The sequence below is a fragment of the Bos taurus genome, chromosome 13, assembly GCF_002263795.3.
Source record: "Bos taurus isolate L1 Dominette 01449 registration number 42190680 breed Hereford chromosome 13, ARS-UCD2.0, whole genome shotgun sequence".
In the NCBI taxonomy this organism is placed as follows: Eukaryota; Metazoa; Chordata; class Mammalia; order Artiodactyla; family Bovidae; genus Bos; species Bos taurus.
Genome location: NC_037340.1, coordinates 57,334,370 through 57,403,640, shown reverse-complemented (window position 1 = coordinate 57,403,640; position 69,271 = coordinate 57,334,370). Strand labels below are relative to the sequence as shown.

The 69,271-nt window shown below is 48.5% G+C and overlaps 5 protein-coding genes across 8 annotated transcripts; 2 read left to right on the top strand and 3 right to left on the bottom strand.

Moving 5' to 3' along the window:
* Nucleotides 1–2,154: 2,154 nt before the first annotated feature.
* NELFCD (negative elongation factor complex member C/D) lies at nt 2,155–12,929 on the top strand. The gene is made up of 15 exons (XM_002692414.5): nt 2,155–2,249; nt 5,378–5,490; nt 5,714–5,823; nt 7,194–7,303; nt 7,686–7,793; nt 8,288–8,440; nt 8,644–8,774; nt 9,402–9,567; nt 9,853–9,987; nt 10,394–10,533; nt 11,183–11,297; nt 11,621–11,716; nt 11,790–11,930; nt 12,185–12,314; nt 12,403–12,929. The coding sequence occupies exons 1-15, from the start codon at nt 2,163–2,165 to the stop codon at nt 12,435–12,437; spliced, it is 1,770 nt and encodes a 589-aa protein (XP_002692460.1). The 5' UTR covers nt 2,155–2,162; the 3' UTR covers nt 12,438–12,929.
* A 4-nt stretch (nt 12,930–12,933) lies between these two features.
* On the bottom strand, nt 12,934–22,428 carry CTSZ (cathepsin Z). Its single transcript, NM_001077835.1, is given in 6 exon segments — nt 12,934–13,485; nt 14,700–14,862; nt 15,459–15,609; nt 17,339–17,518; nt 21,605–21,768; nt 22,225–22,428. Coding segments are annotated over 6 exon segments (915 nt in total). The 5' UTR covers nt 22,371–22,428; the 3' UTR covers nt 12,934–13,374.
* Nucleotides 22,429–33,092: 10,664 nt separating this feature from the next.
* On the top strand, nt 33,093–38,193 carry TUBB1 (tubulin beta 1 class VI). Of its 2 annotated transcripts, NM_001144100.1 has the most exons (4): nt 33,093–33,149; nt 35,965–36,073; nt 36,736–36,846; nt 36,983–38,058. In NM_001144100.1, exons 1-4 carry the CDS (start codon nt 33,093–33,095, stop codon nt 38,056–38,058), a joined length of 1,353 nt encoding a protein of 450 aa, NP_001137572.1. The 2 variants fall into 2 exon arrangements, with proteins under 2 accessions (NP_001137572.1, XP_059748728.1); XM_059892745.1 differs by lacking the exon at nt 33,093–33,149 and having other exon boundaries at nt 33,165–36,073; nt 36,983–38,193.
* A 4,109-nt stretch (nt 38,194–42,302) lies between these two features.
* On the bottom strand, nt 42,303–45,994 carry ATP5F1E (ATP synthase F1 subunit epsilon). Its single transcript, NM_001143741.1, is given in 3 exon segments — nt 42,303–42,460; nt 43,877–44,003; nt 45,705–45,994. Coding segments are annotated over 2 exon segments (156 nt in total). The 5' UTR covers nt 45,737–45,994; the 3' UTR covers nt 42,303–42,460; nt 43,877–43,879.
* Nucleotides 45,995–46,419: 425 nt separating this feature from the next.
* PRELID3B (PRELI domain containing 3B) lies at nt 46,420–56,185 on the bottom strand. 3 transcript variants are annotated; one of them, XR_003037701.2, is made up of 8 exons: nt 56,097–56,185; nt 55,706–55,774; nt 51,908–52,076; nt 50,703–50,792; nt 50,081–50,151; nt 49,866–49,968; nt 48,946–49,073; nt 48,259–48,375 (listed from the first exon to the last, which is right to left on the bottom strand). XR_003037701.2 is itself a non-coding variant. In XM_025000821.2 (7 exons), exons 1-7 carry the CDS (start codon nt 56,126–56,128, stop codon nt 48,256–48,258), a joined length of 654 nt encoding a protein of 217 aa, XP_024856589.1. In that variant the 5' UTR covers nt 56,129–56,185; the 3' UTR covers nt 46,420–48,255.
* Between the last annotated feature and the right edge of the window lie 13,086 nt (nt 56,186–69,271).

Here is a 69,271-nt window from a genome sequence, read left to right as displayed (position 1 = left end):
AGAGCCAGACATCCTGGAACGTGAAGTCAAGTGGGCCTTAGGAAGCATCACTACGAATAAAGCTAGTGGAGGTGATGGAATTCCAGTTGAGCTATTTCAAATCCTAAAAGATGATGCTGTGAAAGTGCTGCACTCAATATGCCAGCAAATTTGGAAGACTCAGCAGTGGCCACAGGACTGGAAAACGTCTATTTTCATTCCAATCCCAAAGAAAGGCAATGCCAAAGAATGTTCAAACTACCGCACAATTTCACTCATCTCACATGCTAGCAAAGTAATGCTCAAAATTCTCCAAGCCCGGCTTCAACAATATGTGAACCGTGAACTTCCAGATGTTCAAGCTGGTTTTAGAAAAGGCAGAGGAACCAGAGACCAAATTGCCAACATCTGCTGGATCATTGAAAAAGCAAGAGAATTCCAGAAAAACATCTATTTCTGCTTTATTGCCTATGCCAAAGACTTTGACTGTGTGGATCACAACAAATCGTGGAAAATTCTGAAAGAGATGGGAATACCAGACCACCTGACTTGCCTCTTGGGAAATCTGTATGCAGGTCAGGAAGCAACAGTTAGAACTGGACATGGAACAACAGACTGGTTCCAAACAGGGGAAGGCGTACGTCAAGGCTGTATACTGTCACTCTGCTTATTTAACTTATATGCAGAGTACATCATGAGAAATGGTGGGCTGGAGGAAGCACAAGCTGGAATCAAGATTACTGGAAGAAACATCAATAACCTCAGATATTCAGATGACACTACCCTTATGACAGAAAGTGAAGAACTAAAGAGCCTCTTGATGAAAGTGAAAGAGGAGAGTGAAAAAGTTGGCTTAAAGCTCAACATTCAGAAAACTAGGATCATGGCATCTGATTTCATCACTTCACGGCAAATAGATGGGGAAACAATGGAAACAGTGACAGACTTTATTTTGGGGGGCTCCAAAATCACTGCAGATGGTGACTTCAGCAATGAAATTAAAAGATGCTTTCTCCTTGAAAGAAAAGCTATGACCAACCTAGACAGTTTATTAAAAAGCAGAGATATTACTTTGCCAACAAAGGTCCATCTAGTCAAGGCTATGGGTTTTCCAGTAGTCATATATGGATGTGAGAGTTGGACTATAAAGAAAGCTGAGTGCCAAAGAAGTGATACTTTTGAACTGTGGTGTTGGAGAAGACTTTTGAGAGTCCCTTGGACATGAAGGAGATCCAACCAGTCCAACCTAAACGAAATCAGTCCTGAATATTCATTGGAAAGACTGATGCTGAAGCTGAGGCTCCAATACGTTGGCCAACTGATGCGAAGAGCTGACTCATTGGAAAAGACCCTGATACCCATCACTCTGCTGTGGGTGTGTGACTTGCAGCAAACTAATCAGATCGTTTTCCAAAGGCTCTTCAGCTTCACTCATGGGAAAAGACCCTGATGCTGGGAAAGATTGAAGGCAGGAGGAGGAGGGGATGACGGAGGATGAGATGGTTGGATGGCATCACCGACTCGATGGACATGAGTTTGAGCAAACTCCAGGAGTTGGTGATGTACGGGGAAGCCTGGTGTGCTGCAGTCCATGGGGTTGCAGAGTCGGACATGACCGAGCGACTGAACTGAACTGAACTGAATGTGTATATGTTAATCCCAAACTCCTGATTTGTTCCCTCCCTTTCCCCATGTTTGGTTTTTATGTCTGCGAGTCTATATCTGCCTTGTAAGTCCATTTGTATCATTATTTTAGATTCCACATATAAGTGATATCATAAACCATTGTTGCCCTTCTCTTGAGCCCAGGAGTCACGTGAAGAAAGTGATGCTCAGAGGACCAAAAGTCCTGGTGAGAAAGACATGGGACCAGAAACCAGGCCCTGTGTGAGTCTAGTTTGAAACTTCTACCTATCTAGAGCCAACATCCCTGAGGCCCAGCCAGGTTGCTTTGGGGGATCAACTCCAGCGGTTCCCTCTGCAATGTATAGGTCGCCCTCTGCACCCCGCCCCTTCGCTCCGACCACGCCCCTCCACCTGGCCCCGCCTCTCCGCCGAGATCCTGAGCTTCCCGCCTGGGGACGAGGCGCGCGTCCGCAGGGGGCGGGGCCTCGGGGCCGCGCGTGCGCTCGCCGGTTCACCGTGCGCATGCTCAGTGTTCTCGCGCGCGCTCGCGAGAGAGGATGGCGGGGGCCGCGCCGGGCGCCATCATGGACGAGGACTACTTCGGGAACGCGGCCGAGTGGGGCGACGAGGCGGAAGGCGGCCAGGTGAGGGGGGGCACCGGGCACCCCCGACGAGGAATGTTGGTCCCCGACGCTGGCTGGCCGCCCCTGCCCCCGCCGCGTGATCCAAGCACAGCCCGCCCCGCCCCCTCCCGCCGCGCGCTTCGCCCCTGCCTCGAGCCCGCCCCTCTTGTTGCCGCCACGGGGACCCACCGCGCCGCCTCTGGGGGCGGGGGCGCGGGGCGATGACCTGGTCCCCGCAGGGACAGGCACGGGCGCCGCCCCCCAGTCGTCACCCGAGCTGACCCTCCGACCACCGTGGGGCGGCCTCGGAGGCGGGTCCTGGGAATTCTTAGCCCCCTGGGCGGGGCGAACAGAAGCTCCAAAGAGAAGGATGGGGCTCAGACAGTTTAAAAAGTAGTCATACTTTAAAAAAGAAAAAAATCCAACTCAGCATCAGGAGTGGGGAAAAGTGCAACTTTGGACTTTCTCACACGTGCTTTACTGTTTGTAAACCACACTCTTGGCGTTCTGGCTGATTCAGTCAGTCCTTGGCCTAAGTAATGACAAAAGGATTGTCCATCCTTGACCTTCAAAAGTTTGCTGTGGATGGTGAGGGGGCGGTCACAAGCTTCTCTTCTGAAGTCAGGGCTGCAGGTCCCAAACTGGGCGCTCTCGCTCGGCCAGGGGACCCCAACCTGATTCTGATCCGAAGACCCTGCCGAAGTGATGTTTGAATCCCAGCTTCTCAGGCTTCTCCCTTGGGGACTGGAAAGCAGTTGGTTTAGAGGGCAGGAGGCGAGGAACCTGCCTTTTGTTTATCTGTTTATTTAACATTTATTGGAGTATAGTTGCCTCCATGGTGGGTCAGCGGTAAAGAATCTGCCTTCAGTGCAGGAGATGCAGATTGGATCCCTGGGTCTAGAAGATCCCCTGGAGGGGTATGGCTACCCAGTCCAGTATTCTTGCTTGGGTAATCCCATGGACAGAGGAGCCTGGGGACTACAGTCCATGGGGTCACAAAGAGTCAGACACAACTGAAGTGACTTTTAATGCAGGGGGTCTAGTTTTTTTAGTGTTGTGTTAGTTTCTAGGGTGGAACCTACCTTTTGAACAGGAGTCAAGGTTAGGTGTGTGTGGGACAATCGAAGTTATGTTTTAAAGGAAAAAAGCCTGCAGCAGCATGTTCTCCCTTGAAAGAGGCAGGTGGGGCACAGGAAGACATCGAAGCCAGGGTGCAGGGGTGCAAAGGTGGGCACTGTTTTCCAGGACCTGAAAGGAGGCCTGTGTGCTTAGATGTCTGGTGGAAGCAGTGGGTTCTGAAGGGCCTTTGAGAGCTGCTGAAAAGCATGACTTGTTCAAGAGTTGGAGCAGGGAGTGACACTCCAAGATTCGAGTGTTGGCTCATTCCATGGTGTTGGAGGCTTAGAGTGGAAGGATAGAGTCAGATTTAGCTAACGTAAAATCTGGGCTGGTCAGATGATTTCATGCATTTTCTCATTCCACGGACAAAATACTGAGTTGGGTATTACTCTGCTCATTTTGTAAATGAAGAAAGTGAGACAGGAGGACCTGGTCCTGCCCATAGTCAGGAAAGTTAATACATGAAGGAAGGGGATCTCACCTACATCTTTTGTCTCCATTACCACTCTAGCAGATGCTGGACCACCAAGGTGATCCAGAAGAGAGACACGTAGGGTATCAGTCAGTTCAGTGGTGGGTGGTTCAAGCATTTGTTCAAAATGCCCTAGTGTTTGTCACATTAAGGCTTCCAATCATAGTGATACACCTGGGGCATGTCTGAGGGCTGTCTAGTCAGTGCCCTCATTTTATAAACTGAGGGCTTATGCTGTTTTGAATAGCAGAGCCAAGCCTAGACCCCACAGACAGGGGCTGACGGCGGGGTCTGGGGTGAGAAGGGACATGCACTGGTTTGGGTCTCAAACTTTTACTCAGATGCCCACTTTACCACTAACTAGGCTGGTAGCCCCAGCCAACTCCCCACCCCCAACCCGTGACACTTAATCTGTGAGACAGAGGAGACTGACCAGACATTTGTAAAGGCTTCTCTGAGAACACATTGGGCTCTGTAACACGTTCCTGCCAAACCCTAAAACACAGTTCTCCCTTGAAAGAGGCAGGTGGGGCATAAGAAGACATAGAAGCCAGGGTGCAGGGGTGCAAAGGTGGGCTCTGTTTTCCAGGACCTGAAAGGAGGCCTGTGTGCTTAGTTGTCTGGTGGAAGCCTCCCCAAAGTGAGGGGACGCTTACTTTGGGGAACTTGAAGCACGATCCTGATCTGGCCCTACTAGGCTCCCATGATGGAGGGTGGACTAGATGTTCATTTCACGTTCAGTCTAACCATGACTGTGGAGGAGGGAGAGAAAGCCAGCCAGTTTAATGATCCCTGGCCCATCTCTTACCGCAGTGTGTAAGGGTCAGTTGCACTGAGGTTGGTCTCTCCTACTAGTTTGTAAACTACAATAATTTTCCTAGTGACAAGTACAGTGGTCAGTACAGAGTGAATGTTCAAAGAGCATCTGCTTGGTGGTATAACAGTGTTAAAGCTGGACAGACCTTGGGGTCATTGAGTCCATCGCCTCCACATCCTCATCCTGCTTTGCCCTTAGATTCAGTGACTGGCCTAAAATAACTTCTGTGCAGAATGGGGACTAGAGTCCAAACAGCAGATGGATGTTGTGTCTTCCAGAACCGCTTCATCAGTCTTTGCTGGGAAGCTTTCCGTGGCACATAAGAGAGAGTAATAGTGGAGACAGTAATCGTAGCTGAAATATGCTGAATTCTTACTGAATGTCAGGTACTAGGCATGGCTTTTCCAGAAATCAGCTTGTGGGATCTCAAAGCAGCCCAGTGGGCAAGGGCACTGCTCTTACCTTTGTTCAGGAAAAGAGAAACAGGTACTGGATAAGGTGTCCTCATGAGATGCAGTAACTTCTGTGACCCCCGTACACGTTACGCAAGCATGGAGTCATGCTGCAGGCCCACTTGGTTATGATTCTCAATTCCGTTCTCTTGGTCACTTGTTACTTGAAAGTTAAATGAAATGATAAATGTGGAATGCTTGACGTGGCTAGCGTTACATGGGCTTAAGGTGAAATTTCAGGGTGTCTGTGGTAATGAAAAAATAAACTGGCTCTTTCTGCCAACCACAGGAGGATGACTATGGAGAGGGAGAAGATGACGCCGAGGTCCAGCAGGAGTGCTTACATAAGTTTTCTACCCGGGATTATATAATGGAGCCCTCCATCTTTAACACTCTAAAGAGGTACATGAGAAAGTCTGGCTGCGTTGGGAGGAGAAAGCTGCATAAGAGACCCAGAGATGACATGTATAGTCAGAGGGACATGATGCATGAGTGGAGGGCTTCCAGGGGCCCCCACTTTAAAAGCATGAACAACCCATCTTCCTCCTCCCTCCCCGCTGTTGCTGTCTGTCCGCATGCCCTCTGCGTCCATTCGAGTGCCACAGCTTGTCTGTCACTTTTCTAGGTATTTTCAGGCAGGAGGATCTCCAGAAAACGTTATCCAGCTCTTGTCAGAGAACTACACGGCTGTGGCACAGACCGTCAACCTGCTGGCCGAGTGGCTCATCCAGACAGGTGCTTTGTGGGGGGCCTAGGGCCTGCCTGTTCCCCACCCCCATCTTTCCAATTGGATCAGTTTTTTTTTAACTTTATTTTATATTGGAGTATAGTTGATTAACAATGTTCTCTTGTTTTCAGGTGTACAGCAGATTTACTTATACCTATACATGTATTTTTTCTTTTTCAAATTTTTTCCCATTTAGGTTGTTACATAATATTGAGCAGAGTTCCCTGTGCTGTACAGTAGGTCCTTGTTGGTTATCCATTTTAAATATAACAGTGTGTACATGTTGATCCCAAACTCCCTAACTGTCCCTTCTCCCGCCCTTCCCATTCTCTCAAGTCTGTGAGTCTGCTTTGTAAATAAGTTCATTTGTATCATTTATTTTTTGATTCCTCATATAAGCTATATCATATGATACTTGTCTTTGTCTGACTTAGTTCACTCAGTAGACAAGTCTCTAGACCCATCCATGTTGCTGCAAATATGGATCATTATAATGCTGATAAATGGGAAAGCTTTTGTTTGTTTTTCTGGTTTTAAGACTTCTGTAAGTAAGAGGGACTTCCCTGGTGGTCCAGTGGCTAAGATTCCATGCTCCCAGTGCAGAGGACCTGGGTTCAATCCTTGGTCCAGGAACTAGATCCCACATGCCTCAACAAAAGATGTCATGTGCTACAACTAAGATTCGGTGCAACAAATAAATAAATAAATAAAGACTTCTCTAAGTAAGAATTGAACTTCTTACCCATTTTCATTTGCTTGATTGAATAATTGAGGTTTACAGAGAGCTTGCGAATGTAATTCTCATTGAGCTGTTTCCTGCCATGTTGGAGAATTAGAGGGTGTATGTTCAGTGTGCCATTTTTAAGAAGTCTGTTACAGCGAGCAGTGGATGATGGGTAATTGAGGACCAGGTATGATTATGGCTTTTAGCTAATACGATCAAAGTAGGGCCTTACTGGAAATCGGCTCCTTTGAGTAGGGATGATATTGTGGGGTAAGTGCTGCCCAGAAGCAAGTCGATTTGCTGCTGTCATGGTTCTGGCCTCTTGGCCGGCATCTGTTCTGTGGTGGGGGCTGTTCTTCTGTCATCCTCCCTATTTTGGCAATCTGTCCTTGTTCCCTGCAACCTCAGAAGACGTCACCGTGCTTTACACGTAAACGAGCACCTGTGTCTGTTTCGCCCTGGTCTCCTTTTGGGGTCTTACCAATATGTTAAATACATGTAATATTAATTTTAATAAGAAACTCCAAATCCTAAATGGTTAGAAGCAGTTTTGTAATACATGATTTGCACATGGACTTTTGATCTACTTTCTCTGAAGTAACATGAACTGAGAAGTAGCCATTCTCTTATCTCGTTGCTTTCATTCTCTTCCAGGTGTTGAGCCAGTGCAGGTTCAGGAGACTGTGGAAAATCACCTGAAGAGTTTACTGATCAAACATTTCGACCCCCGCAAAGCAGACTCTATCTTTACTGAAGAAGGAGAGGTGAGGAACGTCCCCCCCTCTACCCCGGCTCCTGGCGCACGTTGCTGGCTCCACATGCCCACCGGCACCTGGCATTGCCAGTCATGAGAGAGCTGGGGGCTGCAGTCAGGCTGGGAGGCCCAGCTTCTGAATCGCCTGCTAAATGCCCCTGCTTGGGGCGCGAGAGGCTGGAGCATCTAAAGTTGGGGTGGAGGTGGGAGGGCATCCCCTGGCTCTACCACTCAGCCCCATATGACCTCACCAGCCCTGGGCCTGCTTCCTCCTGCACAGGATACCACAGCTGAAGCCAGGAGCCCAGGGACTCCTCTGTGATTGTTGGCACAATGTAATCTTCACTTAAGCTAGAGCCAGGCCTCTTACCTTGCTGTTTGTTTGTTATCAGACCCCTGCTTGGCTTGAACAAATGATTGCACACACCACCTGGAGAGACCTTTTTTACAAGCTGGCTGAAGCCCACCCAGACTGTTTGATGCTTAACTTCACTGTTAAGGTAGGAAGGATCCTGGAGTCAGAGAAAAGATAAAGGTACTTATGAATGAGGGTTATTTTGAGTTGGTTGGTTGGTGGTCTGTTCCCTCTGAAAAGGTCCTATGTGCTTTTTTGGTAAAGATCTTCATCGTTTCACTTTAGTAAGTCTTGTTAAATGTTGAGAAAGAAAAGCACAGAATGTGTATATTTTGGGGTCGACATGGACTGTGTTTTAGGGTTTGGCAGGAATGTGTTACAGAGCCCAATGTGTTCTGAGAGGAGCTTTTACGAATGTCGGGTCAGTCTCCTCTGTCTCACAGATTAAGTGTCACGGGTTGGGGGTGGAGAGTTGGCTGGGGCTACCAGCCTAGTTAGTGGTGGAGTGGGCACCCGAGTAAAAGTTGGAAATGCAAAACCAGTGCACGTCCCTTCTCACCCCAGAGCCCGCCATCATCCACCTTCCTGTGGACCTGTGACCATGGCTCATGTGTTTGGCTTCTTATTTCCGTGTTGTAGCTTATTTCTGACGCAGGATACCAAGGGGAGATCACCAGTGTGTCCACAGCCTGCCAGCAGCTGGAGGTGTTTTCTAGAGTGCTCCGTACTTCTCTAGCTACCATTTTGGATGGAGGAGAAGAAAACCTTGAAAAAAATCTCCCCGAGTTTGCAGTAAGTACTTTATGTGGCTCAGATTAGAAGTAGGCCATTTGGGGTCATGTGTTTTCAAAAGCAAAATGCTCTTTACTCTGGAGAATGTCTGGGTCAGAGGTCACCTCCCCAGAAGGTGCTGAACTGTTGGCATCTGACTCCCATCTGCCTTTGCTGTTGCTGTGGTCACAAAGCCCAAACACGCTCTTCTCTCCATTCTGCAGAAGATGGTGTGCCACGGGGAGCACACGTACCTGTTCGCACAGGCCCTGATGTCTGTGCTGGCTCAGGAGGAGCAGGGGGGCTCGGCTGTGCGCAGGATTGCACAAGAGGTTCAGCGCTTCGCCCAGGAGAGGTGAGAGGTGGTGTCTCTGCTCTCTCACCCCACACCATTGCCCTGTTTCCACAACTGAAAACCCTAGGTCCTCCTGTTTTGATATAACTTCCTCTTACCCGTAGAGCTGGGAAAGAGCTTGCGTTCTAAAGTTTTGCTTTGATGAATATTTTGTAAAGGATTTACTTACAGTTTAATTCACTGTATTTATGAATTTATTTATTCCCAATATATTGGGACTCATCAGTAGCAGATGACAGTAGTCTTGAAACAGTTCTTCAGTGTTCCGCTTGTTAGGTTGTGGTCCATCTTTTACAGAACAGAATGATTAGCTTTATTAGCTAATAAAATTTTATTTTTACTAATTAGCTTTATTTTCTACTCATGGAGTCTTAAGATACTGAAAAGTGCATGGTTCCTTTTAGGAAGCCCGTAAGCTGCACTGGATCCTTCTTTCCCAGTTAGCTCCAAATGTTTTCATGGGTCAGTAGGTAAAAAAATACCAGTGGACGAGAGAAATATGAAAAAACAAAGAGATTCCAACGATTCAAAGCATAAATGTGAAAGGCGGGAGGGAGAGAAGGTAGGAGAGGGCCGGGCAGGGAGCCACCTTATCGATGACGGGATATGTGATATTGTTTCATCAAGAGGCCACGACGCCAGTCAAATCACACTGGCACTGGGCACAGCTGCCTCCTACCCCCGGGCGTGCCAGGCCCTTGGGGCCATGCTGTCCAAGGGAGCCCTGAACCCGGCCGACATCACAGTCCTGTTCAAGATGTTTACGAGCATGGACCCGCCCCCTGTTGAACTCGTGAGTGGCCTTTCATTTTAACCATAAGGTGGGACACCCTCAATGCCACCTGGAAGTATATTCTTCTGGAACGTTGGTGCTCCTCTTAGTTCTTTCAAGTTAGGGAGTGCACGTGCCTGTTGAGATGTTCCTGTCCTTTGCCTGGTGCTTATCACGTCCTCAGTCCTCAAGCCCCCTGGAGCACTCTCAGCGAAGGACCTGAGCTGGCACTCCTGCGTGGGCGTGTGTGGACTCACCCCCATCTCGTTCCTGCTTTCGTTTTCACTGAGTTGTGTTTCTTTTCAGATCCGGGTACCCGCCTTCCTGGACCTGTTCATGCAGTCACTCTTTAAACCCGGGGCCAGGATCAACCAGGACCACAAGCACAAGTATATCCACATTTTGGCATATGCAGCGAGCGTGGTGGAGACCTGGAAGAAGGTAGTGTCTATGCTGAGAGCGCACGGGCTTTAGGGAGACATGAACCACCTCTGTTTGGTGTTATGTGTGAATTTTGGCTGTAGAGTCACAGGCCCAACTACTGTCTGAAATGTCTTTTCTGGTGTTTCTGCATAAAATAGCCAACGTGCTCAGTGTCTTAAGGAAATGTGCATCGCATCTATGATACTAATTCAAACTGTAATCTGAAGTGTGACTACAGAAATGAAACTGATTCCCTAGGACACTGACAGACAGAGGTCCCCCTGGTCTGCAGTGTGTGTTCGCTGTGTGACAGGGACACTTGACTTCAGAAACAGGGGTTTGCAGAGGGAAGGGTGGAGGCTGGGTTACCCTGACTTCAAGGACACGGATGCCATCAGGATTCACCAGCTTGCTGTGTTTTCAGAACAAGCGTGTCAGCATTAATAAAGACGAGCTGAAGTCCACGTCAAAAGCTGTTGAGACTGTTCACAACCTGTGTTGCAACGAGAACAAGGGGGCGTCGGAGCTCGTGGCTGAGCTGAGCACCCTTTATCAGTGCATCCGGTGAGCAGATGAAGGTTCTAGATGTAATTATCTGGGGAGGAGCTGGTTTGAATTTTCATATTAACAGCGCAAAATATATCACAAAAGATTCAGAGGTACTTATTCATTTAATTTGTTTTCTCTTCTGTAAATATATAGAGAGAATTTTGTTTTAGCAGTATGAGTAATTTTCAGATATTTACCTGCCAGAAATCTGTTCACAAATTAGACTAAGAAGAAGGAAGACCAACCAGAATTTAAAAATTGCTTTGAAGAAGAGGGTCTATTCAAAGTAAAAGTTAGACCAACAGAATTTTGCCTGGATAGATGTGTGTTATGCCAGTTCTGTGAGCACTCACTAGGAAAGCTTACGCACAGCTGTCCTCTTAGGCATGTGAATTTTTGTCTGTTAATTTGTACTAGAGACTAAGAGCTTGCTTCAGCCCAGTCCACCAAGCTCTCAGAGTGCTGCATTAATGGCTTTCTTCTTCTAAACCAGCGACGTTGGTCTAAAGTCAGTAGAGCATGGGTTTCGGGTTCTGGTGCCCCACTCTCATCAGCCTGTTTGCACTTACGGCGTCTCCCTGGCAGAGCATGTCGAAGAGTGAAGTGATAGGCTAGACTGAGGTGTTTGGTTTCGGTGTTTGCATCCTGCCTTGTTTCCCCGTAGGTTTCCAGTGGTGGCCATGGGGGTGCTGAAGTGGGTGGACTGGACTGTGTCGGAGCCGAGGTACTTCCAGCTGCAGACTGACCACACGCCAGTGCACCTGGCGCTGCTGGATGAGGTAGGGGCTGCGAGGCGCTCGCAGAGCTCTGCGTCCTCCCCTCCCACGTGTCTTCCCTGCCTTCAGAGGACAGTCTTTTCAAAGCTAGTTATTTCTACTCCAAATGAGGAGTTTCCGTTTAAGGAATTAGTTTCGTTGACTCTGTAGACTTCTCAGTTTCTATCAAGTGTTCCTGAGAGGATGAGGAACGGGACAGAAGTTGACTGGCCCCAGGAACCACTGTTTTCCGCCACGAGTTGTGTTTGGTGGCGCTTCCCTGAGGCCTATGGGGAGCCCGGAGCCGCAGCCATGTGGCTCAAGGTGGCTCCCTCTGGCCTCTCTAGATCAGCACTTGCCATCAGCTCCTGCACCCCCAGGTCCTGCAGCTGCTGGTGAAGCTCTTCGAGACAGAGCACTCGCAGCTGGACGTGATGGAGCAGGTGAGTGGTGGCCTAGGGTGAGCTGGGCAGTGGGGAGACGGCCCTTCTCAAACTTGTCACCCCACACCCGCAGCTTGAGTTGAAGAAGACCCTCCTGGACAGGATGGTGCACCTGCTGAGCCGGGGCTACGTGCTTCCCGTGGTCAGTTACATCCGCAAGTGTCTGGAGAAGCTGGACACTGACATTTCCCTCATTCGCCACTTTGTGACCGAGGTCAGTGCCCTGGCAGTGCCCTCTGGGCTTGATGTTGTCACCTTGCCCCCAGCAATAGTCACGGTGATGACAGTGATGTGGATACTGGTCTGTCAGGCACTTCCTATCTGCAGGAGCTGTTAGACCTTTATGAGCCCTGCCCGTCTTCATGTTGGAGTTGGGATGGCCTCCAGGAAGAAGGGGTGGGCGTGGGGACGGGTGGGGTCCCTCCACGCTGCTGCCCTCTGACCAGCTCATAGGCTGTGCTCCCACAGGTGCTGGATGTCATCGCGCCCCCCTACACCTCTGACTTCGTGCAGCTTTTCCTCCCCATCCTGGAAAACGATAGCATTGCTGGCACCATTAAAACCGAAGGTGAACATGACCCCGTGACGGAGTTCATAGGTAAGGCTGGCGTGAGCATCTCTGGACTGCAGTTTTCATGTCGTCATTTCCCTCTTGTTTCTAACCCAGGTCCCTTCTGTTCTTACAGCTCACTGCAAGTCTAACTTCATCCTGGTGAACTGACTCAGAGCATCCCCAGAGTGGAGCCGGCCCCTCCGGGAGACCCCTGTGGAATAACCCTTTGCAGAAGCCGTTGTTGAAGAGGCCCCGTCAGCGTCTGGGAAATGGGCTCTGATGGGAGGAGGTGAAGGATTTCTGTGTAAAGGAAAATGTTAGCAGTGTAAGGGGAAAACTTGGGAGTGGGCCCTCTCCTTGTAAGTCCAGGACTGCCCCCTGGATCCCGTCTACAGTAGTCACTTCCCCTGGTAGTGGACTGGGCTCCCAAGACCCCTTAGGATGTAGCCAGCCGTCAGCCCTGGTAGAATTCAGAGACTGAGACACTCAGATGAACTGTTTTCAAAGTTGACTTTTGTTTTTGCACACGATTTGATTGGTTAGTTCATATTATTGTGATTACTTTTATTTTCCAAGAACATATAAAAGCTTTTCTGTGGTGGGAAGGCGTGGATCCCGATATCATGTTGTTCTTATGTGTAAATAAAGCATTCAGATTCAGTTCTGGTGTGAAGTGTGCATTTTATTCATCACTTGGGCAACTCGAAATTACCATCTCCCCCCTGTGCGCCCCATTGGTTTCAAGGTGACAAAGGAACTGGTGGTGAGTGCGAGCTGTTTTTCCTCCCAGTCCACAGCTGCCAAGTCATCTGCTACGGAGGTCACATCGTTCACTGCCCCTCGGATCCCGCTTCTCCCGGCTGCTCTCCCGGCAGGAAGCCATCCAGTGCAGGCGCGGAGCCGGCGGCTCCCCGGCTCGCCCCCATGTCAGCCTGTGTGGCATTTCCACCGTGCCTGTCCTCGGTGCTCAGGGCCATCACTGGCTGTCACGTGAACGTCAACCCCCAGTTCCTTCAAACCACGGCAGCGCCACCCCGGTGCCTGTGACAATGGGATCCCCTCTGGTTCCGGCTCTCGCGATCCTTTCTGTAAGAGCTGCTCTGCCTTAAACAATGGGGTCCCCAAACGTGCAGCTCTCCTCGATGGCCAGGTTGTAACGGGCGCCCTCCCCACCTTTGTAGGTGCTGGTCACGATCCGCATCCAGCCGTGCTCGCCCTGTGAGGAGTGGGACTGTGCGTGAGGACTGGGGACCCCCGCACACCTTGCATCTCCTACCTCCCCTATCTGCTCTCAGAGCACACAGACCCTCTCCTCCCTGTTCAATTCACCTCGTGCTCAGGGCACCTGCAGTGTCCAAGCCACCCGCTCAGCTGCCTCTCCCCTTTCCTAGGACCCCGTTCAGATAGCGCTTTCGTGAAATATTTAAACTTGGTTAATCCTTAACACAGTGGGTACATGGGTCTGTATACCAAGAGCTAATTAATGTAGCTAAAATATTGACTCTTGTGAACCAGATGTCTGGACTACCTATTAACACCCCCATTTATAGTCATTGAATAAAAAATACTGACGTTTCATCACTTTGACATAAATCATCTTCCCTGGATTTCATCATAATGAATTAGTGTCTGAAGCTGTAATCGTTAATACGAGGTTTCAGAAATGAAAATTCTGGCAGTTGCTGTAACTCCCCTGGGTTTTTAACCCAAATCAAACAGTGTTTTGAACTTCCCTGGTGGTAGAGCGGATCCCCTGCCAATGAAGAGGATGCAGGTTCGATCCCTGGTCTGGGAAGATTGCACACGCTGAAAAGCAACTAGGCCTGTGTGCCATGACTACTGAGTCAGCTCTAGAGCCTGGGAGCTACAACTACAGAGCCCACGCGCCACTACTCTGAAGCCCAAGTGCCTAGAACCCGGTTCCAAAAGAAAAGTCACTGCAGTGAAGAGCACCCCCTGCTCACTGCAACTAGAGAAACCCCGTGCAGCAACAGAGACCCAGCACAGCCAAAATTAATTTTTTTTTTAAAGTATTTTTGAGGAAACCCCGGTTGTTACTTAGGAGACCAGAAAATATGACAAGAGAAAGAATGAGATGGTTGTAAAGGAATAAAGCAAGCTAAATGGAAACTTTTAAAGTAGGGCTCCTCAGCCAGGGTCTTCCCCACCGCCATGAGATGTCTGGGGATGTTGTGGTTGTCACAGCTGGGAAATAGGGAGAAGGAGCATCTGGCATCAAATGGGTAGGGGCAAAGAGGCTGCTGAACACATTGAGATGCCCAAGACAAGCCTCCTGCCCCCACCACGCAGGACAGAATCCCCCCAGCCCCACATCTGGAGCCTGAAGCCCCACTGCTCAGGGCTGCAGTTCTCAGCTACAAACCCCCCCAGACCATCCATGTGAGAGCTGTCCCAGTAGATGTGTCTTACCCATGGTTCTCCCCACGAGTTCCGGACAATCCAGTACTCCATGCCATCGCTGACACCCCACCCGGCCACGGAGACGATGTGGTTTATGAAGGCCTGGTCGTTGTATTCGGAGTAGATGCCACCAGTGTAGTTAGACATCTTTTCGGTTGCCATTATGCCACAGCTGAGAGCAAGCAGGGAGAGAACGCACACTTTCAGCGGCCACTGTTCACCACGGTTAGGAACAAATCACATAACTCACACCTGATGGTTCTGTCCAAACTTCTGCTGTTACTCACCTGGCGTCCCCGCTATGGTTGCTGTACTGGCAGCCCCGCAGCATGGGCTGCGCCCTGGGACCTTCCCACACACGTGTGCCTCCTTCCCAATAATCCTACCAGGGGCACATAGACTGTTGAGCTTTACTTTTGATTAGCTGCTAAGTTGTGTCAGGCTCTTTTGTGACCCCGTGGACTGTAGGCTGCCAGGCTCCTCTGTCCATGGGATTTTCCAGGCAAGAACACTGGAATGGGTTGCCATTTCCTTCTCCAGGGGATCCTCCCAGCCCAAGGATCAAACCCGTGTCTCCTACATTGGCAGGCAGGCTCGTTACCATTGAGCCACTGGGAAAGCCCTGAGCTTAATTTTGAGAAAACTCATGTGGCAGCTGTTTCTAGCCTTGCGGGTCAAGTTGGCCAGAAGAAAAGGGGTGATAATGACCTGGGTCCCCTCGACCTGAAGCCTGCGTGCCCACCTAGGGCAGGGGTCTCAGCTTCATACCTGATGGGGCCGTTGGTGTAGATTTCTGCCATCATCTTCTCCCTCCCCGAAAGGGAGCCGTAGTCACCGACCTTCCAGAGGGTGTAGTTCTTGATGACATGGCACTCTTTGAATTCAGTGCACGTCCCACACTGGTTAAACTTGTCACACTCTGGGGACCGCACGGAGAGGCAGCGTGAGACCTTCTCCTCGTTAAGACGCGAACAAAGCAGCGCACCCAGACCCCAGTCTTCACTTTTCTAGCTGAGTGCGCCATCCACTAGCTAATAACAGAAATCACCTTGCGCTCAGGTGTTTAATTACCCTCTTCCTTCAGCTACAGGAGTCACGGTAACCATTCCTTCCCCAGCTCTCAGCAAAAAGACAACACTAATTAGCACAAAGTAGGCGCTCAAAAGCTCGACTTTTCCTGAAAGCCAGAAGAAAGGCCTTTGCATAATACTCTATAGCTGAGAATAGAGAGTAATTAAATTCTTAATTTTTAATAATTTTTAGTAATTTCCTTTGATTTCCAAGGGGAGCAGCCTTTTAATAAGATTATATTGTTGGCTAGTGAATAGGTCAACACATCTGGGGGGAAAGTAAGCATTTTGAATTAGGGTTCAAAACAAAGTGCAGCTGTTAGATCTGGAAGACTCCATACTGTCTCATGTGTTCTCACCTCGTCCATCCTGCCTTGAGCCCGCACCCCCACTCTTTACTGCTTTCATGTTACCTATTTCTGCCATAGTTTTCATATCTGTCCAGATTCCTCCCCCCAGGACAGTAAACTCTTCGAGGATTAAGCTGTTGGTTTAATTCACCCCTTGGACACCAAATGCCCAGGACACCCTGAAACATGGTGGATCTGTGGCCACATTTGCTAACACAAAGACCAGACCACTTACTGCAAACAACCAGGGGCCGGTGAATTCCATCTGGCCCTATTGTTCTAGGTGGGCTCGAGGGCCTGGCTGAGGACGGACATGACCAGTTCTGGACAGAGCGGGGCCCCAAGACCACCTGGGTCCCCAATTCTGAGCCCTCAGGGGCCCCCCTTCTCCTTTTCACCCTGGGCACCTCTCTCTGATCCTCTGACCCCTGTGGCATCTACCACTTCAACAAGACTCACTCAACCAGTCTGGGGGGATGCTTTCTGGCTGGGAGTATGGCCAGGAGGCAAGGCGGAGGCACCCGTGGGCGTGGGATGGCGCCTTCAGAAGGCTCAGGAGCAGGAGCACACGTTTTATAGATGGGGTTGGGGGCAGCAGAAAAGTCATCCTCCCCTTTCCTGTCTCAGAAGGCCTTTTGAGTTGGCCCCAGCTCTGTGCTCTGGTTACGAGGGAGCCCAGACAGGAGACTTAAAACTACCCACTGTGGGTCTGGGGTTTGGACTATTTCTCTCCTTTGGTTTTGAAGGGGAGCAGGTTGAAAGGAACGTGCCAGCTCCAGGGGCTGGAGGCACAAGCAGGCCAGCTTGTGCCCACTGGTCCATACAGTGCCCTCAGCCCAGGGTTGTGACTCTCAGGCCAGGCCCTCCTGCTGCCTGCCGGCTCTCCCCACCCGGCTCCTGGAAAACACTCTTCCCTGGACCCAAGTTCCCCTTACAAAGGCCATGACACCACTAAAATGCTAGATGCAAACACCAGGGCCCGGCCTGGCCACAGTGCGCGCAGGCTGGAGAACCCTGCCCCAAGTCCTTTCTCAACAAGGACGCCAGGCCCCCATTTCCTGATCCTCAGCCCCACCCAGGGGGCTCTGTCCCATCCTCCCCCGGGGCCGGCCACAGGACCTGAGAAGTGTGTGGGCCTGGGCTCCGGACCACACCTGCCCTGGGAAGAGGGAGGCATGCGTGTGCCCGTATGCGTGTGTCTGGGGGCAGGGGGGCGAGCGGTGCCTACCTTGGTCCTTGGCCTGGTAGTTGTTGCAGGTCTCGTCGGGGATGCCGTGCCGGTGGGCATACTCCCACACCGGCAGGTCGTTGCCCCCCTCACAAGAGCCCGCGTCGCCACAGTCGATCACGTGCTGCACCGACAACAGTGTGGACGGCCACGCCCCCTTCCTCTTGATGTTGATCCGGTCTGCAGGGGCAGCAGCCACATGGGTCGGCACCCACCCCCTTTCATGCTGTTCTGGGGGGGGGGCCCTGCATCCCGCTCCGCAGGGCGCTCCCCTCCTCCCGTGGGGCCTCTGCTCTCTCCTCATGCCCCTCTCAGCCCTGAGGCTGGCCCCTACTGCCAACTACCAGGACAGCTCCAGGGGAGTCCTGCCTGAAGGCTGCTAGTGACCAGCCGCCTCTAGGGCACTGGAGAGTCCAGACCAGGGGCCGGTGGGGTGACCCTTCTCATTCCCCACGCGCCTAGGCCCACACACCCCACAGGCAGCTGAGGGTGGCCACGCCCCTTTCCCTGCACATGCAGGGTCCTGGGGACCCTACAGCCAGTCCTACCCTGGCCGGCCACCTCACTTGCCACCTCCTGAGGTGATGATCCCACAACCATCCATGCTGGCCCACATCTTGAGATCCCACCTCCAAGTAGGAACTCACCAAGCCTGTTCTTTCCCTGATTACAGTGAGCAAGCAGCCAGGTCCTCCACCCCCCAGCAGCCCCCTCCAGGTGCTTCCTTCCTTCCCTCCCACAGTCCCATGCCCCCCTACATCCCTGGGGTCACCTCCCAGGCTCTGGGCCCACAGGGCTCTACATCCGCCCCTGTGACCTGCCCTCGGCCTTCTGGAATCCACAGCCAGTCACCAGCAGTGCCCCAGCTCTTTCCCCAGTGCCGGGACCACGCTCCCCCAGGGCCCTACTGCAGACACACCTCTACAGAGCCTCGCGTGGCCAACCCCTCCCCCCGACAGGTCTCCCCAAGCCCCTTCTCAGCAGCCTCCCATAGCCGTCTGCTCTCAACCCTCACAATCCCTCCCCAGCCTTGCTGACCCTCCAGCTGACATCATTTCGCCCATTAGCCCTACCCCTTAGCCCCGTTGTTACTGGACCATCTCCTTCCCGCAGTGCTGGCATAGCGTAGCTCCTAAGCTGCCTGGCACATCGTTGGTGCTCAGTAAATAAATGCATTTAGTCGTGTCCGACTCTGCGACCCCGTGGACTGTAGCCTGCCAGGCTCCTCTGTCTACAGGATTCTCCAGGCAAGAATACTGGAGTGGGTTGCCATTTCCTACTCCAGGGGATCTTCCTGACCCAGGGATCGAACCTACGTCCCTTGTGCCTGCTGCACTGGCAGGGGGGTTCTTTACCACTGCATCACCTGGGAAGCCTGCTCAGTAAATACCAGCTGCCTAAATGAACTCACCGAGGTTTTACTGATTGCAGCCTCACCCTGGAAGCCCCCTTGCCATGAACGTGGAGGTTCTCCATCCTGGCTGCACGCTGGGCAAGGCCTGGAGGTGGGATGAGGGCCTCCTTCACCCCCACTGCTGTTTCCCAACCAGTTTGCACCTGACCCACCCCCGGAGGGTTGCACCTGGCACTTCCCCTTTCCGCCCCTCATCTGCCCCGCTCATCCACGGCCAGCTCGTCACCTAATGTGCGCCAGGCCCTGTTTAGTGAGCAAAACAAAGCTCCCACCCTGTGAGCTCCATGTGGTCGGGGAGATGGGCCACGGCAGCAGTAGATGCAGTGCTGCCAGGAAAAGAGGGGAGAGGAGGGGGGGTACCTACGGACAGTGGGAGGCACCCATGGGAGGGGGCAAGGGCCGGGCCTGAGGGCACCCTCCCGTTCTTCAGCTCTTGACATCCAAGCTGGGTCCCAACACCAAATAAGGAGTCAGCTAACATAGGGTCTGCAGGCAAGTCAGGGTTTTGGCTAATCTGCCTGAAGTCTTAAAACAGTTTCAAGCAGGACAGAAAGGGGCCCAGGACAGCCTGGGTCAGAGCTATTTGAGGCCTGAGGCGGGGCGGCAGGGGAGCAGCAGGTGGACCGGTCAGGCAGCTCCAACAGCAAGGCCAGGGCCCAGTTCCAGCAGAATCCTCGATATACCTTGAAGGGAGAGCCCAGCCCTATGGCCTGATTGTCTGAAGGTGAAAAACAGGTGGCCGACGTGCTTCTGGGCTTCAGCCAGAGTGAGGGAAGGAAGGTGTTCTCCTGGAGCGATCAGGAGGTTGGGGAACTGGTTTGGGGGTGAGGGTGGTGGTGGAAAGGAGGAGCAAGTGAGGTTTGAGGTGTCAGGCGTCCAAGCGAGACGGAGAGCATCAGGTGGAAGTGAAGGCCAAGTCCAGCTGTAGGGTCCTGGGAACCCAACGTTCAGAAGTTAAGTTGGGAGGATGAGGAGCCCATAAGAGGGTCTGAAGGGGCCAGAGAGGCAGAGATCAGGGGCCCACCGTGACTGAAAGCCAGGAAAGCATTGGGGTGGGGGGGTCACAGATCAAGCACAATCATGCAGGGCGAGGCCGGGCGGTGACCACCTGGCCTGACCATGGCAGCCCCATGCTGGAGACCTTGGCAAGGAGCTGGAGGTGCGGCTGGAGGTGTTTGAGGAGGTAAGAGAAGAAGTGGGGGCTGCAGGCACCTCTGAGAGCCCAGAAATGGGGTGGCAGCTGGAGGCGGAGTGGGGTTCAGCGATGGGCAGGGGTGGGCATTGGCAGGGGTGGCCTTGGCCAGGGGCTCAGATGCTAGACACCCAGGGATGGGAGGGCAGGAGAACTATGACCAGCTGTGGTAGGCAGCAGCTGGGCCGGCACCCTGGAAGTCCCCTTTCGGGGGCTTCTGTTTTCTCAGCGAAAGAGGAAGAGGATGTCTGCTGCTAGGGAGGACATTCGAAGGGTCGGGAGGGGGAAGCCATTGTTTGTCTGCCCAGGAGGATCCACTCCAGTCAGTGGAGGGTTGACTTCCGAACAGGGAAAGGTCAATGGACCAGACAGACCTTCCAGGCACTGTGTTCCTTTACAGATGCAAACCTTGGCTTGTGACTCCCTCCTGAGATCCCTCAGGCTTCTGCCAGGCCCCTCCCCTGGCCGCAGGGCCCCTGGTGACCTTTTCAGCTTCCCCTACCGCACCCTAAGGCCCCCCCAAAGGCCCTCTCAGTTCCTCTAGGCCAGTGAGCGCCATTCTTGCCAGGCCTTTGCCATGAGCTTTGAGCTCAAGGCCGCCCACACCCTGCCTGCTTGCCCAGCCCAGACGTCTCCCAGTGGCTCCTTGGTTAAGCCTCTGGCTCCACATTCTCCAGGGGCCCTCTCCATCTCCATTCCAGTCAGCAGGGGCCTCCCCAGCTAAAAATGGGGCTCAGCCTACCAGCCCCTTCCCTCCTCCTTCCTGAAGGGTCAGAAGTACCACCCAGCCCCCAGGAGAGATGGGGCAGGGCCACCGCGGAGACCTACCAGGTGCTCCTGCTACAGTGGTGGACCCTGGGGTCCAGATCCCACCCCCTCCACCCCACTCCTCACCCTCAAGGCAGCCCAGCTTCTGGGCTCAGGTCCCGGCTGTCACTCACACTCACACAAAGGCCTAGTCTCCTGACCACTCAGCCAGGAGCCTTGGTTTCCTCATCTACAAAGTGGGAGCAATCACAGGGCAGTCAGGAACTTCAATGATACGCGGAATGTTGGCCAGCGGCAGCACCCACACTGTGGTCGGTCTGCTTAGCACAGTGCCTCAGGGGAGGAGTTTCACAGATTTCAGTGTGGAACCCCTGGGTTGCCAGAAGACCCAGGCTGGTGTGAAGTCTGCAACCCACCCTCCCAGGCAGGCCCAGCAGCCTGCTCAAGTGATGTGAACCTCTGATGTCCCCTTCCTCCAGGCCTCAAGCCTTCCGGCCCTCACTGTGGCCAGGTGGCTAAGGTCCAGACGAGAAGAAAGCTGGTCTTTCTCAATAGCCCCAGCCCAGAACAAGCATTCATTTCAAATATTAACTACCCTGAAAAGCAGCTTCACGTTCACAGGCCCAACTCCAGCAGGGGGTTGGGCGAGTCTGTGGTTTGGGCCCCAGTGGCTCAGGTCACAAGCTTTGAGACAAATAAGGGTCCTGGAGCCGTTTGTCACTGGGCTTCAGTTCTGTGACCGCTGGGCACGCACAAGGCCCCAGATCGGCTCCCCAAGGCCTGACACAGACACCCCCCTCCCCATCCCAGGTTGAATCCCCGCGACCCTGGGCTGCAGCCACTCATGCTGACAGGAAGGCAGCTGGACGGGCCTCGCTGGCCCTTGACCTACCCGCCATGGCACTGGTGCTGCCATGTGCCCAGCAGGAGCCACAGTACTGGGGGATGTGCTGGTTTCTGGTGACACTGGCGTAGTTGACCCCATTCACATTGCGCCAGTCCCAGCTCTTGGGGAGATCCGACGGGGACAGGTACTCATGAGGCCGGGGGTACGTCCTAGGAACAGACACCATCAACAGAATCAGCACTGGGCACCTCTCCCCTTCCCCAGGGTTGGGGTGGGGGGGCCCAAACATCTTCCCCAGTGGGAGGGTGAGAGGGAATGGGGGCGACCCATCTCTCCCCGGGAGATCCCCGCCCTCTCAGACTCAGCTGGCAGGGCACCCCCCCACCCCCACCCCCAATGCAGGAACCAGACTGCTCCGGCCAGCAACGCCCCAAATGCAAGTCGGCGAGATTGGCTTGCTTCCAGCACGGGTGAGGCCCGTCCAACCCCACACAAGTGAAAGAGGGCGCTTCCAAAGCCTAGGGGCTGGCCCTGACCCGCAGAGGTCAAGGGAAGCAGGGCGCCCTGGTTGCTGGCACCCCAAGGAGGCGGCAGGGTTCCCCAGGCAGCAGAGCGCGCACAGCCCCGGGAGATGGGCAGACCCCCCCAACCCCAGCCGCCCCGACCTGCGCCCCAGTTGGGTGAGCCGGTCTCCCCGAAGAGGCCGGTAGCAGCCGCGGCCCGGGCGGAAGTGGAGGCCGGCCCGCGCCGCGCCCGCCAGCAGCACGAGCAGCAGCAGCAGCGGAGGCACCAGCGGCCCGGACGACGCCATGGCTCCCTCGCCGGTGCGATCAGACCCCGACTTGAACTCTAACTCAGATCTCGCGCCGGTCACCCCTCCGCAGGCTTCCTCCCCGGCCCGCAGGCCCTTAAGGTGTCTGCGCCCGGCGGGACACTCCCCCGGGGCGGGGCGCGCTGCTGCCCCCGGTGACCCGGCCCCGCCCCGCCCGGCTGCCCGGCCCGTCCGGACTCGGGTCACGCGCCAGGCCTCGGCGGACCCCGCCCCGACCCCGCCACTTGCCTCTTGCCTCTGATCTATCAGACCTCATTCATTCTTAGGGCCCCCCACCCCCAGCCTTGGCGTCTTGGGACCCTTTGGTCCGGAGAGATGCCCCGGATCCCCGCATCCCGCCTGGGTCCAGCCTCCAGGGATGATGGGCAGGGGTCTCTCTGCAGAACTGCACCCTATTCTAGCTTCCTGATGGAGGAGGGCATGGCAACCCACTCCAGTATTCTTCCCTGGAGAATCCCATTGACAAAGGAGCTTGGCAGGCTACAGTCCCAGGGGTTGCAAAAGAGTCAGATATGACCGAGCACCTGAGCACCCTAGCTTTGCCTGAGGCCGAGACTCTTTCTGGAGAGACGTTGCCCCAACATAGAGAAGGAAGACTGAATCCTTCTAGAAAAGGCCCCTCAAGGAAAATCTCACTTGGAGCCTGAATCTTCTTTCTCCCTGCCAACTTCCAAAGCTGCCTGGGGAGGTTTCTGCTAACAAAGCATTTCATTTTCAAACAACCGAAAGCAGAAGTGCGACCCCAGGGGACTGGGTTTCATAACTCAAGAGTTCCCTCCTCCTCCAGCTCCTCGTGACTGGTGGTCACCTGAGCTGGCCGCAGAATGGCCTCCCTGGTCTTGGGAGAAAAGGGTTCAGGCTTTTTGTCCTAGGGTCCAGTGTTGGTATAGGGTGCTCTGATGTGGGGACCCTGCTCTTACCACATGGACACCTCCCCCTGGTCCCTGTCTTTTGCTCTGCTGGCACCAAGCCTGCACACAGAAATCACAGTAGCTGCCTTGCGGACCTCCAGCCATTTCTGTGGCTGCCCTTGGCAGCCCTGAGGTGCCCATGGAATCCCAGTAGGGCTTGGTCCCAGTTCCCAAGAGGCTGTCTCTGAGGTGACATGTAGACACGGCCTCTATCAATACACTGAGGTGTCCTTTATCTTCTTGGAAAGCTGGCTCCTTGGTGCTTGCCCCAGCATGTGTCCTGGGCCTGGTCCCAAAGCCTTTCCCTTTCCCCAGGTGCAGCAGGTGTGGGAAGGGAGTTTCCAGCCGGGGTTTCCCCATCTCTCACCTCTCTCCTCCAGAGCCAAGGTGAACCAGCCAATGGGTCCTCCATCCATAGGAGGAAACAAGCCAGCAGGGTTGTCCCTGGGTGACCCCGGTGACGTCCACCATCCAGGTAGGGTCTTCCTAAGAGGTGGGTTTTGGGTCTCCTTTAAAGAAAAATATGAGCTTCTCAGGTAGTGCAGTGTTAAAGAATCTGCCTGACAATGCGGAAGACCTGGGTTTGATCCCTGACCTAGGAAGATCCTGCATGCCATGGGGCAACTAAGCCCATGAGGGGCAACTAAGCCCATGAGCGGCAACTACTGAGCCTGTGCTCCAGAGCCCGTGCTCCTCAACAAGAGAAGAAGTGAGAAGAAGCTCACGTGCTGGAGAGTAGGCCCCGCTCGCCACAACTGGAGAAAAGCCTGAGCTGACACGAAGACCCAGCACAGTCAAAAATAAATAAACAAACATTAAAAAAAATCATAAAAGCTCATAGTTGCTGAAGAATGACCACAGTGGTCCCCCTATTGTAGGGTGATGAATATTGTGGGGACCACCCGAGTGCCCAGATGGTCAGGACCCAAGAGGTGCAACGCGGGGCGCAGATGGCCCCTCGGCCCCACCTCAGGGGGGTGCTATGAGGTCTGGGGCTGCATCCCTGATGCTGGGTGGAGATGTGCCAGGCTCTTCCGTTCCTGCAGTGTTGGGGGACCTGGATGCTCGGAAGGTGTCCTGGGCTTCTCGTAGGAGGTGCACGTGCGTTGGTATTATGATGGTCAGGGCCAGTGTCGTGGGCGTGTGATGCCCGACTTCAACAGGGTCCTGAGCACTTGGTGAGATGCTGGTCTGTCAAGGCCCCCCATTTTCATTTTGAGCTGCACATTCTGGAGCTGGGCCTGCCTGATGACACAACCTCCATAGGCCAGGGTCTGCGGAAGGGGCAGAGTGGGGCAGTGGCCATGCATTGGGCCCTGGAGAAGGCAGGTTAAAGGGAGGGACAGTGACATTCTCAGGCTGACTGGTGGTGGTGTACCAGGGTTTCCCTGCCCTGGAAGCTATGCAGACTCAGAGGATGATGGGAAAATCTAGCAGGTGGAGTGGGGAGGGAGGCCAGACATTTGAAACCACAACTTTCAAGGCAAGAAGAAGCAAGTGAGTTCTCTTGTGACCCGCTCTGCCTCTTCAGCACCTGTGGTGCGTACGCCACGTGGAGTCAAGCCTCTGGGCCGTTTCTTCCACCTGAAGTTGGCTCTGGTCCACAGATATACGTCTGCCTGGCTCCCAGCTCTGCGGACAGCTGGCTGCATCACTTTGGGAGTCCCTCAGGGCTGCGGTCTGTTGAGGGAGGGGCCCTAGCTCTGGCCACTGCTGTGAGCGGAGGGCGTTTGACTCCAGGAGCTCTCTGAAGGTGCACGGATGAAATGCAAAACCTCCTGGGACTGCGGAGAGGAAGGAGCTGCTGGACTGGCTGCCCCGCCCACCTGCTCCTCTCTCCGCAGAGCAGGTACACCTGAGTTGCAGGTTTGGGGACCCTGCGGATATGAAAGCTCTGTCTCTTCCTGACGCTGCCACTGCTCTGCATGTCTGGGAGGGTGTTTTGTGGATAATGACTCGTCTTATCTGCCTGGGACAGAGGCTCAGGGAGCCGGCCTGTAACTGAGTAACTGATTCCTCCCTGCCGCTCAGCCGTGCCCGAAGGCAGATACAAAGTCAGCCTAGACAACTCCTGTCTGGGCAAGTCTTCTCTCCTTTGATCCTTGGCACAAGCCTGTGAGGTGGGAATCCAATGCCGTCACCCATTTTACAGGTGGGGAGACTGAGGCTCCAGCGAGGACGAGAGACTTATACTCAGACTGAGGTTCATGGGTGGCAGGTTTGAATCTGGGATGTTCTCCTTTTTTATTGCCCCATAAAGTTTCCTGGCAAACACGTGATGCAAGGCCATGACACAAAAGCCTATTCATTTCTAAAAATAAGACTGACTTGTCCCCTCGTCCTGATAAAGAAATCTCTCACACTTTACAGCCAGGCTGGGGCCGACCCAGCCTCCCCACTTGCACAAGGAGAACACAGGTGAGTTTTCATTTACTGTGGACTTGCCTCCGAGCCCTCTCCTCCTTCTTGGCTCATGCCACGCTGCCTGCCCTCCACCGGCAGACGGAAGACACTTCCTATTCTCTCACCTCCCTGGGCTGAGCCAGGTCTTGGATACTGCCTTTATTGTGATGGGTGCTGGCGTGCTGGGAGGCATGTCTGGCTCGTGGGCAACATGGGTCCCTCGGCAGCTGCTCCTCTGTCCACACAGTCACTCTGTTAGATGTTCACGCTGACCCTGTGCTGTGAATGTGGTCCCCAAAAGCCATTGCCACCACACCCTCTGCTGGTCACACAGGCTGGCTTGGGAGGGGAGTCGCCTCCTGGGGGTCACATTTGTGAGACTGGCCTGTCAGTCTCACCTTCAGAGCATGCCTCCCACCGTCCACTCGGCAGGTCCCATCAGGCCCACCCAGGAGCCTGCCCAGGAGCCCTTGGAGCGTGGCCTGCCTCGTTCACTGGATCCAGTCTTCTGGGACCCAGAAGGGAAGTTGGCAAGCATTCCGAGAACCTAGGATGCGCCACGTCATTGTCCCAGCCCTGGGGACACAGGAGTGTCAGTCCCCACCTGCCAGGAGTGAACATTCTGGTAAGGGGCCATGTGGAAACAGGAAGAGTGTCCAAGTAGAAAGAGCTGGATCCAGAGACGGGGCCTCTGGGAGTTTGCTCCGGGGTGGTTCTCTTAGCCATCCTGCGAGTTGGGGTTGACTGATGAGGACGCAGCTGATGGAAAGTGCTGGACTTTTCAAGCATGTGCAAGGACCTTGAAAGGCGGACACTCTGGGTAGGTGTGACCAAGTGGCCTCAGAGATGGCTGGAGAAGAAGGAGCTGGGCAAGGTCCCTGGGTGTAAACGCACCTCTCAGCTGCCCTGCTCTGGGATCTAAGGCCAGCTTCCTGCTTCCCAAAGGCCACTGTCCTCAAGTGCAAGGCTCCTCCTCCGCCACCAGGTCCCACCCAGCCCTCCCTTGTCCCTCCCTCCCTGGGTCAGGCCTGTGTCTCCGCCTCCTTTGGCTCCCTCCCTGCTCCCCACCCACCCCAGGGGTTTCCCCATCAATCGGAACAATATATCAGCTGCGGTGAGAGGGGTGGTTTTACCCTGGTGGCTGCTGGTTTCCTGGGGAGCAGTGGTGAGGTCTTTATGCTCTATGAGTTCCCTCTGGGAGGAAGGATGGTAGGATGGAAGGCTGGGGGGTGGTGGTCAGTTAGAGGCTATTGCGGTTGTGGGCAGGAGAGCTGCTGCTGCTGGTGGTGGGTCACTGATTCTGCTGGAGAGATGCTGAGATGGGTGGCAGCGCTGGCAGGACCCAGTTATGGACCAGAGGTGAGGAGGAGGCCTGGCTAAAGGCTGTCTGGCCGACCTGCCTCTCCACACCCGGAATCATCTTTTTAGAACCATCTCTGGTTCTGCCGTGTCATCCTGGGACATGTGTCAACCAGTCAGGTCCCTCTCTGAGCTTCAGTCTCTTCCGCCAAATGAAAGAATCATCCCCTGACTTGTTCAGTCACTAAGTTGTGTCCGAATCTTTGTGACCCCATGGACTGCAGCACACCAGGCTCCTCTGTCCTTCACTATCTCCAGGAACTTGCTCAGATTCACGTCCATTGAGTCGGTGATGCCTTCTGACCATCTCATCCTCTGTCCACACCCCCCTTCCCCTCCTGCCCTCAATCTTTTCCAGCATCCGGGGTTTTTCCAATGAGTTGGCCCTTCGCATCAGGTAGCCAAAGTATTGGAGCTTCAGCATCAGTCCTTCCAACGAATATTCAGGGTTGATTTCCTTTAGGGCTGACTGGTTTGATCTCCTTTCTGTCCAAGGGACTCTGAAGAGTCTTCTCCAGCACCACAACTTGAAAGCATCAACTCTTTGGCACTCAGCCTTCTTTATGGTTCAACTGTGATATCCGTACATGACTACTGGAAAACCACAGCTTTGACTCTACGGACCTTTGACTGGAGGTGGGTGCAGCAAGAGAGGTGGTGGCAGAGCACTTGGTAAAGGGCACGGAAGGGAGGTTTGGCACGTGAGTCTCTCCTCCCTGGAGAGCAGGAACCACATTTCCCACATTTCTGAGGTCCTTCAAGCTCTTCTGAGTTCCTCAAAGAGTATTCAGCCAACATTTGTTGGCTAAACAAATAGATTTCTGAGGCTTGTACAGCGGAGGTTGCTTGGACAAACACTGGGCTTGAGGAAATATATATTTTTGTTTGATTTCATCCGTGTTGTGCTTATCTCTCTTTCTGCCACTGAACATGGCTTATCAGGAGCTGCACACCTTGGGAGATGGGAGAGATATGAACGAGAAGGTTAATGTTTCCGTACACCTCAGAATCATGATGGCTCACGGGAAGCGTGTGTGTGTTTCCTCCTGCAAATAAGAGGTGCCACAGCCCAGGACGCTGATTCTCAATGTACCTAAGAGATGGCATGTCATCCCCACTTTGGACTTGAGGCTGGAGAGGGATGGGGAGCCATTGGCGTGGGGCACCCAAGGGAGAGAAGGTCTCAAACTCTTCCGTGGAGCTGGGCAGCCTGGCTTAAAGAAAAACAGTAACTAGTTTCTTGGTTATTTTTTCTCTTCTTGCAGTTACTTATTCATTTTCCCAGAACTTTCTTTTACAGTAGGAGAATGCACGAGGAAGAGAGTACAAGCAAGTGGAACTCAGTTCATCTGATGATCTGCCCACATCCGCTGAGTCACTCCTAATGGCCCCTCAGATGTCATTTTCTTACTAAGACATTTGGAAATTTTTCTGCCTGTGAATCAGAAGCAAACACTGTAATTCACCAGTCTTCTCTAAGTTATGCAAGGAACTTTGATGTGCTCAGAAGTGGAAGCTCAGGGCGGATGAAATCAATGAATTCTCTGAGAACTTTGTTTTTCTCCTACTTGAAGTTCGTTTGCCAAGTGGAGGATGCGAAGAGCTCAGTCTGACCACTGGAGTCACCTCTGCAGGAAGTCTGGGAGCAGCTGATGTGGGGTTTCTTGATGACACTGGTTTTCCTTATCATCTTGGTCCTGTTCCCATAATAGACCCGAGTGTCATCCAGGAAGGGGCTTTCTGCCACAGCATCTTGTCGAGGGCTGTTCCTCACAACGAAGGGCTGGCCTGAGGGTGCTTAATCATCTCCAGGGTCCTCGGGTGTGTGGGGTCGCCCCCGGCGTGCAGGGGACGCCTGCCCTCTGCCCCCCCGGAGCTCAGTTCAGGGCCTATCACTGTCACCTGCCTTTGTCACAGCCCTTCTTGGGGGAGAAGATGGCTTTGTCACTCATCACGGATGGTCGCTTTAAATCCCTTGCTGTGCTTCAGGGCAAGGGGTCACCTTCTGCCTGGCAGAAGTGCAGACCTTTGGTCACCCAGGGGGGCCTGTTAACCTGTGAGTCAGGAAGGGGTCACTCCCAGGGGCCTGAGAAAGCCACTGTGTCTCCACCGCCTCACTGGCTCTCGATGACCCGGCAGCCAGAGGGCTGCGTGTTCCCCAGGGGAGCAGGTACCTTCATAAATAAGGACAAAGGGGCAGAGACGGGCTGGTGTCAGCCCCACTGCGTGTCCTGCCTCTTGGTGCTCCCCAACATGCTAACTCCTGAGCCCTCAGCAGCTCAGGCCAGACACACAGTAGGCACTCAGGACGCAGGCCCAGGAGACAGTGGCGTCTACACAGTCAGTTGCATCGCTGCCTTCCATCATGTGAAGCTGACTCGAAAAACACTGCCTGTGCAATGGTTGAGGGCTGCTCAGTTCTTACCGCAGACTTAGGCCTTGGGACCACTATTGGGCTTTCCAGGTTTGAGGGAGGTAGGCCCCCAATCCCAGCCTCCCTGCCTGGCATCCGCCCCCCCCAACTAGCCCCCACCCCTGACAGCTCATGCCACCCAGGCTGAGTAAACACCGCTGGCCCCACCGGAATCAGAGCAAACAGGGTTCCTCTTCTTCCCCCTTTTTGCCACCATTAACAGAAAAACCTTTTAAGCACTCATCTGGAATTCTGACAAACTCAGGTGACCCAAGGAGGGTGCTCCAGGGTGGAGGCTGGGGGCGCCCAGCTTGCTGGACTGCATTCCTCCGACATAGAGTGAAAACGCAGGTGGAGGACACCCCCAGACCCTCCCAGCAGCTCTGCCCCCCTCCGCCTCCTGTAACTTTCCAAAGTAGGTCTGTGCTGACTCCACGTACCGTCCCTGTTCCCCGGAACCGTTCACATGGTCAGCCTGGATCACCTCCTAGGGAAGGAGGAGAGAGTCCCACCCCGCCCGTTAGAACACACTGCTGAATAAACACATTATTGGCTGTGGGGAAGCTTGCCCTTCTGAGTGGGGCTGCTCACCCTCGCCCAGCTGTTGGTCTGCACTCAGCAAACATTGACTGAGGCACTTTGGGGACTCGAAGGTGAAGCGATGCAGCAACTCTCAGGCTGTTGGGGAGATAAGGCAGGAATATAAGTGATGAGCAAACAAGGCTGAGCGTTGGAAACTGCCACCAAAGCTCTGGGGCCACCGGAATGGGGGGTGTCCCTGACCCCCCAGGGTCTGTCTCCTGCTCCAGCCTCAGAGACGCAGGGGCCTGCCAGGCCGGGGGAGGATGGGGAGGGCAGGTGGGAGCACCGAGGGAAGAGGAAGGAGTAAAGGGGAGTGGGGTGACCTCCATGGGAGCTGAAAGGCTCATTCTGTGTGTGTGTGTGTGTATATATTTCTTAATATATATTTAACTATATTCTGTTAGTTTCAGGTGTTTAGCACAGTGATTCTTTATTTTTTTAATAAGTATCTATTCTTTTTCAGATTATTTTCCCATAAAGTTTATTACAAACTATTGGGTAGAGTTCCCTGTGCTGTGCAGTAGGTCCTTTTGGTTATTTACTTTATATACAGTAGTGTTTATCTGTTAATCCCAACCCCCTGGGACCTTCCTGGTGGTCCAGTGGCTAAGACTCCACTCTCCCAGTGCAGGGGGACCTGAGTTCACTCTCTGCTCAGGGAAATAAATCTCATATGCGGCAACTAAGACACAGCACAGCCAAAAAAAAAAAAAGGAAGACTCAACTTCTGAATTTATCCCTCCCTGCTGTATATTTTTTACTTTGTGAAAAATACTGCTAAGCACATGCATATTTCTTCTCTTGGGTTTACACTGTCTCCTCTCTACCTTGGGGGCAGCCAAGTCTGGAGCAGACGCAGGTGTGAATGAAGTGGTCATTCAACTTGGAGCAGGAAGAACTTTCCAAACTAAGAGACATGTCTCAAGAGTCCTCATTTCTAAGTTTGGAAAGATTCACTAACTCTTAACACGTCCCAGTTTGCTTAACCTCTCTCTCCAAGTGTTACTCAGTCATTGTTGCCCTGCTGTTTCAGAGAAAGTTGCGTGGTGACCTTGAATACCTCAAAGTGTCTACTGAAAATAAGGGCTTGCATGTGCGTAGTCCCCAGGCCAAGATCAAGTTCAGGAAATAGAAGGTGGCTGCAATGTTATTATCCTATCTACACAGTCTGTGCTCAAACGTCCACAGGTGTCTCCTTCGTGTCCCTTACAGCAACTCTTCCCTGGTCCAGGACCTGACCGAGGGTCATGGAGCTTTTAGTCTGCACGTGATGTGTGAGATCACCGGACAACAGACAGGAGTGGGCCTGCGGCGGGCACCATGGGACAAAGTCCTTCTTCCCTACCTGTGGGTTTCCCTCCCAGCGTTTGCCTCAGCTCTTCGCTCTGTGGTTGAACTCCTCCTGGGAGGAAAGGAGACTATTTTTCCCAGAAAGTCCACTGGGGATAACTTCCCTGCTCATGTCACTGACCTCACATTGGGGTTTCCCAATGTGTAGGAAGGCATGTGGTTTAGGAGCTGATGGTCAGGCTGAGGCTTGCAGGGTGAGAGGTGATAGGCAGGGGGCTGGTGGTGAGCCTCGTTTGCTGGGAACATGGGGCTGAGCATCTCCTGTGTGGCTGGCCCTCACTGGGTGTCAGGGAAACGTGGCTGGGACTCTGGGTCTGAGGGACTTCATCGTTTGGTAAAGGAACCAAAGTCACTGAGACCCCCATGACGAGAGCAAAGGGGCAACAGAGCAGAGTTGGGGGGGCGGTGCAAAGGGACAGCCAGGCTGTGTCCTGGGCAGAAAGGTGGGTGGGGCAGTCACAGGCTTTTATGTTAAAGGGGGCCTTGTCATGTCAGGGAGGGGCGAGTGACCGCCAGTATGAACAATGTGCTGGGAGACAGCAGTCGTGGGCTGAAAACCCCACGGCCCAGTGTGGAGGAGGGAATATTCCAGAACCCTGACCATGCAAGACCAAAGTCTCGAGGGGATGCTGAGATGGAAGCCTGGAGCCAGGTTAGCAAAGGCCTTGATGGCAAGCTGGAGAGTTTAGATCTTATGTCTCCATTCTGGTTTCCCAAACTCCCAAGAACATGTCACCCATACAAATTTGGCCAAGCTGAAAAAGCAAACTTTCTCTTATTATCATTCTACTATTGGGCTTCCCAGGTGGCGCTAGTGGTAAAGAACCTTGGGAGACATAAGAGACTAGGTTCGATCCCTGGGTCGGGAAAATCCCCTGGAGAAGGGCATGGCAACCCACTCCAGTATTCTTACCTGGAGAATCGTCATGGACAGAGGATCCTGGTGGCCTACAGTCCATAGCGTTGCAAAGAATTGGACACGACTGAATGACTTAGCAAGTTTTTTTTTTTCTATTAACATTAGAATACGCAACATAAAAATAAGAACTGTCCATCTATGTTCCACCTCAGCACCATCAGTGGCTTTTAGAAAAAGCACAGCTGAAGACGAGGGAGCCATGGCAAGTCTAGAGGGAGGATGGGGCGATGTCTAATTGGTTGTATGTATGGCTGTAGTGAAGCCACTTCATACTCTGGAATTTGTGGACTCATCTGTCATGCGATGCATTTAGACAAATGGATTTCTAATAATACAACTGGCTTGGGTGGGAAAGGTCTCTGGAGGTGGTCCTGGTCTCCCCAGTGAGCTAGGAGTCTGACCAACTGGGGGCCCAGAGCCAGTGCTGGTGCCCAGAGTCTACCATGCAATGCCGAGGCCTGGTGCCAGTCTTGTAGGCAGCGCACACAACAGCAGCCTTTGGTCTTGAACTCTAGGAAATGATCGGGCAATATTCCGTGTTGGGAGAGGAAGAACTCCCCCTTCACAAGGATGACAGAGCAGAGAGGGGCAGGGGCTGGGCCTCCAGGCTGGACACACCCTTGGGTCACTGCGGGAGGCAGCCTGGTCAGTGGGTCCTGTCACTGCGATGACCAGAGTTGTGTAAGGCTTGTGGCAGTGACCAGCAGCTCTCCCAGACTGGGGACTCGCTCCAGGCAGGTCTGATCCTTGGGTGCAGAGCAAGGATGCGTGAGATTGTACACATCCAGATTGGCCAGTGTGGCAACCAGATTGGAGCCAAGGTAAGGAATGTCCAGTTACTAGTGTTGGCCTGTCCATGATCCATAGCATAGCCAGCTCAGAAAAGCCTCTAAGGTAGCAGGGAGGACCTGAGCCCAGCAGATCCATGCACTTGTCCAGTGTCTGACTTACTGATGTCAAATGACGCCTTTAGTGGTTAAAGAGACTGAGGGCATAGGAAAAGGCTTAAAGGGTAAATCTAACTCCTGTTAATTCTGTGGACAGTTCTGTGTGTATAAAACACCTGTCAATCGTTTTTACTTTGATCACCTCTGCGTTCATATCTAAAACCAGTAATTTTGTCTCAAAATAGTTTTCCAAAATTTCTTGGGAAAATTTTTCCACTGTATCACTAAGATAGCTTTCCCTCCCCTCCTGTATTTATGTTCCAGTTTAAAAAGATCAACTACTATTTTATTTTGAATGCAACCAAAAATCAAAGTGGTAAACCTAAAATTTTGGGGGTTCAGCAGCAGAAATAATTAAAATATATCCTTTGTGATATAAGTTTTTCTCCTCCTCCATCACATTTTTCTAAAAAGTACTTGGTTCTATTGACCAATGCTAAAAAACAGATACCAGAGCCCAATACCTCCAAGTCTAAGTTTTAAAAATTTATTTTTTTAAAGATTTATTTATTTATTTTTGGCTGTGGTGGGTCTTTGCTGCTGCACATGGGTTTTCTCTAGTTGTGTCCAGCAGTGGCCACTCTTCATTGCAGTAGGGCTGGATGGGGGAAGCTTCTCATTGCAGTGGCTTCTCTCGTTTCAGAGGATGGGCTCTTGGGAGCCTGGGCTTCAGTAGTTGCGGCTCACAGGCTTAGTTGCTCCATGGGATGTGGGATCCTCTCAGACTAGGGATCGAGTCGGTGTTCCTTGCATTTCAAGGTGGATTCTTAACCATTGGACCGCCAGGGCAGCCCTCTTCAACTCTAATTTTAAAGTGATCGGTTCTACTATGAAACAGCTGTCTGATTATTCTCTTTACTATTTTGAAATTACTTCTACTAGTATGAATTACATTAAAAACTTTACTGCATTACAACTTGAAAGTTTATATGTGATAAGATGATGTAAAATTTACCATCTGTAACCATGTTTAAGTATCTACTTCAGTAGTGTTAAGTACATTCACACTGTCATGTCTCCAATCTCCAAAATGCTTTTCTTGATAAACTGAATTTAAAATCCTTTTTTCTTGCAAAACTGAAACTTGGTGCACACCATTAAACACTGCCTCCCCATTCCTCTCCCCTGCTCCTGGCACCTGCTATTCTACTTTCTGTCTCTATGAATTTCATGAACATATAACAGTATTTGGCCTTTTGTGAGTGGCCTGTTTCACATAGCATAGTGTCCTCAGGGTCCATCCCTGTTGTAGCACATGTCAGAATTTCCTTCCTTTTTAAGGCTGAATAACAATCCAGCTGTATAGATAGATCACATTTGTTTATTCAGTCATCTGTCCATGGGCAGCTGGATTGTTTCCAAATTTTGGCTACTGTAACTAACGCAGCTATGGAAAAAATGAAAGTCTTTTAATACAGGTGTTTAAAACCCGGGGCAAAGAAAATGACCGCTTACAAGGAAGATGTCATCCTTCCTTGATGGAGTGATAAGACGTTCAAAATTAAAACACACAGAGAAGGGAGGCATGGGCCCTTACTGCTCTGAATTTGGAAGATAAGGTGAAGATAGGATCCAGGCAGGGAGTGCAGGGTCTAGGCAGGGTCTCAGCTCTGGGTCCAGAAATGGGCTGCCTAATGGTTAAAGACCCAGCAAAAACTTATTATTTGGGGCCATAAGAACTTTTAAGCCATATTTTTTTTTTAGTCTCACTCCTGATTTTATTTTTTGGTATTTAAAAAAACTTTTAATTGGAGGATAATTGCTTTACAGTGTTGTGTTGGCTTCTGCCATACAGCAATGTGAATCATCCATAAGTATAAACAAGACATTTAATTTGTGGTTTCAGAGAACTTTCTTTTTTTTCTGCTGATAATTTACTATAAAACAGAGTCTTATATTAATAAGATCAAGGCCAAGCAGAGCTATCATTCATAAATGTGGTTAGAAAAACAGCCTTGGGGATTGAACATAAACGAATACATTTTCATGTATATTTGTGCTTCTCCAGGGTAATGAAAAGGGGCCATTTCAGTAACTGTATCCATAAAAGCCTGGCACATATCTATATAAATAATATGTGTATGTGACTGAAGGTATAATATGTTTCAAATAGTTACCAGAAAATGGCTATGCATAATTTTGAATTGAGGTCATATCTGATCATCCAAAATGCGCGCTGTTTAAAAGCATGCATAGGTGTCCTCGTGATGGGCTTTTGGGAAAAACTGCATGAAAATAAATCCGCAAAGTGGAATGAGATGTTATTGTGCAGTCAGATAAGAATTCAGTTTATTTTCACTTAATGGGATCTATACTCTGCTATCTGGATGCATTGTAAGGATGCAAGTGTAGAGATACACTGTCTGATGTGAAATTCTAAAAGAACAGCATTAATGTATACAAGGGCCTGAATTTCACAAAAACGAAATCCAATTTGACATTTTATGTGTTGTATTGAAGCAGTTCAGGTGGATATAAAATGCAGTCTTCATCTTCATGGCTAGCAGCAGGGACAAAGCATAAATTTAGGAAGGGGCGGGCAGGTGGGAAAAGGGCCCCAGTGATAAATCTCAGGGAGGAAAGCGGACCCAGAGCCCTTGCTTCCTGTCTTTCTGCTCAATCTGCCGGCTCCAACGTGGCCTTCAGCAGGATCCCTCTGCACACTGACCTTCTCTCCTTCTGCTTTCAGTTCTGGGAGGTGATTGGAGAGGAGCACGGGATAGACTGGGCCGGGAGCTACTGCGGGGACAGCGCTCTGCAGCTGGAGAGGATCAGCGTGTACTACAATGAGGCCCATGGTAGGACGCCGCACTGTTGGCCTCGGTCACCAGCCCCGGGGACACAGCAGAGACAGGAGGGCCTGCGAGACCAGAGGGACAGGCGGGTGATGTTCTGAGAGCTACAAAGGGTAGCCCTGGCAAGGCTGTCTCTGGTCACTGGAGGGCCACGCTGCCAACACAGACTGTTTAGACCCTGACCTTCCTTTCTGGTTTTTATTATTTTATTTTTTCCCTTATCTTCCTTTTCTGGTTTTTATTTTTTAATTATTATTATTATTATTATTTTTTGCCATGCTATGTGGCTTGTGGGATCTCAGTTTCCGGTCCAGGGATTGAACCTGGGCCCTGGGCAGTGAGACTGCAGAGTCCTAACCACTGCACAGCCAGAGAACTTTCCCTTTCTGGTTTTTAAATACAAAGTAGAGTCAGTTCCAATAGGAACAAAATCCTCATCACTGGCAAGAGAACAAACAAAATGGACAATGGTGGAAGAAGTGATTTCTGAAGCTTTTTACAGATTTCTGTGATTGTTGTCGGGGTCTAAGCTATCACTGCCAGTCTATCTACCCAAGACACTTTCTAGAAGGACTTTTCCCCCTCACCCAGGTTCTACTTTGATGAAACATGAACCTTCAGAAAAATAAGTGAGAAGTTTGCTAACTTCATATCTTTCTCTGCAGGTAAGAAGTATGTGCCCCGAGCAGTCTTGGTGGATCTGGAACCCGGGACCATGGACAGCATCCGATCCAGCCGAGTGGGGGCCCTCTTCCAACCGGACAGCTTTGTCCACGGTAGGTTTTTCTGGAAGGTTCCACCGGGGAGAGAGCAAGAGTGCCTCCTGGAGGTGTGCATCCTCCCCAGCCCCCATGCCCGGTCCTGGGGGGGTGGGGGTGGAGAGGGGTGTGACCGAGTCCCCTGTGCCCACAGGTAACTCTGGGGCCGGTAACAACTGGGCGAAGGGCTACTACACAGAGGGCGCCGAGCTGGTGGACAGAGTGCTGGACGCAGTGCGCACCGAGGCCGAGGGCTGCGACTGCCTGCAGGGCTTCCAGCTAGTGCATTCGCTGGGTGGGGGCACGGGGTCAGGGATGGGCACACTGCTGCTGGGCAAGATCCGCGAGGAGTACCCCGACCGCATCCTGAACTCGTTCAGCGTGATGCCCTCACCAAAGGTGTCGGACACTGTGGTGGAGCCCTACAATGCCGTGCTGGCGCTGCACCAGCTTGTGCTCAACTCTGACGCCTGCTTCTGCATCGACAACGAGGCGCTCTACGACATCTGCTTCCGCACGCTGCGGCTCAGCACGCCCACCTACGGGGACCTCAACCACCTGGTGTCCCTCACCATGAGCGGCATCACTACCTCTCTGCGCTTCCCGGGCCAGCTCAATGCTGACCTGCGTAAGCTGGCCGTGAACATGGTGCCCTTCCCGCGCCTGCACTTCTTCATGCCCGGCTTCGCGCCGCTCACGGCCCAGGGCAGCCAGCAGTACCGCGCGCTGACCGTGGCCGAGCTCACCCAGCAGATGTTTGACGCCCGCAACACCATGGCTGCCTGCGACCCCCGCCGCGGCCGCTACCTCACCGTGGCCTGCATCTTCCGGGGCCGGATGTCCACGAAGGAGGTGGACGAGCAGCTGCTCAACGTGCAGACCAGGAACAGCAGCTGCTTCGTGGAGTGGATCCCCAACAACGTCAAGGTGGCCGTGTGCGACATCCCGCCCCGGGGGCTGAGCATGGCGGCCACCTTCATCGGCAACAACACAGCCATCCAGGAGCTGTTCAGCAGGATTTCCGAGCATTTCTCGGCCATGTTCAAGAGGAAGGCCTTCGTGCACTGGTACACCGGTGAGGGGATGGACATCAACGAGTTTACTGAAGCTGAGAGTAACATCCAGGATTTGGTGTCCGAATACCAACAGTTTCAAGATGCCAGAGCAGATGTGGAAGAGGAGGAGATCGGGGGGGAAGCAGAAGTGGAACCGGCAGATAAGGAACATTAACTACGAGAGGCCCTGCCTGAGGCTGGCTCTTCCGGAGCACTTTCTATTAGGATGAGCAAGTCACCCCTGGGAAGGCAGGCCGATTCTGTACTGCGACACAGAGACCCACCTGCAGCCACTCAGCCTTAGCTTTGATGGGGGATTTCGGAGGGGGGGGGGGGTGGGGGGGAAGTACTGACAGGCACTAGGGTCTTGAAGAGTGTGGTATTCTATGCACAAGCTTGATTTTATTCTTTTTAATAGGCAGGTGAATTAACTGTAAAGTGCTCCCTTTGTTTAAAGATTTGATTTGGCTGTTTGCTATGTGTGGAGATGGACTGTGTGGATGGGGTGGGGGAACCCCTGCAGGCGAGGTTAAGTTGTATAGGCATCAGCTACCCTGGTAAGTGCCTGGGGATCTGTACTTGTTGGGATCTTGGGACTGTTAAGGCTCTCACTGTAGGTTCTCTCTCAATGCATGGCCTGCTGCCCACTTGTTCACATCTGCTGACCTCCAGGAAAGTCAGGTGACTGCTTGATGTTTGGGAGCCACACAGGAAAACAGGAGTCAGTGACCACTAGTAAATTGTGGAGATTGTGTGTACACTTCAGCGTACCAACTGCAAAAAGGAAAAGGGAGGAAAGGAAAGTGGGAGTCCTTCCCGAAAAAATACCCAGGCAAAAAGCCCCACAAAATGACAACTCCAGTCTTCTGATCTTTATGTCTGAATAGCCACCTTTTAAAAATATTTTTAAATTGGCTGTGCTGTGCAGCATGTGCGCTCTTTAGTTCCCAGTCCAGGAACTGAACCTGCATGCCTTGCACTGAGAGCTCAGAGTCTTAACCACTGGTCCACCAGGAAGTGCCCTGTATAACTAGCTCTTAACATATATGTAGATACTTTAAAGTTTCTTATTAATGTTTGATTCTGGGAATTCATTCATCATCTTTGGTTCTTCTTGTAAAGGCTATTTTGAAATGCCCTTTTCACTTGAATGCAGAAACCCTCCTGAAGGGGCTTTGCAGCCACCCTGCTCTTTAGAAAGGGCACATGCAGGCCCAGCGACCACTGAAATGGAGAAATTAAGCAGCGGTGGCTGTAGTGTCCTTCGAGGTTATGGAGGACACTGTCTCATTAGGGAACTTTTACAGTTCAAATTAATTTGCAGAAGTTGCCATAAATGTTTGCATGATGACACAGCTTTAGCCATTACACGATTTTAATCTGTTCACATTACAACGGACCAAATACACAAGAGCGTAATCAAATCATCCATAACTTCTTAATTACAGTTTACCTATTTCTGACATATTGCACTGCCATCCCATCCACGAAAGGTTTTAATGGCTTTCTAGAATTACCACAGAGTTATCCAATTGGATCCATGGGCAGCCAGTGATGGGAGGAACTATCTACTTGCAGGCAACTGGGTTTTCATCTCCTATTTGCTTTGTAACCTGCAGTAATAGGGCAGCCAGTGGGTGGGTGATAGTAGCTCATTTTGAGAAACTTCACTCTCTTCACGTGCGTATCACGAGGAAATAACCAAAATATGCACCAAGAGAAAAATTCTCTCGATGTTTGTATTGTGACATGCCTTTTATCTACAGAATTAAAAAAAATAAAGTTTTAAACACTTTCTACTTGTGGTTCAAAAAGCACTAAAACCGAAAGCAGATTTAATAAGAAACTGCACCTGAATTACTTAGAGTTCATAACTTCTTTAGATGCTAAAAAGAAACATAACCTGTGATTACATAAGAATTTATACGCATGCTTCCTCTGGCACTTTTTTCACTTTCTCAAATCTAAAAAGGCAATTAAATAGATGCAGAAAAGGATACAGATCTAAAGTTTAAAAAACACCAACAAAAACCCTGCTGATTTATATTACTGTAAAGATTTTTGTTTGCTCAATAGTAATCATTAAAGTACAAAGAAATTCAATTTTAAATGGCTAAATTGCTTTATCTCAGACTAAGTAAATTCCTTTTCTGGGAGCCTAACTGCCCAGACTTATTAATGTTGAGTAGTTAAAAATATTTCAAAATGCATCCCACTATCCTACTCTTGTCTGGTGAAGTGAAAGTTGCTCACTTTCACTTCTGACTCTTTGCGACCCCATGTCTATGGAATTTTCCAGGCCAGAATACTGGAGTGGGTAGCTGTTCCCTTCTCCAGGGGATCTTCCCAACCCAGGGATCAAGCCCAGGTCTCTCCTATTGCAGGCAGATTCTTTACCAGCTGAGCCACCAGGGAAGTCTAAGAATACTGCAGTGCAGTAGTCTATCTATTCTCCAGGGGATCTTCTCATCCCAGGAATTGAACTGGGGTCTCCTGCACTGCAGGCAGTTTCTTTATCAGCTGAGCTAAGTAGATATAGATTAAAAAAAAAAAAAAAGCAACACACACTAAAACCAAAAGAAATCTGTCCCAATTTTGAAAGGCCTCTTCCTTTAGCTGTACAGTGGTTACAGCAACATTGGTCTCTCCAAGACCGAGATGGTAGACTCAGGATTTTAGAGCATGTTTGATTCCTTCACTTCACACACAAGAACCTTGTTTGAATGAGGAGACTGAATCCCTCACAAGTCACGCAGGTGGTTAGTGAAATACCCACAACTTGATCTGACCAGGCCCCCTGGTATTCTGGACACAGTGGTCCTGCCAGCTACCCAGTGGGGCGTGACGCAAGGCCTCATGGTAACAGTTCAGGATTTTTTTAATCATGGAGAAAGAACCGCACAGAATCTCTACTGAGCAGTGAATCTGTCCTTTACTCAGTTAACTTTAATCCTTTCCTTATCACAAGGCCTGTCCCTAAGTCTCGACTCTAATTATTCCATCTGCCTCCTGAATAAAATGACTTATCTCTAATTAACTTGGCTGGAAATGATTCAGCCCTTTGCCTATCAGTTACTTTATTCGTCTGGTATCAGAGGCCCCATGGCCTTGTGAGTCATTTGTTTCTGTCCCAGTAATGAAAGATGCCTCCTGGTACCTTAATTGTGGGGACTGAAGCATGACAACTGAGGGGCCCTGACTTCAAAAGCTCAGGACAAAAGCCTCAGGCACAGGGCTCAAGGGGCTCCTAAGCTGCTTCTGTTCAGCACCCCCGCTCCTCTTTGCATGCCCTGTGCCGAGAAAGAGATAAAACTTACATACAGGTCAAGAGTCTGGGGCAGGAAGTCCTCTCCAGAAGCCAAGAACAAAAACGTTCTCTTGGGCTCGTCCTCAGCGTGGCTGAGTGGCCCTGATAAATTATATAGTGAGCTTAAGTATCAAGGTGAGAGCCGTTCCTGGGGCAGAAGCTGAAGTGTTTCAAAATTTCCTGTCCAGCTGTATTTCTCCATCCTCCAGAAGTGGTTAACAATCAAGCAGTTCTAACTCTGCAGTAGGATTTTATTTAGCCAAGTGCTTTCAAGTTTCAAAGAAAGAGAAACACTGCACTTGCAAAAATTCTTATCTCTAAGTATTTAAAGGGTAAATGAATTACCCCAAAAAGTACACTGGACGGCTGTCCTAAGCACGCCTGAGACCTGCAGTCCAGAGCCTTAGATTTTCATGTCAGCTCAGCCATCAACTCTGTAAGCAAGTTAATGAGTGGTTTTGTCTAGTTTCCTATGAGAAACACTCCCAGGATATAAAAGTTCATTTATAAGACAAAGTAAAAGATATTTTGTGCTTGATAATTTCAACATTAAAAGTACTCCTCTATAGGTTTTAAGTGCATGATAAGAAATGAATACCACAATTTAGTATTTTGTTTCCTAATCTATGTTTTAATAATCATTCTCACTTAGTCTACTGGCTAAGTGGCACCACGTGGATACGACAGGTGCCTGCAAAGGAGGATGAGGCCAGCAGACAACCCACTTCCCCTCCCCCACCCCTGGCCACTAGCTCTGACATGATGTCTGCAATTTGAAGATAAGGAGTAAGACAGCTTTGATGACAGAGCCCAATTCTGTCAATTTATGTCATGAAAAAGAGCACTATTTTGAGACATTTTCAAAATGTCTCCTGGATCCCTTTGGTCACTAGATATGACATCTCTTCTTCCTTTAACTTTTTGGGTTTTTTTTTTTTTTGGCGGCTGTGGGATCTTTGTTCCCCAACCAGGGATTGAACCCATGCCCCCTGCAGCTTGGAGTGCTAACCACTGGATGGACAGAAGTCTCTGTTCTCCTTTTATCATATTCCTGCAGCCGTGCAGATGGCTCCCATAAAGAAGAAGTCTGACAGAAATCAAAAATCAACAGCTAGAGTGAACTGTACTTTAATTCACTGGCATTGTCAATCTATGAACAAGACAGGTATTATTTTGTTTTTTTTCCATGAAGGGAGATGGTTTCCAATCTGCTATAATATGTGCCCACAGCTTCACCTTGAACATGCAGCATTCAGGCTGTACTCAGGGTCTAGAAGGAAAAGAGAAAATCCAAGTTGCTGGTCCTTTTGTTTTCTTAAAAATCCAACACAAATAGGGGAAATAACTTCCTTACAACGAGCTGTATAATACGATTGCGGCTTCAGTTCACTTGGCTGGTGATAAACCTTGGCTCTCAGATGTAAAAAGTGTGGGTTCACCTGAGAGGCCCTAGCCAAAGAGGCACTTCCTTGCTAAATAAAGCCAAACACTCTCCCCACAGTTAAGAAACACTCTGTCTTTAGAAGACGTTGAGGCAGTGGGGACTCATTCCCTGTACAAGGTATAGACAGTGGTCACTGTGCTGTTTACTGGAGCCAAACCCTACTTTCTGGCCCCAAGGACATCGCAAGGTTGAGGGCAATCGAAGCAGGGTTTGGATCAGCCATGCTGCAGGCAGAAGTGGGGTGATTTTTCTCAGTTAGCTCACTGTTAAAACAAAAACAACCCAACCTAAAGGTCTCATTCCTCAGAATGATGAGATTAGACAGAGAGCCCCAACAGAAACAGGGCTCAATTCAAAACACTGCATCTCCAGACTTGTAATAAAATATTTACTAATTTAAAATGAAAATGAAGAATGCTTAGGGGAGACAGTTCCAATAAGTAAAACTGCTCATAACCACAAGCTGCCAAAGGATTAATATTTATCACATTTCCTGGCTACTGCTGAAAAATTTTTTTTAAAGCAAAACAAGAAAATTAAATCTGAAAAACATCCCTCTGGTAATTTGCCTCACTTTATCTTTGAAATAATAATGTCAAAAAAAGTGGTTTAGAGATCAAATCACTTTAGTAGTTTGAACTTATCAACTGTACGAAACTGTCTTACTTTGCAATGCCAACATCAGAGGTGAAATGAACCAAACTCTGAAAGCATAATAAATTTAGCAAAACAGTATTCACTGCAGGGTCTTGATGATTTTAATGCTTGATAAGAAATCAGGACCCTTGCCTGTACTGGCAGCCCTTATGCTTGAGAACACTAGCAGATGTGGGGAAAATAAACTCTTAAAGAAGAGTAATTTTTCAAGCTTCTGAAGTAGTTACATAACTCCAATAACAATTATAAAGTTGGGAGTTTATCCTCCAAATATTTGATTTTGTGTAGACAAATGAAACAGGTTTAATTAAAATAAGATGGCCGATGGCTCTTTACCTAAGCTTCGCTAAATGAACTAAAAATCAATGTGGCAATTACTTCTGCTTGTCAGGGCCTCCCAGTGACATTCTTTGATTAAACCATGGGACTTCTACAACCTGTGTGCCTCAAATTATCATCCCACTAACTCTAAACGTATCAACTGACCAAACATGGACAGCTATTTTTGAGAGCTGAAATTCGATTTTTTAAAGCTTTCTAAAAACTTACGGTGCAACTCTTTTTCTAAATGTATCAGTAACTTACAGATTATTCCTTTTTCACTTTCACAATTTTTATGGTGCTGCCAGAAGTCTTCATGGCGTTTGCTTTGAATTCAGTCTTCAGTGCATCTCTGACTGCTTTTGCACAGATCTGGGAGTATCGGATGTAGCTGGGAGGAAATGAGAGAGCAAGAAAGCTAATAATCAATGATCCAGCCAGACTGGTTGTGTGACTGTGCTTTTGTTTTCCTGCCTATACTTTTGGTTTCACTGTACATTATTGTAGAACTGAACTTTAAAATAAATGAATGACGCAAAAGGACTATATACAAAGAGAAATAAGACCAGAAAGAAATGTATCAAAGCCTTCATTGGTACTAGAATGGGAGATTTTTTATTTTTCTTTGCACTGTTTTCTCTTCAATACATATGAATTTGAACTAAAAGATGCATAGATTTATTAGAGGGAAAAACCCACAGCACAGTCCTAAATGTTAACAAAGGGTATAACATGACTGTACTTTTTCCCATTTGATTTCAACATTTTGTCTTTTATTATTCTTACAAGATAAAGCATACATAATTAAAAGAGGAAAAAAACACACCTATTTTGAATGAAAAGAGCTCTACTTCTGATTATTTAAAGGTTTTCCTCAGAATACTGGATTCTGATTCACAGGTGTGCCATTGAAAATAACTTCCCAATCAAAGTTTCTAAGTTAAACTGAGAAGCCCTTAGAGAACATCATCAATTCGAGCAAAATATCTGACAGCCTGCTTCCTGTTTGCTACGTGGGACTCCCATCAACACCTTATTTTCCAGGAGATGTAAGCTCACTTTTAACACTCTTTGAAAACAGGAAGGGGAGTTTGCTGCTGACTATTTTCTCATATTTTCAGGTTTGTTTTTTGGGGGACCAGAGATAGGAGTTCAGATTCTTGCTTCCACTCCTAGGAATTGGTGACCTTTGCATCTTTTTGTCTAATTTGCTCACCTGTAAAAACAACAGCACAAAGCAGAAGGATAACAATATTTGTCCCACTGGTGGCTGGGAGGATGAAAGACCAAGTGAGGTGAGCAGGTCTGCCCCACCTATCACGTGGTAGGTGCTGCCTCTGAGGGGGGACCATCATGCCTCCAATCCTACAGAACTCTACCTCGACCTTGAAAATCAGCAAACTCTTGGGTTGCCCAGTCATATACCCACAGGTCACCATTAGGAGGTGCTACTTAATCTAGTCAAGTAACAAGGTGTGTTAACCTGAGCCAGGTGAGCAGCTCAATCGGGTGTACGGGCAAAGAAACCAGTTGTGACACCTAGACCCACGGTTTCTCCATCTCACCAGAAGCCGTGGCCTCCAGTGTGTTCCATATTCTGGCTTCCCAGGAGCCACCACTCACCTGTGGCAGAGCTCTTTACACCTTATCAAGGGCTTTCACCCGTTTTACCAATAAACCTGACAACAGGAGTTAATTTTTAATGATGCTAGAAAGAAACAGCTACGGTGACCGTGGTTACACCCAGAGAACCCCTCCGCTCTCTCGAGCTCTGTTACTTCCAGAATCTCAACTGAGTCCAATTCAAAGGCCAAAGGCCGCGCGGGTGAGAAGCGCCGTCCTTGAGAAGACATGGCACTTGTCGAGGGCGCTCCTGGGAGCACGCAGGTGCTCGGTGACACTCGGCAGGTGCCGGCAAGTGCTCGGGCCCCGGCGGCCGTGACCCTGGCCCAGCGTCTGCAGGCCGCCATTTTGGGACCTCAGTCGCCATGCCGACCCCCATCCGCGAAGCGCCCGGCGTGACCTCCGACCCCGGGCCGCCCCGTACCTCCCCGTGCCCCAGAGGTCCGCCTTTCCCGAGGCCTGGCCCTACCTGAGTCCAGCCTGTCGCCAGTACGCCACCATGATGTCGCGAGAGGGGGCGCGTCGGGCCGAATCGCGAAGACCTGTCAATGTCGGCTCGGCGCGCGGCCCGGCTGCCGGAAGGTCAGGTCTGAGAAGCGGAAGGGGCGGGGCTCCGAGGCTGCCAGTCCCGCCCCGCCTTCCCGGACGGCCTCACCGCCTCGTCGCAGAATGCTCCCCGCGCCGTGAGCCAATAGGGGCGCGCGACCCGTGCCGCGGTTGCCAGTGCAGGTGTGCCTCGCGGGTTTCCGTAGTAGCCTTGCCGGGGCTAGAGGGGAGGCGTGACCGCCTGGCTCCGGTAGCGCGGGACTTTGAACCGCGTCGAGGCCCGTGTTCTGGGCGCGCCACCCCTTTCCCGCCCCGAGACCCGACGGCCGGGTCCGGACCTTGACGACGCGCCAGCACTACCGTCCCGAGTTAACAGTTAACCATGGCAAGCCGACCCTCGACAGTTTTGGGGTTTCAGGCTAGCCCAGGGTGGGTAACCAGACCAGGCAGCAGAGCCCGGCCAGGGGAGCAGACCGGACATCGGAGGAAGGGAGGGCCGAGGCGCTGCGCATCCAACCTAGAATCTAGATCTTGGGCGCTGAGCCGGCTCCAGCACGTGGCATTAGGCGAATTCTTACAAGGATAAAACACTTTTACTCCTTGCAGTTATTAGAAAGAAATTATAATCAGGAAAAACATCATAGTTAAAAGGAAGTTTTTATTAACAGGAAGTTTTTAAATTAAGATCCACCTTTAATATTAAAAAATATGCTACATAGTCTGAGAGCCTTAATTCTAACCCATGAAAACCAGTATTTCAGTCCTCTCAAATGCTTAACAGGTAAAAGCCATTAACTACCAGCTACTTTACTAAAAGTAACTACACTGGAAAATGAAAATTTATAGATTATTAGAATAAAAAAGTCAGGATAACATTGTTTAGAAATCTTTTTATCATTAGGCTATTCTGACACTTTCCAGAACAAGTATCATTTCCAGAAATTATACAGGGTAATTTATTAAATATCAATATTTAGCAATGTTTTGTTTAGTTGAAATGCTATTCTAATTGTAAAAAATGTTATAAAAATAATAAAAAACCTTATTGGCTTTAATGTGCTTTTACAAATGTCCTAAGAAGCCTCAAGCTAAACAGTATTTTAAGTAGAAAAACACTGATTTTTAAATCGGTATATGATTTTTGTGGTTTATATACCTATATTAACTGGTTTCTTTTGTAGGAAAACTGACTAGAAGTTTATACATTAAGTACTGTGAAATAAAGGCAAGAGCTCATCACCTTTTAATAAGAGTACTCTGTATGCAACAATTCCAAGGATCATAGATATTCTTACTTAGTGGTTGATAATTAATTGCCTGTTACAAAATACACATATTGGACTGTTCATCCAAAGCAAGGATTTCCTATAAATAGCTGCAAAACAGCTCACAGGGTGCTTTAGGCCAATGTCTTTTTTTCCCACCCTATTATTTTTTTCTTCTCCACCACCCCCATCCCCCGCAGTGACACAGTGTTATTAAAAACATTAAGTCCCTGGGATTTATGCTTCAGATCAAGACATCATTTGAGTAATTTCAAATGATGTACAGCTCTTCATGTAACAAAGATGTTTTGTGGTCATAATTACTTCACAAAGTAATTATATTCAAATAACCTGACATATCATGCTTTAGCAATTACAGAACCGTGATTTTGACACACGGCAATTTAAGTTAAGCAAATGTGAAATGCTAAAAGATGTGAACAGCTGTTCTGTTTAAGAGTGCTGCAAAATTCTGGTAATGACTTTATTTCTTCAGTTAACATAACCAGCCCACGATACAGCATACTAAATCATAAAGTACAAATCCAAGGAAGGTAATACCTTTACTAAGTTACAAAACTTTGGCAAATCAGTACAGTACCCTTTATAACACAATAAAATGTACTTTTGTTGGAGTCATTTATTACTTTCGTGATAATTTTTACTCCAAAAAATGTTGAGTATGAAATTAAAGCATTGTGATTTTTAATGGTGGTTTATAGCAAATTATTTCATACAATTAATGTCTTTTTAAAACGATAGTTCCTCCTTTAACAGTGAGTTCCCTCATGGAAGCTCTCCAAGTTTACTGCAGCAGGGCAGTCTTGCGTACGCAGAAGGGGCTCTGCTTGGTTCTGGGGTTGGTCCAAAGCCAGGTAAGAGTTCCAATGCATGAAAAGCTTTAAAATTCTACCTTAAGGAGGTTTCCTCAGCCAATACCAATTTCCAAGCATACTTTTCAAAAAGCTTAAAATTTTGCATAAATACTGGAATCCTCAAAATCAGTCATTTCAGACAATACTAATTTCAGCTGATCCCTTTTATTTAGAAACCCTGCACCTCTGTTTGATCAAGTCACATAGCTTTTCTTCAGCTTATTTAAAAAAAAAATTCTACCTAAAATAGAGTTGTATTTTTTAAATAACAAATAAATATACTGCCAGCTTGTAGAGACCTGGGGAACTGGGTGCCATCTATCAACTTCCATTATCATTTCTCCACAAATGCTGCTGCCGCCATTGGTGTCCGTATGCTTCCTCTTGCTGAAGCTGTCAGTTCCTCAATTTCAGCATTTAATTTATGTATTACCCACTCCATTGCTTCTCGGCCCTTAAAAAAAAAAATCCAGTATGTTTACTAATAACCAAGTGAGGGCAAAGGCATGCATGAATAGCACATCAGGAAGTCACAATGGGTGGAACAAGCGTAACTAAACCTCACTAGGACAGTTTTTCTCTTTGTATTTTCTTCTTTAACGTTATTTACCAAATATCAAATGCTTTGAGAAACTGGCTTGATCTAAAACTGGTTTTTGTTTGCAAAAGATGTTCTAAAAAGAATCTACAATTAAATGATAGTCATGTTTTACTTTATGATTAGAATGGTCCCCCTTCTGATGGTGAGGTCAAACTCCATTTCTCTTTTTATGTCCATATTTTATACCAAAATGCTGTCCGAGGCTCTGGTCTAACTTGCTCTCCAACCCCTCTCTCGTGGGACTCTGTGTACTTCCCTGAGGGACAGAATGAGGAGCACTGACTGCTTCTGGCCTTGGGGCCTTTGCATGTGCAGCTGATCCACCTGGACCACTCCCTAGCAGACCCCTCACGGCCTACCCACCCCTCGCTCAGAACTCAGCAGCAACACCACTTACTCAGCACTCATGAAGCACTCTCGTACCTTTCTGTACTTTTCCTTTCCTAATGCCGTGTTGTATGATTAATGTCGCCTTCCTCTTAGTTCCACGAGGGCAGGCACCACGTTTGTTTTGCTCCCCGCTGTCTCCCCAGTCTAGCCTAGCACTCTGCCTGACATAGAGAAGGCATCTATGAATATCTTTTGACTGCTGAATGATATTACATGTTATAAAACAGTGCATTAGGCATCTCTTTCTCTAAACTTACTTTATTTTAAATCATACATTTTCAATGGGGCAAAAATTAGTTGGGGGGTAGTAGGGAAAAATCTCATTCTTTTAATATATAAAGCACAGACGCAGACCCATATATCTCTGAATCTGTAGACATAATGTTTGGCATTAAATAATTTCTCAGGGTGGGGATAGTTAGGAGAAAATATCTACAGTGGATCTGGGGGTGAAGGGAGATGATAATGAGAAACAGGCTGAGAATCTATGCTTTCAACAGTGACACACATCTTCACCTTCCCCTGCCCCCAAATGCTGGGCCCCCAGCCACAGATTCCCCATGATACCTCATTTACTCTTCATACCCAACCCTGTAAGGTGGGTAATTAATCTTCACTTCACAGATAGGAAACTGAGGTAGAGAATGGCTCACTTAGTTAACTGCCCAAGATGAAAAGCTGGTCCGAGTTACAGGTGGAAATTACAGGTGGAATGTGAACTCAGACACACTAGACCCAGTAACAGCCCACATGGCATCATGTTGCAGTGGCTCAGACAGCTCACAAGGACAGCTCTTCTAAGAAATGACCCAGGAAGAAGAGCAAGCGGGAGGGACTTCCCAGGTGACCCAGCGGTTAAGACTCTGTGCTTCCACTGCAGGGGACCTGGGGAACTAAGATCCCACAAGCCTGCACCCCACCCCCCCACGTTAAGTGAGAGCAGCCTTACTTACTTTATTAGCATTTGATGATATCGTACTTGCCATCAGCCCTTCAAGGTAACTGCCAAGACTGACTCCTTTCACAGTAATTATGGCTTCTTGAGTCAAAATAGTTCTAGAACAAAACACATTCGCACAGCTTCAGGATGACCTAATTTTCATTTTTCATACTTAAGAAAAATAAAAATATATTGTAAAATAAGCTTGTTAAAATACTTTTCACTTACTTTTCTGGGTCTTGAGGATGTGGTTTGTATATAAGTCTCTCATCTACTGAAACCATATTTGTAAATGAAATCTACAGAATTAAAAAAAGTCAAATAATGTCGGGAATCAAGATTAAAAACATTTCCTAAATTAACTCACAAATCAAAATCTTGCTGGGTAAATATGCAAAATAGCATATAAACCACTTTGATATTACTATGTAAATAGAACTTTTCAATATTCATTGCTTACTTTTTATTAAAAAAGTAATAAATTTGACAAAAGCACCATAATAGTAATAATATACAGTGATTCCAAATTCATTTTATTGAATGCTATCTCCTAGAAGTAACAGGCAGGCTCATTAGAGCACTGAGCCTGCAAACAGGCAGAGACGGTCCAGCATCTGAGTAGGAATTTCTTAGACCAGGCTGAAGAGTGTACGTCCACTTGTGTATCAACTACAAGAGGGAACGGAGGAGGGAGTGGCAACCCACTCCAGTATTCTTGCCTGGAGAATCCCATGGACAGAGGAGCCGGCAGGCTACGGTCCATGGGGTCACAAGAGTTGGACACGACTTAGTGACTAAACCACCACCACCACCACAAAAGAAGAAAAAACTAAGCCAGGTAGTTACTTACATTTGTAGATTTAAGTTCCATTGTTTTCTCTACAGGATCCACTACAGAATGTTCTTGCACATATGTTTTGGTTCTTGCCGCACCAATAATCTAAGTAAAACATTTGGAATTAGTGATCAGAGGAGGATTTCTTAACTAGTGTTATCAATGTTTTATTTGTAGGTAAAGATGTGTTAGTATTTTGAACCAAAAATGTGTTTTCATAAAAAACACAAGGAATGAGACAAAGATCAGAAAGGAGGACCACTTAAGGGAGAAGATGAGACTCCTAGACACAAAAACCTTCCGCAGAGACAATTTAGCCACCAGCCAGCTGAAAACGTATGCAGGACAAGGCAGGATGCGGAAACTGCCAAGGTTGCCGTGGAGCGGTGAGCCTGACATTCGGGAAACATAGATGGAGAGAAAGGAGAGCTTCAGAGTGTCTGTCAGGGCTTCCCTGGTGCAGTCCAAGGGGGAGGATGCGGTGGCTCTGCTCTCCAGGCAGAAGACCAGCCACTTCACAATGAAGGTAACACAGCACATGCAGGGGCACTCTCACGCTGACCCCAAGCCCATCCCAACCCTGCTCACTTCTTTGTCCTCATCATCTAGTGCAGCAGTTAGAACAAAGGAAGCAGTTAGCACATTCCTGGTGAAAAACATGTACTTCCGTTTTCTGCATGGGCCCACCTTCTATGAAGAGGGTTTCTACAGATAACTTGGTCCACTTATACTAGGATTCTCTCCCATCATGATAGACTGGATCCCTAAAACCTGCTCCCTTGAAAGAGCACAGAATTACATTTTCCAATGTACAGGCAGAAGCACCAGATCTTGGAACAAACATGGCCACGGCAAACTGAGATTATGCTCACTTAACGTCGCAGCACCAATGACCCCAGCAGCTGCCCACTAACCACCAGCACCAAATCCCAGCTGCCATAGCTCAAGCTGTTGGCAAGGTAGGAAAAGCAGAATAAAACTTTCAGATCACAGAGCATTAGCTGGCTTCCTTCAGAAGGTTTTATCAGGTGACTTCATGAAGACTGTAATAATATTTCTAATTCATTATACACTCATAACTCAAGTTTATTATAATACAATTTGAACTGATGCAAAAATGACATTCCAAATTGGCTCCCACCACCTATTTGAAATTATAATGTGATCTAGAAAACTTCTCTCCAGCAGTCACACTGCTTCAGGAACAAAGGCACACTTACAGACTTCACAATGGAAGGCAGTCCCCACTCTGTGCTGAGAAGTCTATGGCTGTGCAACTTTCCAGAGGGATCTATGTGTCTGTCCAGTACATCAACTCCAACCACACTCGGATTCATAGGATTTGGGTATTTCTGCATTGCAGCTGTTGTAACGGTTTCCCATGGATGGCTGCAGACACGAATCAAAAATCAAACCTTTAACAACATGCATATAAATTAAACCATTTATATAACTCATCAAATTATTCTTTACACTTAAAGTTTACTTAATTTACCTAGGGAAGATTATTTTCTGAAATGCTGACTGGAAGATGATTTCAGGGGACTCAGTCTACATTATGGACGTGTACAGATTTCAGTCTTTTTTTCAGTACACAGGCTATGTGTCACAGCTGATGCCTGCAAGGTTAAAATAACCTATAGAACACTCCAGTAGTTTCCTGAGTCATATTTTCCACTCACCAGTATCCTCTCACACATAAATTTTGTTTCTAAGAATCACTGATTCATATTAAACATGTACTTGCCTCTAATAATGTAATAAATAATTGTGACCCCTCCAGCCAATCTTTTTATTCTTTACTTTCCTCCAAGGAGTGGTTCTGACATCTGTTTTGAAAAGGTCACTCAATATACTGTTTTTTTTTTTTTTTAAGATACTCCTAATGTGCCATTTTGGAGAAGGCAATGGCACCCCACTCCAGTACTCTTGCCTGGAAATCCCATGGATGGAGGAGCCTGTTGGGCTACAGTCCATGGGGTCGTTAAGAGTCGGACACGACTGAGCGACTTCACTTTCACTTTTCACTTTCATGCATTGGAGAAAGAACTGGCAACCCACTCCAGTGTTCTTGCCTGGAGAATCCCAGGGACGGGGGAGCCTGGTGGGCTGCTGTCTATGGGGTTGCACAGAGTCGGACACGACTGAAGCAACTTAGCAGCAGCAGCAGCAATGTGCCATTTTCTAATAGTCTCTCTTCATCAGCCTTTGCTTATGAAGGATTAAGATGGCAACAGCATCATGGAACTTGCAGCATCTTTATATTACTGGAAAAACACGTGTACTTGGGTGATTTACAACATAATGTGCATTTGTTCTCTTCACAGTTTACCTGAACAATATACTTATACAAAAGATACCCCTTTCAAGTGAGCCTCTGACTAATTACAATGAGCATTAAAAGTGACTGATTCTACATCTTCACTGAAAGAAAGACAAGATCTGGAGATGGTGTTTCAAACTTCACTTACTGATAAACGACAGAGCACGGCTTTTTATTTTTCTAAAAGCAAAACAAGTAGGTACTAATCTATTTTAACTTTTCAGAGAACTAAGCCTAATAACTTCTTGTGGACAGAAGAAAAATCTCAACCCCACTCGCTTCGCAAAACCCTGGACAACCAAAACCTTTTTTTTTTTTTAATTTACTTTTAATTGAAGGATAATTGCTTTACAATATTGTGCTGGTTTCTGCCATACATCAGCCATAGGTATACCTGCAGATATATGAGAGAGGAGAGACCTGCTCCTCTCTCTTGAACCTCCCTCCCATTCCGCCATTACTCTTAAAGCTTTCATTTTTGCTATACTATTCAGAAATGAATCCCATTGTATTTTTAATCTCAAGCCTTATTCAGCATTAAGTGCAGGTATACAAGCGAATCTATTTCACAAATCTAAACAATCCCCACAAAAAGAAGTGATAGGGGACAAGCACTCTGACTGTTACCAAGGCAACTAACTAAAATGAGAATCAGATGAGTGAGCCCATCCCTGTCTCCATCTAGTCAGAGACTCTGGATAGCTGGCTTCCTGGAACTTATTCTCTTCCTCACCTCCTCTAAAAAAAATTAGCAATTGCAAGGTTTCAGGATGGTTGTATGTTATTTGTAATTCAGTACTTCTCTCCTCTCTGGGCCAACCTGAAAACACTGATGTTGACTTAGCTTTATAAAACACGTCTAGCTCAAAAATCACAAAGGATATATATGACAATAAACAATCTTCCAGAAATTCATTTTAACTGAATTAATGTAATCATGTGAAAAGACTTCACACTGCAAGACATTCAAAGATTGTGCCAAAGGGCAGTCAATAAGTGGAACTGGTGCTGGCCTGGTGAACTGTCCAATTGTTTCACCTATAAAATGTGGGAACACTGTTCACTGAGGCAGCAATGATGTCTTGATTATTTACCAAAGTGGAATCGATCCAAAGAACAGCGCCTGGTGCCTAGTGGGCTTTCATATTTGGTGTAAGAATCAATGAATGACTTCAACTAGATACCAACTACATGCTAGGCCTCAGAAGGAAGTCTGGCAACTCAAAGATGGGAAAGACACAGAAAGTCATCTAAGATGACTTAGATGTTGGTTAGTAACATCCTTAAGATGGGAAACATAGGAAAAGTGTAAAATTTGAGAGCGGAGATAAACAACTTCATTTTCAGGATGCTGAGTTTGAAAAGCCCGCAGAACACTGGAGCAGAGACACGCTGCTGAATTTGAAGGTCAAGAGAGGCTGGAGCCCTAGGTACAGATTTGGCTGCTGGAAATGTGTATGTATCAGCTGGGACCTTGATCAAGAAGTCAGATTATCTGGGGAGAATCAGGGCTTCTCCCGGAACATACAGAGCATTTATGTGAGTATGTCTATGTTCTGGGAGCAGAGTCTCAGAGCCTTCATCAAATTTCAGAGAAGTCTGCAACAAGAGAAAAATTAAGAATCTCTGATGAAATGCAAGAAGGCCAATAGCAGAATTTCACTGAGCATTTACACTGAAGGGGAAAAAGAGAGGGAAACATTAAAGAAAAGGGCAGAATGAGTGAAGAGGAGGGGTGGGGAACAACCTAGGGAGAAGAGTGTTAAGGAAGAAAGTTATAAGACACAGTGGAAAGAACTTAAGCATTTAAACCCAGAAGAAAACTGCAAAGAAGAAACCACCCATGATCCTAATGGTTCAAACAGAGTAGAAGAATGTGACCTGGTTAAAGAATATTAAAAAGACTACAAATTTAGGGTCTCCCCCCTAAAAAATAGTAAACATTAGGGAGAAAAGAAACTTTCCCTCTGATTCTAACATTCTCTGCTTTCTAGGATCCAGCGAACTCCTGCATGTGTCTGATTTGATAAGAATGTAAACAGTCTACAACATGTTTTAACACTGCCTTCAGAAAAGTCGTTTTGTTTTTAAACCAAATGGTTACACTAAAACATACTACCAAAGCTATAAAAATTAAAACAGTGTGGCAACAATAGCAAGATCAGTCAAATAGGGCAGACAGCTCAGACATGGATTAAAATATAAATTACAGCAGTGTTTTAGGATGAAGGCAGCATTTCAAACCGGTGAGAGGAAAAATTATTAGTCAATAAACAGTGATGAGATAATCGATCAACAATTTGTTCAGGCAAAAACGATACAGGGGATTCAAGGCATGGTTCTTCTGCACAATGAATCATAGAAGCAGCAAATAATTTAATTCTCAACATCCAACTGGTTTAAGACCTTTTTCCTTAGTAAACATTTCCCCCTAACCAGGAGATGTTAATAAACATGGCCTCAGAGACATCTCAGTGCTGTCAGGCCCTGAAAACACCGTCATCTTCCATGTCTCAGACGACGGAAATGGGTAACCCAAGGTCACACAGCTTGTCAGAGTCAGGGCTGTACCTTGGACTCCAATTCCAAGGCCATAAATTGCAATTCTTCAAGGCACGAAGCTGCTGGAAAAAGTTCCACTTCCTGGTCGCCTGAGCTCACCCTAAATTCACATTCCGAGGTTAAGAAACTCTACCTGAAGGTGGCGGAGCGACCAGAATCTCGACAGTCCACGCCTTTCTCCAGGATCCTCGGGCCTACGGGGCTGTCAAGGACCTCGTGTTCGGCGCCGCCCCTGCCACCCGAGGGGGCGTCCCCCAGAGGAAGGCCGCAAGGGCCCCATCCCCAGTCCCCTCCCGTCCGGCCGTGTCCCCTGGGAGCCCATTTCTGGGGTGTCCCCAGGGTCGTGACCTTGGACCCCACGCCCCGGGCTCCGAGGCGCTCGGGCCCAGCTCCCCACACTAGGCCCGACGCCCAGAAGCTTCCTGAAGTGCGCCGGAGCCTCGCCGCGACTCCGGGCCCAACCTACCCTCCTACCCCCAGTTGCCCCGTGACCCCCGCCGACCTGCTCCTACCCCCAAACTTACTCAAAGACGTGCTCCGAAGTCCAGATCTTCATGGTGTCGGCGGCCAGCACGGTGTCCGGGCGGCGTTAGGGCACAAATGAGGCAAAGAGGCCACTCTTGCCCCCGCCCCGCCCCTCAGCCGCCCAGCCGGCCATCCAGTGCGCACGCGCCGTCGGGCCCGACGCGAGGGACGTCCCGACGCGCTGCCCCACGCCCTATCCCGGCCCGGGTTTTGCCCCAGCCTTGCGCGCGGCGCAACGGAGCCCCGCCCCTTAGCGCCTGTCGCACCGCGCCGGCGCAGTTCGAGGGCCGCGCTCGGGGCCGCAGGCGCGGGCGTTGTACTGCGCAGGCGCGGCACAGGGCTTACGGCCCGCCCCCTCGAGGGCGTAGGCAGGAGCGCTGTCGTCAGGGCAGAGTTGGGCCCGGCCCAGCCGGTTCTTCGGCTCACAGGCAGGTCGCCTCACCTCTTCCCATCCCAGCCCGTGCTTGCCTGGGGTTCTGAGGCCTGTTGACTGGTTCAGTCCGGCCGCTTACGCCGACTGCGCCTGTGTGTTTGAGCAAATGTTCATGGTCACATATTAAGAGCTTCCTCCTATCTCCTATCCCATTTCACCTGCCTTCCGGAGATTTTGCCCCTGGGCGGGGAGCAGATACGCAAGGTAGACCCGGAGACGCTAACATCAGGCAGCACATTTAGTGTCCAGTGGAAGGAGGGTGTTAGGTTAGGAGATTAGGAAGCTCGAGTGCTCATGGAAGAGATGGAAAGCCTCCTGGCCCTGGCTTAAAGGATGGATCTCAGCTCAAGTGTCATCCCATTCCCCCGCCCAGAGAGCCCTTATACTTCATCGCCCTCCATCAGCTTGGCAGTTCCTCTAGCCTTAGATCCTCTGTTACATAGCCTGTTGTATTTTTCTTAGCACTTCTCACTCTTTGAGATCATCGTTTGTTTAACTTCCACGCAAACATAAGCCCTTGAGGGCAAGGATCTTGCCTGTCTTGCTCAATAATGATTCTTGGTAAAGACTCAATGGTTATCTATTAAAAAATGAAAATTCTTCGTGGAATGAATGAATTACTGGAATCGTCTAGTTTACCTGTTTGGCTTCCACTAGACTGTGAGCTCCTAATGGGGAGGGCCTTGCCAGACTTGTCCAGCAATCCCACTGCACTTACATAATCATTGTTGTATAAATGATTGAGTAAGATGTGAGCTGGTGGGAAGGAATGCCATGCGGTTTCATCCATAGAGGAGCCTCCTTCAGTGGCTTGTCCTTTCTTCCTGGTCCCCACCACACTCCACAACCTGTACCCCTTAATAGAACAATTTGCCGTTTTAAATGATGGCTCTGTAGGAAATTTTTTACATCTAGTTTCTTAGAAGCTAGAAACACTGCCTCATTCTTGTTCTTAGCTCATTCGATTGCTGAAAACAAAAGTCAGGTTAATTTAGGAGTGAGGATAATTTTTTAAAATAGCCGAGGTCCTTTATATAAAGAAACAGAAAAATTACATTAGACAGGAAGGAAATAATATGGTTGGGTAGTTGCTAAGTGTAATTTGTGGTACCCAGGACTTTAAAAACAAAACCTACAGTACTTAGAGGGAAGTCTTGGTGAGGTAACACTTTATTGGCTGCTCAGAGTGCCTCAGCCTCCATTAAGATGCAAAGTTAATGTCGCTGGGTGTTTAAAATACTGGTTTGGGACCCATCAGCACAGAACAGTCTGTCTCTGCTATTCCTGGAGATCCCTGAAGCTGTTCACCATCCAGGATCCCTATTCTGTTTATTTTAGAGAAGGTTATTCTACCCCTTGAGTCGTGAAAATTAAATGATGCCTACCCTCCTATCCCTCTATCAGTCTATCGATTTTACTCACTAAAGCTGGAGTGATGGGGGTGGGAGTGCGAAAGGAAGACTAGAAGTCTAGGTCCAAGTGTCTCTTCTGTGTGGAAGTAACACTGCCTTGGACTTGGACTTGGAGAGCTGGACCTTTACATAGGTTATCTGCTGGAGACTCGCTCAGAAACACACAGAGGAAACCGACTCAATGGACATGATGAATTTGACCCAACTCTGGGAGACAGTGGACAGAGGAGCCTGGTGTGCTGCAGTCCATGGGGTCGCAAAGAGTTGGACACGTCACGATGACTGAACAACAAGAAAGCCTTGTGTCACTTACCGTGCCTCTCACAGAAACAGGGAAGTCATTAGTAGGTCATTAATTTGACTGGAGGTTCGGTAGGTGACTTGCTCTTATGGCACTTAATTACTGGAGTGACAATGCCCAGAGCCTCGTGCCCTTCCCTGTGCCCGGGGTGGGGTGGTGGATTCCTTCCAACCAGAAGCTTCACACCTGGCTGAGCCAAAACACAAGTCAGAAAATAGCTAGAAGATCAACAACAAGGTGCTTTAGTATAGCACAGGAACTATAGTCAACCTCTTATAATAAACTATAATGGAAAAAAAATCTGAAAAAGAATATAGGTACAGCTGAATCCCTGCTGTATGCCAGAAACTAACACAACATTGTAAATCAGTTATATTTCAATAATTTTTTTAAAAAGTAGAGGGCATTTAAAGCGGGGGTGCAGGGCTTAGGTGTTCAGAACAGTGGCCCGTGGTTGTGAAGATAGCTCTTCTTGTGAGATGGTGGGTGGAGCCTTGTCATCCTGGGCTCAGATCAGGGGCTGGGAAGTGAGGCAGCCGGCAGCCAGCCCCGGTGGCAGCAGAGCCCTCTTCGTTCTTTTGTAGGTAGGGCTCAGAGACAGACCTCGCAGGAAAAGTGGGTGGAGTCACGTGCCTCAACTTCAGCTGGGCACCAGCGCCTTTTATTCCCAGACTTCAGTCATTCTCATGCCATCTTCACAACGTGCCCTGTCTTTGTACCATCTGTTCCATTATTAAGTTTCTTATACCAGCATTCTTACAAATACACTTTAAATGAAACTTTATGTAACTACCATCACTAGAAAATTGTTTTCTTTTTTCTCCTGGTTTTCACGTAACACATAACTATTAAAGCCAAACAGTAAGTCTGTGGGCTCCCCACCATCTTTCACAGAGTCCAGGAGTGGGTGTGTCTCACATTGGGGTCAGTTTCCAAGCTGCTTTTTTATAAAAGATTTTTTTTTTGATGTGGACCTTGTTACAACATTGTTTCTGTTTTACATATTAGTTGTATGGCCCAGAGGCACATGGGATCTTAGCTCCCCAACCAGTGATCAAACCTACACCCCCTGTGCTGGATGGCGAAGTCCCCACTACTGGAAGGCAGGGAAGTCCCCCTAACTTCTTAACTGCTTTTCAACTCTCACCCGTTCTCTTCAAACTCCAAACTCACCTTGACCTCTGACCCTCTCAGCCGTGATGTCTGTCTCTGAATTTACTGAGAGCTTCTTCAACTTGTGTCCCCTCCTCTTGAAAATGTCTTGTCATCTCATTGCATACGTGCTGTGCTAAGTCCCTTCAGTCGTGTCTGACTCTTTGTGACGCATGGACTGTAGCCTGCCAGGCTCCTCTGGTTATGGCATTTTCCAGGCAAGAGTACTGGATTGGATTGCCATGCCTTCCTCCAGGGGATCTTCCTGACCCAGAGACTGAACCTGCGTCTCTATGTATCTCCTGCATTGGCAGGCAGGTTCTTTAGCACTAGCGCCATGATAATCTCATTAATACTCTTAATTTCTCTGCATTCAGACATTTTCTTCCCAACCTTTTGCCTGTGCTCCTTTCATTTTTTTATTCAATGAATAACCACAGGTCACCTATTCTAGGTCCTCCCCACACTCATGGAGCTGATGCTACAGCAGCGGTTCATGGTCAGCGGTGATTTTCTCCAGGAGACACGTAACAATGTCTGGAGACCTTTTTGGTTGTTACAGTGAGGGAGGGGGGTGCTCCTGGCATCTGGGATGCTGCTAACACCCTGCAGGACACAGGACAGAGACAGCACCACCCTCCCCAAGTCTAAAAAGTGCCAGTGTAAGTGTCAGTAGTGTCCTGCTGAGCTGCGTCTAACAGACTCTTAGTCTACTTCCTTGGACTCCATCCATCTGTGTCCTTCCAGCCGCCAGGTCGCTTGAGCCCCATAGCGATTACTAGCTGTCCCTCAATAGGCCACACAGGCCACACCCTTGAACTATGTACTCAGTGTTCTCTGCCCAGAAAGCACTTTCCCCTTATTTGCTTTAAAGAGTCTTGCTCCCATCTTGATGCTGCAAATGCGCCCTGTCCACACCCCGTCTGCCTCTCCTCTGCACTGCCCAATGCTTTGTTTCTTCTTCTGTGCTGTTGGCATTTAATATAGACCTTAAGATCACGGTGTGTGTGTGTGTGTGTGTGTGTGTGTCCACAACTGCAATGTAAAGTACAAGGTGGTGTATATTAGTTCAGGCTGATATAACAAAATACCAGAGGCTGCTTGGCTTATAAACCACAGAAATGTATTTCTTGCAGCTCTGGAGGCGCCATGGAAGTCTAAGATCAGGATGCCTGCAAGGTTGGGTTGCTGAGTTCTTGTTGCAGCCTCTTGGCGTATACGGGGGCAAGGGTGCTCTCTCGTGCCTCTTTTGTATCAATCTCATTCATTTGGGGACCTCCTAAAGGCTCCACCTTCTAATGTCAGCACATTGGGGTTTCAACATGAATTTTTTTTGGGGGGGTGGAGGAATGGGACACAAACATTCAGACCATAGCAACCTCTGTGTTAGAGGGACGAGAGGGCCTCCTTGTCCAGCTTTTCATTTTTCAAGTCCTTACTTTAAAGTGGCCATACTGGGTAGCAAGAATCATCCAAACATGAACGTATTTGCTCCTGAGCCAAACACTTAGAAACTTAGCACCCTCTGAAAACACTAGCCTAGACTCTGTTGAGCCCAGCTGTCTTCTGCTTAGTCTCTCAGTACTTGTCCATGGCTGAAGGCACACCACTCGTGGCTGGACAGTAAAGTGGCAATTCTGAGGAAAGATGCAGGATTTTATCAGGTTTGTGCAGGTGACCCTCAAGACCTCCTCCATCACAGGTGAAACCACTGGTAGATGACTTCCTGTAGAATCAAGGCAGCTCACAACTGAGAAGAGAAAATTGATGAGAGATGGTTCCTAAAGTAAAAGTGTGTCATAAGGCAATGCTTTGAATAGCTAAGGAGTAGGAGGGACCCATGGGAAAACTAATCAAGTCTTTGAATATTTCTGCAAACATCTTCATCCCTGTAATTGGGCTGTGAAATTCAAACATATTGTGTAGCACTTTTTCCAGTTTGGTGGGGAAAATGATGACAAAAACCAGCCCTTGATTCATCTTATGTAGAAGAATTTGCACAGAGTTACAATTTTAACCTAAATCATGCATGTATGTGTCTCATACAATATATAAACATGTGTTAAATATATATGTATCACTTCATATATGCATATGTATAAATGTGCCTGTGTGTGTCTGTCTCATTTTCCAGGATGAAGTCCTAGCCACACTTTTTTGCTGTTCATTCTTTACTATGAAGCATTGGTGTTGACTGTAAGTGGACTCAGTGGGTTGACTGGATACCAGATGGATGCTGAGAATGAGGGCTTCCTTAAACCTCAAGAGCTGAGACTTCTCGGGGTCACTCAGGGAGATGGTTTAGGAGGAAAATGCAGAAGCATTCAGTAGTTTGGGTGAGAAAGAGTAGGAGCAGAGATGGAAGGAAGGGAAGGGATTTGAGGCATGTCTAGGCCATACTCTTACCTTTCCACCACCTTTACAAATGGAGAGGAATGGTCTGTGTGGCCAGGGAATAAGCGGGAGAGAAGCAACCTGCACAACAAGCCCAGGAGTTCACCATCCCATGGCCTCTGCTCCCTGGGGATTTCACTGGCCAGGAAGGAGAGGCCAGAAAGTGGGAGGGACCCAGAGGCCTGTGGGGACCCCGGAGACCACCTGCTTGACTCTACAAAGGGCATTTCCTCATCTCAGGAATCTGTCATTACTTTTCATTCAACAAGTATCTTGAGTCCAATTCAATTTTGCTCCCATTAGTAATTGCAGATTTTGGGTCCAGAGCTTCCTATCTATATGATTCTCCCTCCCCCTGGCCACCACTCTCTGTTTACCTAAGTACCTAACCAAGTTATCCCTAAGTTCCTATCGTAAGAAATGAATCCCTTCTCCTGGGAGGACTTCGACTATTCCAGTAATTCCTCATCCTGAGAAATTAAGGATAATTTCTTCAAGCTAAATCAATTTGTCTTATGAGCCATCTTCCCATAACTGGGCAGTCCATGTTGAAATTAGCTTCACTCCCTTTCTATGCTGAAAGCTTTAACTCTGAAAAGACTCCCTTACACTCACACAAAGACATATAGACCTGGCCAGAAATCCTTCCTGTGATAATAAAAATGTCACCATCATATATGTCTCTGAGATAAACAGTTGTAACAACCTTTCTTTCATGGTCATTTAATGGACTTTGGTTCCTGCGACCATATCAGGAGATGGAGAGGTGGAAGGAGGTGCCCTGACTGATTGCCAAGTGTCTGAAGACCAGAGAAGTTTCATAGCAGTGTCTACCTCCATGTAGGTAGGGTCTGTGTTATCCATTTTTCTTGTCTCTTATAAAGGACATTCTTATTTGAAGTCACCCAGACCATGACCTGCTGTTTGGTGATCATGGTCAACATGGCAAGACCATGGCCAACATAACTCAGCTCTGTGCCATCAAGAGGTGGGGGTGGGACTTTCCTGGTGGTCCAGTGGTTAAGAACCTGCCTGCCAGTACAGGGGACACAGGTTCGATCCCTGCTTCAGGAAGATCTCAAATGCTGCAGAGCAACTAAGGCCGTGCACCATAGCTACTGAGCCTGTGTGCCCTAGAGCCCAAACTCTGCAGCAAGAGAAGCCACTGCAATGAGAAACCTGAGCACTGCAACCAGAGAGTAGCCCACGCTTGCTACAACTAGAGAAAGCCTGTGAGAAGCAATGAAGATCCAGTGCAGCCAAAAATAAATAAATAAATTCTTTTAAAGAGTGGGGGGTGACAGTCTGCACTGAGATCCAACCTCTTAGTGAGAAGAGTCACTAGATTTACAAAAAAGGGGTCAGCTATACCTCAATTTAAAAAAATAAAAAGAGGACTGAGCGTTTTCTTTGCTGGCTGTCGAACTTGGCAGTCTCTTCCATTTTGCTGGAGGCAATTTAGTTCTTCCTCTTTGCTGGTGGGCTTCCCTGGTGGCTCAGACAGTAAAGAACTCCCCTGCAGTGTGGAAGACCTGGGTTCGATCTTTGGATTGGGAAGGGAATGGCGATCCACTCCAGTACCCTTGCCTAGAGAATTCCATGGACAGAGGAGCCTGGCAGGCTACAGAGTTGGATACCACTGAAGGACTAACACTTCACTTCACCTTTGCTGGAGGCATATGGACCAAGCAAGTCAGAAGCAGAGGGTCCTTGTTTAGGACTCCCTTTCCTCATCCACAGGGGACCTTGGAAACGGAATTACAAATGCAGCCACATACTGGCCCCGGGATTCAGAGAGCTTCTTTTTGTGTGGCCTATTCTCTCTTGACTTTATCTGGATGACCTTTTGGATCTAACATTTCAGTGGTTGACAGCATGAACACCGAGGGAGCAAGCAATTACTGCCACGATACTCTTCCTGAAAGAGATCCAGCTGACTACAGTTTCAAAGGATCAAGCTGGCACCTCTTTCAACCCTTTGGGGTCCAACCCATTCAGTAACGAGTGTTTGGGCAGAATTCTAGGTTGAATAAATACCTTGCCTTTCTCCAAGGCAGCTCGAGCAATCCCATACATCCTCTCATTGGTCAGTGTGACATCTTGTAAAGAAAGGAGGTAGGGACTTTTCCCTGCTTTACAGCCAGAAAAGAGTTGGCAGTGCCTTTTCCATCACACGTGCCTTCCACTGGCCAGCCTTGTCCTCTCACCGGATTGTGTTGTGGGGACCAAGGGGGCAGGGCAAGGGGGCGACTCAACACAGAACTTGTGCAACGTACTTGCCTTGTTTCCCAGGTTGGAGGTGGCAAGATCAGCCACCCAGAGCTGGATGGTGTGAAATCCCAGAATCTGACCTGCTTGGTGACTGCTGTTCATTTGGTGAGGAGGTGGGTGTGTTATAATGTTCTGAACATAAGTGGAAGTCCAATAAATATTGGCTGGATTCTATTCACAGAATTTTGGGTAGAGCCAGCTCTTATGGTCTTCCTGAGAGGTCCCTTCTGCAGAAAGGTGACATCTTATGTATGCTCAAGAAATTGTGTGAAAAACAAGCACAGAAGTATGGGAGGAAAGTCAGTGGATTGTCATGAAACATCTTGAAATGACTGATGTGGATCTTTTTTTCAAGATTTATTTATTTGACTGTGTTGGGTCCTAGTTGTGGCATATGAGATCTTCCTCATGTCATGTGGCATCTTTTGTTGTCTCACATGGACTCTCTAGTTGTGGTGTGCAGGCTCAGTCACTCTATAGCATGTGGATCTTTGTTCCCTGACCAGGGATTGAACCTGCATCCCCTGCATTGCAAGTTGGATTCTTAACCACTGGACCTCTAGGGAAGTCCCTGGGTCTTTTGAAAAAAAAAAAAAAAAACATAACTTTATCATCAAGACTCAACTCCCTAGTACAGAAGGACCACATGATACTGTGGGCCACACTGAGGTGCTTCACAGCATGTGGGTAGAAGGTTCTGGAATATGGGTCCAGGAGGAGTTATTTGATGATTCTTTTCCAAGGCCCTGAATCAGGAATACTAACCGGTACCTGTGGGAGTCAGTTGCTTTCATGTTGACACGATCCTTAAACTAGGTGATTCAATTGGTTAGTGAAAGGAAAACAAAGTTGGATTATTGGCAGCCAAGATGGAAACCAGGATACTGGGTGGTCATCCTCCCTGGCAGTGTGTGGGCTCAGCCTGCTGCCCCCGGCATCAGGTTGGAAAACCTCTAGGAAGAGACAGTGCACCGAGATGTCAGCTTCCCTTCCCACACTGTGTTCTCATGCCTCCTCCCAAACAAAGCAAAACAGTGTATCCTTCCTATCTTCATGTGAGCTTCTCCACTGAGAAAATGGGTCTATTCACATCTGGATGCTCCGGCATGATGTGGGAAATTTGCCAAGAGATCTTTCTATGGAGGATAAACTCATAGTATTCTAGATTATGAGGCAAACCAGACCTCAGCATTTAGGCTCAGAGGGACTTGGCAGCCTATAAGAACCAGGGTTTTGATCTTCTTAGTTCCAAGGGACCCACTTGGACAGATGGAACAGTCCAGAAAGGTGGTCTGTCTTGTTGACAGCCAAGTCCCCAGTGCCTACCCACAGTGCTAGGCACACAGTAGCTGCTGAATAAGCATTGGTTGAATGAATAGAAGAATTAATGGAAAGCAAGCCAAGCCCTTGCCTTGGTGACACTATGCCTCATGTATTAATGTCTCCCCTGTCCTTGGAATTTTCCAGGCAAGAGTACTGGAGTGGGTTGCCATTTCCTTCCTGGGGAATTGAACTTGGGTCTCCCACATTGCAGCCAGACGCTTTACTCTCTGAGCCACCAGGGAAGCCCCTTGTATTAATGGATGTCAGTAACAGTGTTGACAGCTTTATGAAGTTGGGTAATTACAAGAATTTGGAACTTGCAAGGCACAGTATGAAGGCAAAAAGCTGGAAAGAACACAAGGGAACTGGGAGAGAACCAGCAGGTGCCTGAGTCTGAGCAGTGCTCCCCAGTGCTCTATGATGGGTCAGTTGCGGGAGCATGATCTTGGAGGCTGGAGCAGGGAGGAGCAGGGGCAGTGCTCAAAGCAGGCCTGGAGGGAAGCATGTGCCTGGAGCCCAATCTGCTGTCTTTTGAGAACAGCTGTTGGTGAAAAATGCTGAGCCATGTGTCCTTATTAAGTCAGTACCAGCCCACTCAGAAAAAGTGCCCAAATGATTGATTAGAAAATAATCAGCTGGCCCCTGTGAATTACTTTACTCGTGTGCTGTGAGGTAGTTTAATGTCAAACTGCACCAAAACCTACTCAACTCCATCCACTTCCAGTTTTCATCAAAGAAATGTCTGAGAAATGCACATACTGTAACCACCAGGGAAGAGGGGAAACTCAGTTTCTGAAGGGCTAGGTGGGGTGCAGGAAGGAACCATCAACTCCAGCAGAAAACATGCCCTTTTACAGATTGTGTCTTGACGTTAAGATTAAAATGTTTATGAGTGCCTGCAGACTGATAAATCATGATGGAATCTTACATTTACATAGATCTTCCTTCCAGATGCATCAGACACCTAACAGACGGGGAAACAGAGGCACCAGAGCCCCTGTGTTGAGAATCTTTGGAATGGACTCGAGTAAGACCATATCGGCATGTCCAGGCTTCTTCCTTTCCTGACGTGTCTGTTCACTAAAGAATAATGCAGAAAAAGCCTGCTGTAAGAAGTCATTTCAGTGATTTCTCATTTCTTTATTGACTAACTCTGAATAAGGCAAGATCCTCATATAGCTTTAGTTATTCCCATCAGCCGACCTGGTGCTCAGTACAAATACATACAGATGTTTACATTTTTACCAGTGTCAATCAGCACATAGAATTGGTTGTAGGTCCCCTAAAATTGTACTTTAGGTAACTGTGATTTATTTGAAAAGCTAATATGGAATTGTTTACATTTAACTTATAACTAATCAAAAAAAATAGAAAAATTAATAGCTTTCTTTTATACCAGTAATGATTACGTATAAGGAATAATGAAAAATTTCCATTCAAAATAACACCAAATATGAAATACCTAGGAAGAAATCCTAATGAGATGTATAGGATGTGTATAGAGAGAATCATGAAGTTTTTCAGAATAATATAATAGGAAACTTGCATAGAGGAAGAGCTACCATGCTTCTGGGCAGGAAGATTGAATGTTTTGATACAGTCAATTCTCCCAAAATTAGTTTAATGAAATTCCAATCAAAAGCCCAACAGGAAGCTTTTGAAACCTGACAGAGTGATTCTAATGCTCATTTGGAAGAAGAAAGAGTTGAAAATTGCCAAGAAAATTTTGAAAATACAAACAGGAAAATTTGATGTACAACATCTTATCTAGTTACAGAAGCCAAAACAGTATGATACTGGGCAAAAATGGGTGGGAAGTAATGGAGAGCTTTGAAATTAACCTTAGTATATATGATATTTTAACATTTGATTTTTTTTTTTTTTTTTGCTGAACTCTGTGGCACGTGAGATCTTAATTCCTTGACCAGAGATCCAGGGATTGAACCCGTGCCTCTTGCAGTAGAAGCATGGAGTCCTAACCACTGGACTGCTGGCAAGTACTAACATTTGATTAAAATCAGCATTTCAAACCCAAGGGGAAAGGACAGCTTAGTACATAAATGGTGCTGGGACAGTTAATTAAGTATTCAGAAAAATAAGTTATATTATCTCAGGCTACACACCTAAATCAGTTCTTAATTAACTAAAGAGATAAATGTTAAAAATCTAATTATTCAACTGTACAAACAGCACAGACTCATAAAAGTAGAAATCATCAAAAACAAAACTGAAAGGAAAATATTGTATGGAAATATTTACTACAAATATGGTGGGTTAAGTATTAATTTTCTTAATATGCAAAAAACTCACATAAACTATTAAAGCTCCACTAAAATCTTTTGGAAAATAAAAACACCACAAACAGACACTTGGTAGAAAAATAAAATAGTGATGAGATGTGAAGAAATGCTCAACTGTACTGGTGATCGAAGAAATAGCAACCAAGACAGTATACAATTTTATTATTATTATTATTTTTGCCTATGAAATGAACAATGATGAAAATATAGCTCTTATTCAGAGGTGATGCTGCTGCTGCTGCTGCTAAGTTGCTTCAGTTGTGTCTGACTCTGTGCGACCCCATAGACGGCAGCCCACCAGGCGCCCCCGTCCCTGGGATTCCCCAGGCAAGAACACTGGAGTGGGTTGCCAGTTCCTTCTCCAATGCATGAAAGTGAATGAGTGTGAAGCAAAGCAGGCACTTTTATCTGCTTCTGTTGAATGTATAAATTGGTACAGTCTCTCTGGAGAGCAATTTGGCAACATCTCTTCAGAGACTTAAACGTTCTTCTTTGTTCTTCGTGATTCCTAATGCAGGAACCTACTGTGATGAAGTATTCCAAGACTGCACAAAGATCTATCTAGATCACAGAATTATTTGTGATAATGTAAATTTGGAAAAACTTAAATGTTCATGCAATTATTCCGTGGTTGGATTGGGAAAGAACACAAGCTTTTCAAGGGGAGGGAAGAAGGAGAAGGGGTGGAATTCTAGGGAGAAAAAAGAGGTGTCAGGGGTGTGTGAAAATTCAGTGCATGGTTAATTTGAGACTGTCATGGGCTCTGTCCTGGCGCACATGGGGCATGTGGAGGGGTAGGAAGGGGTGACGTTCAGAAGCTCTTATGCAGTTGCCTATCTCTCTCATGGGTTTCCCTGGTGGTTCAGGTGGTAAAGAATCTGCCTATAATGCAGAAGACCTGAGTTCAGTCCCTGGTTCAGGAAGATTCCCCTGGAGAAGGAAATGACTACTCATTCCAGTATTCTCTTACTTGCGAGAACTTAAGATGTAGGGATTCCCTGTCGGTCATCCTTTTCTTTCCAGCGTTTTTTCTTTTTTTATGTTAGTCATCTTTCTGTCCTCCCAAGTTCCTATTAGGTGCTTAATAAATGAAAGCATCACCACGAACAAAGCTAGTGGAGGTGACAGAATTCCAGTTGAACTATTCCAAATCCTGGAAGATGATGCTGTGAAAGTGCCGCACTCAATATGCCAGCAAATTTGGAAAACTCAGCAGTGGCCACAGGACTGGAAAAGGTCAGTTTTCATTCCAATCCCAAAGAAAGGCAATGCCAAAGAATGCTTAAACTACTGCACAATTGCACTCATCTCACATGCTAGTAAAGTAATGCTCAAAATTCTCCAAGCCAGGCTTCAGCAATATGTGAACCGCGAACTTCCTGATGTTCAAGCTGGTTTTAAAAAGGCAGAGGAACCAGAGATCGAATTGCCAACATCCGCTGGATCATTGAAAAAGCAACAGAGTTCCAGAAAAACATCTATTTCTGCTTTATTGACTGTGCCAAAGCCTTTGACTGTGTGGATCACAATAAACTGTGGAAAATTCTGAAAGAGATGGGAATACCAGACCACCTGATCTGCCTCTTGA

Bases quoted from the DNA above. Each gene is read 5' to 3' on its own strand.
- TUBB1 (XM_059892745.1), top strand. From the start codon at position 35,755: ATGCAGTCTTCATCTTCATGGCTAGCAGCAGGGACAAAGCATAAATTT. The intron at 36,074-36,735 runs GTAGGACGCCGC...CTTTCTCTGCAG, and splicing joins GTACTACAATGAGGCCCATG to GTAAGAAGTATGTGCCCCGA. The intron at 36,847-36,982 runs GTAGGTTTTTCT...CTGTGCCCACAG, and splicing joins ACCGGACAGCTTTGTCCACG to GTAACTCTGGGGCCGGTAAC.
- NELFCD (XM_002692414.5), top strand. From the start codon at position 2,163: ATGGCGGGGGCCGCGCCGGGCGCCATCATGGACGAGGACTACTTCGGG. The intron at 9,568-9,852 runs GTGAGTGGCCTT...GTTTCTTTTCAG, and splicing joins ACCCGCCCCCTGTTGAACTC to ATCCGGGTACCCGCCTTCCT. The intron at 11,931-12,184 runs GTCAGTGCCCTG...GTGCTCCCACAG, and splicing joins TTCGCCACTTTGTGACCGAG to GTGCTGGATGTCATCGCGCC.
- PRELID3B (XM_025000821.2), bottom strand. From the start codon at position 56,128: ATGAAGATCTGGACTTCGGAGCACGTCTTTGA. The intron at 52,077-55,705 runs GTAGAGTTTCTT...TCGTGTCTGCAG, and splicing joins GGTCGCTCCGCCACCTTCAG to CCATCCATGGGAAACCGTTA. The intron at 50,793-51,907 runs GTAAGTGTGCCT...TGTTTTACTTAG, and splicing joins TGCCTTCCATTGTGAAGTCT to ATTATTGGTGCGGCAAGAAC.